At 35.4% G+C, this 72,089-nt stretch overlaps 1 protein-coding gene across 6 annotated transcripts; it reads left to right on the forward strand.

Moving 5' to 3' along the window:
* The first annotated feature begins 6,729 nt into the window (after positions 1-6,729).
* On the forward strand, positions 6,730-56,118 carry LOC107867972 (DEAD-box ATP-dependent RNA helicase FANCM). 6 transcript variants are annotated; one of them, XR_007055152.1, is made up of 23 exons: positions 6,730-6,887; positions 6,956-7,283; positions 12,081-12,224; positions 13,411-13,493; positions 13,634-13,748; positions 15,148-15,239; positions 24,050-24,104; positions 24,190-24,311; positions 24,389-24,502; positions 26,386-26,579; positions 26,852-26,982; positions 28,308-28,368; positions 30,572-30,642; positions 31,871-31,920; positions 31,990-32,155; positions 32,324-32,451; positions 32,531-32,875; positions 32,953-33,019; positions 41,618-42,241; positions 42,338-42,769; positions 42,967-43,018; positions 44,530-44,728; positions 49,213-49,350. XR_007055152.1 is itself a non-coding variant. In XM_016714494.2 (23 exons), exons 1-23 carry the CDS (start codon positions 6,849-6,851, stop codon positions 55,876-55,878), a joined length of 4,122 nt encoding a protein of 1,373 aa, XP_016569980.1. In that variant the 5' UTR covers positions 6,731-6,848; the 3' UTR covers positions 55,879-56,118. The 6 variants fall into 6 exon arrangements, 5 of the variants coding, with proteins under 5 accessions (XP_047267948.1, XP_047267949.1, XP_016569980.1 ...); XM_016714494.2 differs by lacking the exon at positions 44,530-44,728 and adding an exon at positions 55,317-56,118 and having other exon boundaries at positions 6,731-6,887; positions 49,213-49,359; XM_047411991.1 differs by lacking the exon at positions 44,530-44,728 and adding an exon at positions 55,317-56,118 and having other exon boundaries at positions 6,731-6,887; positions 41,648-42,241; positions 49,213-49,359.
* Positions 56,119-72,089: the final 15,971 nt, after the last annotated feature.

Raw genomic sequence — 72,089 nt, forward strand, 5'->3', positions numbered from 1 at the left:
TAGATATTCAGAGTAGGGTGAAAATTAATAGAATAGTGGGAAAGATGGTAGGTAGTGGACTAAGAAGAAGAATTTGGGAAATTCTTATTTGACCGCTAGTGCTCCTTATCCTAAAATTTTAAGTGATCGTTGTTTTCAGGCTAGCAGTGGTCCTAAGGCATAAGGTGCCCAGTTTCAGGCCAGTGGAGCTCAGTCAGCCCCACCTTATCCTCCTTGTCAATTTTATGGGTAGCTTCATTGTGGATATTGTGAGAAAAGAAAAAGTCGATGCTATAACTGTGGTCATCTTGGTTATATGTAGCGTGATTGTCCTTCAGCCAGGGTTGCCACTAAAGTGAATATGGTTCCAATTACCACTTCCTCAGCTCCTGCACTAAGGGTGCCACTTCTGGTATCGATACTGGTCAGAATCATCTCTATGTTCTTGGAACTCATCAGGAACTTGAGGTATCCCTGGATGTTGTCATCGGTATTTACACTCTTCTCTCGTGATGTTTACTATTTGCTTGAATCAAGTTCTACCCTATCTTATATGACCCCTTATGTGGCTGTACATTTTAGTTTTGGCCTTAAAATATTTTGACCTTTTTTTGGTGTTGACTCTAGAGGGTGATTCTATTGTTGCTAGAAAAATCTATAGGGGTTGTAAGGTGTCTATCTTTTGTAGGGAGACATTGATCGATTTGATAGAACTTTATATGGTAGACTTTGATGTAATCTTGGGGATAGATTGACTTCATTCATGCTATGTTTCTCTGGTTGTAGGACCCATAACGTTAGTTTCTATTTTCCTAATGAAGCGATAATTGAATGGGAGGGATGTTTCTTAGTACCCAAAGGAAGGTTTATCTCATATCTTAGAGATCAAAAATTGATTTCCAAAGGGTGTATGTATCATCTAGATTGGGTTAAAGATTCTAACTCTGAGAGTCCCTGTTTGAAATTTGTTCCGTAGTTAATTAATTTCCTAAAGTTTTTCTCGATGATCTTCCTGGAATTTCTCTTGATAGAGAAATAGATTTCGACATTGATCTTCTAGTAGACACCCATTCCATTTTCATTCCTCCTTATAAGATGGGCTCCTGCTGAACTAAAAGAGCTAAAGAAGAAGTTAAAGGATCTTTTTAATAAGGGTTTCGTTCGTCTTACTATTTCTTCGTGGGGTGCTCTTGTACTTTTTGTGCAAAAGAAAGATGGATCTCTTCGGATGTACATAGACTATCATTAGTTGAATAAGTTTAGAATGAAGAATAAGTATCTTCTTCTTAGGATTGATAATCTTTTTGATCAACTTTAGGTTGTTAGACGCTTCTCTAAGATTGATCTTTGATCGGGATACCTTCAGCTAAAAATTAGGGATGTTGATATTCCCAAGACTACTTTTCAAACCTGGTATGGCCATTATGAGTTTTTGGTTATGTCATTTGGGTTGACTAATGCTCTGGCTACTTTTATGGATCTTATAAATTGGGTGTTTAGGCAGTTTCTGGATTTGTTTGTTATAGTCTTCATTGATGATATCTTTGTGTACTCTATGAGTGAGAAAGATTATGGCAATCACCTCCGAATTAAGTTGCAAACTCTTAAGGATAAAAAATTATATGAAAATTTTTCTAAGTGGGAGTCTAGTTAAGTATCGTGGCCTTTCTTGGGCATATTATTTCTAATGAGGGGATCAAGGTGGATCCACAGAAAGTTGAGGTAATTAAGAAATGGCATAGACCCATGACTCCAACCGATATTAGGAGCTTCTTGGGATTGGTTGGGTACCATAGGAGGTTTGTAGAGAGTTTTTCGTCTATTGCTGCCTCACTAATGAAGTTAACTAAAAAAAAGGTTAAGTTTTTGTGGTCCAATACTTGTTAGGATAGTTTTGAGAAATTAAAGGATAAGTTGACTTTTACATGGGTTTTGACCCTGTCTGAGGGTGCTAATGGGTTTGTTGTGTATAGTGATGTGACTTGTGTGGGACTGGGTTGCGTTTTGATGCAACATGGTAAGGTTGTGGATTATGCTTCCAGGCAGCTTAAGTTTCATGAAAGAAATTACCTAACTCACGATCTAGAGTTGGGGTTGTGGCCTTTACGCTGAAAATCTAGCGCCATTATCTATATGGAGTGCATGTGGATATTTATTCAGACCATAAGAGCTTGTTGTATATGTTTACGCAGAAGGAATTGAATCTCAAGTAAAGGCGGTGACTCAAATTGCTTAAGAATTATGACATGAGTTTGCACTACCATCCAGGTAAAGCTAATGTGGTTACCGATGCTCTTAGCAAGTTGTCTTTGGGAAGCTTATCTTGGTGAGGATAAAAGAGGGTTGGTGAAGGATAGTCACAGGTTGACTAATTTGGGAGTTCTTTTCTAGGACTCCAAGGATGGAGGAGTGATTGTTCAGGAAGTGGTTCAATCATCTCTTGATGCTAAGGTGAAGGAGAAACAGGTTTTGGATCCCATACTTATACAGATTAAGGATAATGTAGGTCAAGAAAAAGGTCTTAGTTTTTGGGATTGGGGGAGATGATGTCTTAAGGTATCAAGGTTATGTGTTCCCGATGTAGATGGGCTACAGAAAAGGATTTTGACTTAGGGTCATGAGTCACGAGATATAGTTCATTCGGGTTCTACTAAGATGTATTATGACTTGAAGGAAATCTACTGGTGGAATAATATGAACAGAGATGTGGAAAATTTTGTGGCTAAGTGTATGATTTGTCAGCAAGTCAAGGTTGAATACTTGAGGCTTGGTGGCATGTCTTAAGAGATAAAGCTGACCATATGAAAGTGAGAGATGATTAATATGGACTTTATTACGAGTCTTCCACAGTTTTGCAATCAGTATGATTCTATTTGGGTCATTGTGGATAGAATAACTGAGTCTGCTCACTTCTTGTCTGTGAGGACTAACTACTTAAAAGAGAGTTATGCTAAGTTGTTCATGCAAGAGATAGTTAAATTGCATGGAGCATTAGTGTCTATAATTTTAGATCGAGGTACGCAGTTCTCTTTTCACTTTTGGAGTTCATTTCAGAAAGGTTTGGGTAATCAAGTAAACCTTAGCACCTTTTTCCACCCTCAAACAGATGGACAAGCAGAACGTACTATTAAGACCTTGAAGGATATGCTAAGGGCTTTTGTGATTGATTTTAAAGGTAGTTAGGTTGACTATTTGCCTCTTACTAAGTTTTCTTACAACAATAATTATCATTCTAAAATCGAAATGGCTTATTTTGAGGCTATTTAAGGTAGGAGGTTTAGGTCTCCTATTAGATGGTTTGAGGTTGGTGAGACTCTGTTGTTTGGTCTTGACTTGGTTCACCAAGCCATAAAGAAGGTGAAAGTGATTAGAGAAAGACTTAAGACTGCTCAAAGTCACCAAAAGTCTTATGTGTATGTGAGATGGAGGGAGTTGGAGTTTGAGGTTAATGATTAGGGTGTCCTTCAAGGTTACTCCTATGAAAGAAGTCATGAGATTTGAGAAGAAGGGGAAACTCAGTCCACGTTATGTTGGTCTAGATCAAATTTTGAGGATAATTGGGAATATCGCTTACGAGTTAGATTTACCAGTAAGTTTGGCATTTATTCATCCTATTTTTTATGTTTATGCTGAGAAAGTGTGTGTGTGACCCTTCTTTGATAGTGTCTATTGAAAATATTGGTATTACAGATTTGTTGTCTTATGAGGAAGTCCCGATTGAGATATTGAACATGAAGGTTCGTAGATTGAGGACAAAGGATTATAGCTTCGATAAAAATCCCTTGGAGGAATCAAAAGGTGGAAGAAGCTACGTGGGAAGCTGAGGAAGATATGAAGCCAAATATCCATTCTTGTTTCCCGCGGTGGATGGAAATGCTTAAGGTATGAGTTTCATTTTCCTCTTGTCGTATCTCAAATTTTTCATTTGATTATGATGTATTCTTACTATTATCTTGCTGAGAATGTCCTAACTTTTCATTCGGGAATGAATAATCCAAAGGGGGGGATAATGTAAGACTCCATAAAATTTTGATCATTTTATTTTTGACCCTCCTGCGTACGTAATGTCAATTTCTTACGTGAGTTATGTCAAAGGAAGTTAAAAGGGTGTTTTGAAAGGGGTTCAGGGCCATTTTGAGATCTCGAGGCAGTAAAACTCCATAATAGTGGTGTGCTATGGAGGTTAGCCTCTGCGATAAGGGCGTAGCATGGAGACTACCCTCCGCGACAAGGGCATGCCACGCTCCTATGTAAAAATCATTCAGTTTTTATTTTTTCCTCTTGGGGTGAGGAGCTTTTTGGTCTTTTTACCCCTTACATGACTTATAAATATAAAATAACTCACTTTCCTTCAGTTTTAAAAGATCAAACACTATTCTTCTTTTCTTTAACTCAAAATCCAAGAAAGCTTTAAGGTTTTACAAGAAATTCACTGCTCAAGCTTCAAACTTTAAATTCTCTTCAAATTATTCTATATTACAGGCATGTTGCTCATCCCTAACTTGTATTTTTATATTATGACATATATTTAATTATTATTTATGTGATTTTGATTGATGGATTTGAAATTGGATTGAAGGCTTTTGATTGTTATTACCTAAATTACTTGTCTCATATTTTCAATGGATTATTTATATTTTAATTGGTGGTTTTGAGACTGAATTGTTACATTGTTGTAATGGTTAGAATGGGGTACATGAGTTTCCCCAAATTAATGAAATTTGGGCTTGATAATTGCATTAACCTCAACCCACTTCGTAAATTTGATTTTGAATATGGATAATTGTATGGTTTAACTTGGATTTTGAACCCATTGCATTGCATTAAAGGATAAATGATTGAATATGATTTTTGATGGGTGGCTTTCGTTTCGTATTTTGAATGAAACTTGAGAGTCAGTTTGGTTATATAGGCTGGTTTGACATAATTGAATTAGCTTGCAAACATATTGGTATAATGATACATGTTGGTAAATGCCTTAATAAATGACTCCTAGGTTAATGGTTGGTTTATGTGCAATTATTATAATTTGGGCTTAAAGAAAATTATGTAACTCACTGTGAAGGTGTAGGTCCAGGGGGTTCAACACTAGAAATCACGTTTGCCGGCATTGACAGTTCATGTGATCGTGTACTTGATGCTCACTTTATATATATATATATATGTATTATTTTTTAGAGGGCTATAACCTTGATGTATTTAGCCTTTTCTCGATTTTTTCTCAGTTCGTGCAGCTAACACGCACTGGGTCCTTTCTAGCAGGGGGAGCTGGATCCATATATCCTATGGGTGCCTTTAGGCCGAAGCGAGCTATACAATTTAGGATAATGATTTAAACTCGTATGTTCATGACCCTTGTCCCTATCCCGATATCCTATATATGTATATATAAATGTTGTGCATATGGTGTTTGATTGGTTTTGGAATTGACATTATTTTATCCCTTTTTCCTAAGTCACATGCCAATGCTCGTTCCACTGACAGTCCCTGAATGCTACATCATTTCATGATGTAGGGTTCGAAGGGTATTCTGTTGCTCGTATGTAGTGTTAGGTGATTTGGTATTTCCTGTGAATCTGTTGTGAAGTGGTGAGCCTCTATTTTTCAAAATGCACTGTTATCTCAATGATTTCTTTATGGTCTTAGTATTTCATTTGGGATTCTTTTTGTCATAGTTGGGGGCATGTCCCAACTTAGTTAGAGGCTTTTGTGGACAAGTATTGGGTTGATCGTTTGTTTTGATTTTTAGAATCTTCTTTTGACTTATCTATCCTTCTCGTTGCTATTTTTGTTTACTTTCGCTGTTTATATTTATGTGCTCTTGAGGTAAGGCTAAGGGATGGTCTCCGACCTACGGTGGGTTTGAAATACCTGTCACGGTCAGACCTAGGGTCGAATCATGACAAAATGACCTATCTATGATGAATGTTCAGAACCAATAGCTTAATCTAATAGGTAAATCATCTGTTGTAATAGATGACTCATTTGTTGCAATAGCTAGGTCATCTGTTGCAATAAATGACTTACCTGTTGGATTGAGCGGCTTTAACATGAATTCAACAAGTAGATCATCTACTGCAACAACTAGGTCATCTGTTGCAATAAATGAGTTATCTGTTGGAAATACTTTAGCAGTTGTGGAAATAATCCAACAACTATTGTATTAGTATACAACAACTGTTGGATACACTAGTGAAAATTGTTGAAAAAACAACACATATATCAGAAAGAAATTAAATTAAAAATCATTAATTTTACTTATCAAAATCACGTACAAATAATGCCCATTGATATACGAACAAAATTAGCTCCAAAAATTTAGCCCAATAACAATGGTAGCGACAACAATAACAACAACAATAACAATAATAATTTAACGACAAATAACAATATATGATGGTGGAGATGAAGAAGAAAAAGAAAAGCAGCTGCAACAACAACAATAATAACAACAACAATGAAAGAAAAAAAGCGAAGAGAGTAAAAAGAGTTGAATTTTTCCCTTCTTTTTTAGTTTTAAAATTTTATTTAAGTGGATCAAAGTGTAAGTCTCAAAACTTGAGATATCAAATTTATTCTCTTAATCCTTAATGTAAAAATAGTTATACTTTTTTTAGTTTTAACATTTTATATAGATGGATCAAATGTAAAAATGTAAGTGTCAAAACTTGGAATATAAAATTTATTCCCTTAATGTTAATGTAAAAATAGTTACTCAATAATTAAAAATTAAGCCATGTAGACTCAATTTTAAAACTTGTGTTTTATTCAATGTACCAAGAGAACTTTTATTCAATTTTCTCCAGTTTTCCGTCATTCGAAGGACTTTTTACAAGTTTCCCTCCTTTGCTTCCTTCTCCAGTTCCCCAATGGCCACACCTCTCCACATACTTGACGACGACGATGATGTAAGCCGTCTATATGCTTTGTTTTCCCTTTGCTTTCTGCTTCTAACCCTCACTCTGTATTTGTACAGGAATTTGATTGGGACTTGGCTGTTAAAGAAATCGATGGTGCTCTCGAAGCAACAGCCATTTCCAACAGACCATCTTCTTCCAATCTTCTTTCTACTTCTCATTCAAATCATCAAATTAAGGAAATCCACAAATACTCTTTTCCTTCTTCTTCTAGACAATCTACACTTGATCAATTTATCCAAAATTCCACCAAGAATTCTGAGAAATCAACTCGAGAACAGCAAAATCGAAATGGGTTTGGAGAAAAGAACGAAAATGAATTTGACTCTTATGGGCCTAGTGATGTTAACATTGATCCGGAGGCTGCAAAAACTTGGACCTTCCCAGGTTTTTTTTCACTGTTTTTTCCTACTTCATCAATATCCTACTTCAAATTATCTGTTTTTACATACTAATGTTTCGTAGAAGTAAAAAATGTGATATAAACTTCAATTAAAGCTGAACGTGTCTGTACCTGACGCAAACATGTACCCTAATCAATGTAAACGTAGGATTTGTTGGGCTAAAACAACCCAAAGATACTCTTAACATAGTGTAATGATAAAAAATTTCCGGGCCCTTTGGTCCTGCCATTTAAGCTGTACCCTGTTTTAGTAAAATTATTTAACATGTACCTAGTTTTGGCAAATATCAAACAAAAACTGCTGAAGTATAATTTCTTGTATTCGTCTTCTTACTTTCTGTATAATAGTGCCTTTCATTTATATAGCAATTGAAGTATAATGCTTTGAAGAATTGAATTTTGAATTCCGTATATGAAACATGAGTTAAATCAAGTGGGTGTAGTTGGAAAAACTTGAAAACATTGGAAAATCACCATTGTTGCAAAATGAGTTTGTTAGATTTGTTGTTGTTTTGACAAATTAATTTTTAGGATTTGTTCTTTATGATATTTGGAACTATGTTTCAAATTTGAGCTCATTCTGAGTAGATTTAGGTATTGAATTGTTGAAATTCAAAGAACAAGTTGTTTCTAGGCAAAAAATTGTTCAGACAAAAATGACTGAACTTCAAGCATATGTTAAATTCGGGCAAAAAATGGCTGAACTTCAAGGTATTTGTTATGTAAGTTCCAGAAATAGAGGTTGAAGTTAGACTTTGACAAACTAAATTTCAGATGCGAATATCATGTTTCGAATCAAACTTTTGACAGACGAAACTTCAGACATTGCGTTTCAGAAGTTGGTTTACCCACTCAACTTCAGGCATTGCATGTTTGAAGCTGATTTAAAGTTGGTCCTGCAATCTATGCACTGCCTCCCTTGGGGTTATATCATCCGCTTTGGTCCAGGCCTGCATGGTTTTTCTCAAACCACCTAATAACATTTAGGACTTTATTCACAGACATTCAAAATCTCCCTCTTGAACGAAGTTCCACATGATCCATCACTGTTCATGGGCTAATTTGGAGATTAACTGTGTGCCACTCACATTATTCGAGTATTTATTACCTCCAAGCCCACAATCTTCTTCTTTGTCTGTTGTCTTCAAGGTAAAGGTAAAGGTGTAAACCGAACCATAGATAGACAAAGGAAATAAGTTGGACGCCATGCCGTCACTCCACCTTATTTTCCACCAAACCATTAGCTCTAATACCTTTTGATGGGGTAAAACAACCCGAAAATACAAGCCCACACGGTTTTCCCCTAAAGGCTTCATAGCATTACAACATCCAAAACCTCACAAATAGCTTCTTTTTCTTTGCTACTTTTCACCTCAGAGTTTATTTGTAAACACCCAACGGGTACAATAGTTACTTTAGTTGTTGATTAAACTTTTGTAGGAATTAATATATATGATTTTTTGTATCCTAAAGGGGATGATTGAGTGGTTGAGGTGTATAAGTACAACTTGAGATCCCATGTTCGAATCTCAACTACAATACTCATCAGTATCTTTTCCATCCTCGGTGAGCAATTTGACTTGATAACCGCGCATGTAGATGTAGTAGGCTGCCAAATGCATCAGCCGAGGCCCGTGTTTGTTGGTCAAACACCACCATTACAAAAAGAAAGAAGAATAAAAGAAAAACCCTGTGTTATATTTCAGTTGGTTAATTTATTGTTATCCTTATACATATAACATAACAACGGTGTGAAAAGGGAGAAGTTGATAGCTATGGGGAGGACTAGGGAAGCAGACATTATGTGGGATAAGATTGCCAATTACATTAGGGTAGTGACTGGGGAGGTGTTAGGCATCTCGAGAAGTCGATTGGGCAGGCGCTGAGGGAATTGATGGTGAAATTGAGAAGTTCAAGAGAAGGTAGAGGCAAATAAGATGGGTTACGCTAAGTCTGTTGGTGAAGAGTAAGGATGAGGAGGAGGAGCTGACAAATAGGGAGAAGTATAGGCTGGCTAGTAAGGAGGCAAATTTAGTAGTTACAGTAGCAAAACACCAACCTTTGAGCACTTGTATTTAGAATTGGAGGGCAAAAACAGGGATAAGATGTTATACAGTCTAGCCAAAGCGAGAGAGAGAAGGACCCCATAACCTTGATCAAATGAAGTGCATCAAGGATGAGAACGGTAATGTACGTGTGGAAGAGGTACTCATTAGTAGGAGATGACAATCACACTTCCATAAATTTTTAAACGAAGAGGGGACAAAGATATTGTATTGGGGGATTTGGAGCACTTGGAGAGGCATCATGATTATGGTTATTATAGGCGTATAAAGGTTGAGGAGGTGAAATGTGCTATTCATAGGATGCGTAGAGGTAGAGCAACTAGGCCAGACAAGATCCTAGTGGAATTTTGGTAGATCGTAGGCGGTGCAGGAATTGAGTGGCTAACTGAGTTGTTCAATGGCATGTTCTAGACGACAAATATGCTCGAAGCATGGAGATGGAGTATGATGATTTCATTGTACAAGAATAAAGGCAATATTCAAATTTTATAAGAGTCAATAGCTTTTTATTAGACATTTAAAATTGCAATATCTGTAGGGTTGACAAGCTACTAAGTTATACTATGAAAGTTTGGGAAAGGGTAGTGGTAATGAGAGTGAGGGGTACATAACTATTTCTGCAAACCAATTTGGATTTAAGCTAGGACGCTCGACTATAGAAGCCATCCACCTAGTGAGAAGATTGGTGGAACATTATAGGGAGAGAGAGAAAGACTTACACATGGTTTTTATCATTTCAGAAAAGGCTTACTACAAAGTTCCAGGGAGGCTTTATGGAAGTGCTTTTAGGCTAGAGGTGTACCTGTGGCGTACATTAGGTCGAATAAGGACATGTTTGATGGAGCCAAGACCCGAGTAATGACAATGGGAGAGGAGCATTTTCCTATGTCTATGGTTTTTGATAGATAGTTTTTAGTATTATCTTGTGGCTGTAGTATTATCTTATGGCTAGTGGTGTTAGTATATTTTGCATACTGTACTAGTTTATATGCATTTATGTTGTGTGATTGTTATACTGCTATCGGTCCTAAGTCGGGGGTCTATTGGAAACAGCTTCTCTACTTCACCTGAGGTAGTGGTCTGGTCTACGTACACTCTACCCTCCCCAGACCCCACTATGTGGGAATACACTGGGTATGTTATTGTTGTTGTTGATGGGGTTGCATCTGGGAACAACACTTGGTTCGTTTTTATTTGCATTGGTGATGTATGTTTTGACGCGAAAAATTCAAATTGAGGTGCCATGGTGTATGTTATTTGCAAATGATGTAGTTTCGATTGATGAGACTTGCGACGGAGCTAGTGCTAAGCTAAAGGTTTGGAGATAGAACCTAGAGTCAAATGGTTTTAGGTTGTGCAGGGTCAAGACAGAATACTTGAAGTGCAAGTTCAGTAATGTGGTGTCTGCGGCTAACGCAGAAGTGAGGCTGGATACATAGGCCATCCAGAAGAGAGGTAGTTTCGACTATCTTGGGTTTATTATCCAAGGAAATAGGAGATTGAAGAGGATGCCACTCACTGTATTAGTGCAAGATAGGTGAAATGGAGGCTCATATCAGGAGTTTTGTGTTGATAAGAAGGTGCCACCAAGATATACTATATGGGGTGGAATGTTGGTCGGTCAAGCACTCTCATATTAAAAAAATAAAATTAGCGGAGATGAGGATGCTATGATGGGTGTGAGAGCATTACTAGGAGAGATATAATTAGAAACGAGGACATCCGAGACAAGGTAGGAGTGACTTCGGTGGAGGAAAAGATGGGAAAAGCGAGGTTGAGATGGTTCAGGCATGTGATGAGGAGATGCACAGATTCCTCAGTGTGGAGGTGTGAGAGGTTGGATATCAATGGATTCAGTAGAGGTAAAGGTAGGCTGGGGCGAGGTGATTAGGCAGGACATAGGGTAGTTGCTGCTTATCAAGGTTATGACCTTAGATAGGAAAGTGTGAAGGACACAGATTAGGTAAATGGTTAGTAGGTAGGATTGTGTCCATACTAGTGGGTAGGAGTGTATTATCTGTATGTCCATTCTGGTAATCATAGGAGTATTCTTGTTTCTTGTTCTTTGATCTCTGGTACTATTTTTTGTTTTGTGTAGTTTGATCATAGTAGTATTTTGTTGTAGTATTGTTGTGCTATTGTCTATTATTTTTAGTACTGTCTGTTGTTTCTTTTATTTCCAGTACTTCTTGTATAAAATGATTTTATCTTGAAGCCGAGGGCCTATCGGAAATAGTTGCTCTACCTCTAAAGTAGAGGTTAGGACTGCGTACACCCTCCCCTTCCCAGATTCCACTTTGCGGGATTACATTGGGTATGTTGTTGTTGTTGTTTGCCAAGTGCTAGTGCCCCCCTCCTTTCTACTTACAGATTTTAATACTTTTTTGTTAAATATTAAGCACATCATCTTAGTGCACCGACAACAACAACAACAACATACCAGTGTATTCCCACCTAGTAGGGTCTGGGGAAGGTAGAGTGTACGTAGACCATACCACTACCTCAGGTGAAGTAGAGAGGCTGTCTCCGATAGACATATCTTAGTGCACTAACATGATACTTAAATAAATAGATTATGCCACATGAATGAAGCTTTTGCATGGATAATAATAAGCTCTATGATTTAACTTAGTCTTTTACTGTCTTTTAGATAAAGCATCGTAGTAGCTTGTTGGAATGAAGACTCATGTTCATTTACCTTTTTTTTCCTTGCAGTAAATTTTGATCGTCGTGATTATCAATTTTCTATCATCCGCACTGCTCTATTTAGCAATACCTTAGTGACATTACCCACAGGACTTGGAAAGACATTTATTGCTGCTGTTGTAATGTATAATTATTTTAGGTGGTTCCCAGAAGGTAATGCAATGCTACAACCGTCTTATTGCTTATTCTTTCGAACTTGTTTACCATACTATTTCCGGTAACTTCTCACATCATGTCTCTAACAATGGAGTGCTAGTTTATGAGAAGCAAGATTAGTATCAGCTGAATCTGCTGAAATATTGAGCTGTACAAGAATAGCAAGTAGGTGCTTTTTGAACATTGGAATTTACTCTCCACAGTCTGCATCTTGATAAACTAAACTAATTTAACCTCTACATATGTTAAAGAGTAAAATGTTGAATGGACTGGGAAGTTTAAATAATGGTTTAATAGTGAAATGTGGTTAGTCAATAGTGTCATTGGGGCTTTGCTCTCCTCTGATCTTCATTTAACAGTTTGGATGGACTCGACATTATTTCCCCCATTATGTCCCCAAAAAAAGAAAAAAAACTCATAAGGTTAATGAGAAGGGAAGTGGGAACCTCCTATTCAGTCGCCGGTAGATCAAAAGGGATCCTGGAGAAGCAGGATCCCAGCTCGTGAGAAATATGGTTCCATGCTGGTTCAAGGACGGAGTTGTAGTCCTTCTAATCTAACACTATCTCATTCATTCAGATGATAAATGAAGTTGCACAAATGTGACTTGATCAGTTCTATAAATTTGGGACTCCATGCTGTCTCCTCCCTTTATCCTCTTTACTTTGATGACATCTTTTAAAATATCAACTATCATTCACCCTGTATAACAAAGAAGAAAAGGATATTCTTGAAATACGTATTAAGAACTCCACATGCAAAAATCCCCACAGATACCAAACATCCACTGCTACATGCTGCAGAAGAGCAAGTTTAAATTCATGATAGAACCAGTAAACCTCAAACATTTTGATTCAGAAACTTCACTTATTAAGCTCTTTCCATTTGCCAATGATCATTTTGCTTCGACTTTTCAAGGTATTGTTCTGAGTTCTTGTGTATTGAGTGGACATCTTATGCTAATAACTGTGAAGTATTATGCAGCAACCATATTAGGCCAGATACTTCATTTTATGCATTTATCGAGTTTGTGAACAAAGGAGATGTGAGTTCTTAAGATGGCTGAATCCTGATGAGCCCTTCAGTTACTGATGGCAGTCCTGTTTATACACACACACTCACCTGTTTAGATGATATTTTAAATCGTGTGGATTAACTGTTATGGATGGTGTCCCATTGGTAGGAAAAATTGTTTTTGCCGCTCCTTCACGCCCACTTGTTCTGCAGCAGGTGGAAGCATTACATAAGTTTGTAGATATTCCACAAGTAAGCAAGGAGTTATGATTTTTTTTGAGCTAGAGTTATGTTTTGCTTTATATTATTTTAAAGTTGTTTCCTAATCCAATGTCCTAAAAGAGCAAATATACTGCTACATTTTGAGACACATGTTTCTTAACTGATTGCAGGAGTGCACAATTGATCTGACAGGTCAAACTAATCCTCTGAGAAGAGCGAGTTTATGGAAAGAGAGACGAGTTTTTTTTGTTACCCCACAAGTGCTGGAGAAGGATATACATTCTGGTGACATTCTGCACTCCAGGGTGGATATGATTTTATGTGTTTATGATTTTATGATTTTCAAGAGACCCGAGGTCTAACCTGCACATGATTGGTGCTTTCATGATAGGCAATAGAACTTAAATTCCGGTGAACTATTTGAATTTCTGGATTTCAATGCCTAAGCTAGAGGAGAGTCACTTATATTTGTATATTTGGATCATTTTAACGTCAACAACCGTAATCTCTAATATCAGAGGTGTTGGAAACATGTCTAAATCTGAATCTATATATTTTATGTAGTTTACGTATTGACTCTACACTTTCTGCAGATAAGAAGCTTTCTAATTAACAAATGAATTTTGTGATCATCCTTTCTTACTTTAAATTAAAAACAGATGTAAGATTTACTAGAAACTTGAGGATACTATTATATTGAGCATTCCAGGTTTGAATAAAAATTGCAATAGGTTAATTGCTCGACCTGAATAGAATTATTCTGCTTAGATACTCTCTTAATATGCTTGAAATATGAAAAATATAAGGTATAGAGGTATCAGATGGTTAAGATTGAAGATGTCAAGTTGTAGTACTTGACGCTAACCACTTTACGTATAACTCATTTAGGTTAATTGACGCCCAAAATGTTGTTATTTGCTTCATGAGCTTTTAACAGTTTAATAACTGCTTGAATTGCTTGGATCTGGTTATGGGTTTTCTTGTTCATTATGGTCATCACCAGTTCCTTCCTGATACTTTTACGTTCCCTGATTTTGGTGTCATTGGGTTTTCATCATGGAGGTGAGTTAATTTGTTAGGGGCTATCATATGACTCAACTTCTTCTTTAAGGGATTCAGGTATCTGTATTTTAGTTAATGGTTATGGTGCTTTTTCCTAGGGACTGCATGCTTCTTGGCAAACTTGATTGCTGCTATCCCTTCTTGATTCTAAATGGAGCTTATTATGTGCGGTTGTGGAATTTATAATATAGCATACGCAAGGGGAAGTTTTCCAACAGTCAGAGTTGAACATATTTTTTTTTTTTTGAAATTGGTAATGTAAATATGTCAGAGTTTTAACATATTATTTCTAATAGCCAATGGCTAATACCCCAAATAGATCCAACCTAGCCTTGGTTGATTGCTTTCTTAGTATAAACGGAAGGCTGTTGGTGTAAGTTTTTGATTTTAATTCTTTTATAATGCCTGAATGGAGACCTACTGAAAAGTAGCTAGCGCATCAACCATATGACTCCTTGCATATAAATGTGTTAATTTGAGGAAATACTTCATGACTAAGGTTGAATGCGCACGAGATATATTTATTTTTGATTATGATAATTTTAAATCTCATATCTTTGCAATATTCCCTTCTTAGACCATATTGAACATTTATGAAGTGATATCTGTAAATGTATCACAGGAATATGCTTCATGAGACATCTAGTTTGCTTGGTAATCGACGAGGCTCATCGCGCAACTGGAAATTACTCTTATTGTGTAGTAGTTCGCGAGGTTTGTCATTTAGTTTGGTTTTATATGCTAGCTTTCTGATATGATTCTTAACATGTCTGTCAAATTGCTTGCACCCTGGTTTTGATGAAAGTAGATTTTCTAAACATTGCGTCATACCTATTTCAACGTGACACTATTTTGGAACTTTATGAGTTGCTTTGCCATATGAATTTCACTTGATACCTTTTTATGATAATAATCTCCTTTCAGTTGATAATCAGTATTTCTAAAAAAAAATTCGATGTTCAATGTTCTCCCTGTGTCGATTATTTACTATTTAGAGTTGTTGCATGAGAATACCTTTTCTTGGGAGGTGAGAGAACTAGAAAGGCGATCACCCTCTTTTTTGGTAAAGTACCCTTTCACCCCATGTAAACTTTTGTAATCTGTTTATCAACAACTTTGTATTCTGCACTATAGAATTAATTGTTACAATGATGTGGAGCTGCATGGATATCTTTTTCAATAGAAAGAGGATTCAGGGGCTTTAAAGTTCTCTGTGCAACTTTTTTACAAGTACAGCATTTTTATTCATGAATTACAGTACCAAAATGGTACTTGTCTGAGTTCAAAAGTTATCATGGTTTGATTTCTCAAGTGTGGACAGAATTAAGGAAATGCAGTACCAATTCTATGCCGGTTGTAAAAGACATTTCACTTCAAGTGTTTTGACAGGAATCACCCATGTAGTCATAGTATAGCAAAGTTATAGATATTACTAACATATATATATATATATTATTCTCTTATTATATAAGAGTGAGTTGGGCGGCTGAAGCAGGCTGCTCTCCGTCGACATGCCTGCTTCAGCTGCTTGCTTCGTGATTTTATTGTATCACCTCTAATTAATTATTATAAGTTATGTACATATTAAACAATTAATAATATTTAATAAAAAATAAAATAGATATTTATGACATTTCTGATTCAGTTGCTTAAATCATAATTTTACTGAATATCACTCTAATTAATTATTATAAGTCATCTAAATATTAAAAAAATATATATTTAATAAAAAGGTAAAATAGATATAAAATGAGAAGTTAACTCTTGATGTTATAAATTAACTTCATGTCCTATATGAGGCCCATTTAAATTTTTTTCACAAGTATTTTTTATAGTAATTTTGTTATATTACTTCTAATTAGTTGTTATGAGTCATTTAAGACATGTTTGTTTTGCTGCTTCAATCGTGATTTACTTTATCACCTCTAATTTATTATTATGGTCTAAGCATTATGCTACTTAAATTGGAATATAGGAAAAGCTTTATAAATCACAATAATTAAAAACTTAGATTATTTAAAAAATGAAATTGACTATCAATGTTAGAAAATTTTGGACAAGAAGAGTAACCTATATTATTTGAAAATTACATAAAAAATATTATAAATTATAATAGTTAACAGCTTAAAAATCTAAAATTTTTTTTATTATATATTTAAAAGAAATACGTAAAATATATTATAAATCACAAATTAATAACTTAAATTTTTTTAAAAATATAAAATATTTGATTGACTCTCAAAATTATATCAATGCCACTTAAATTGTAATAGAAGAAAAATATTATAAATCACAATAGTTAAAATTTAAATTATTTTAAAAATATAATTGACTATTAATGCCACAAAAGTTTGGAAAAGAAGAATAACATATATTATTTGAAAACTAAAAAAAATATTATAAATTACAATAGTTAACAGTTTAAAATATCAAAAAATATATTAGAGGTATGCTTCATTATTTAAATTCTATCTGTGTCGCATAAATTGAGACCAAAAAATAACGTATACTAAGCTTGTGTTATATGAAAAACAATAATATAGGCCCATCGAATTATGTTTTTCACACTCTTTACTAATTTATACATTTGTAGAGTTTAATTTTGATCGTGATTTACATTTTTGAAATAAAATTATATATTTGAACAATAAATCATAATTATTGATAATTTAAAATATTTTAAAAATATATGCAAAAATTACTTTAAAAAATAAATTTATTTAAATTTCAAAATTAAAGATGTCACATTAACTGATATGATTATTATTATAATATTAATTTAGAATAAAGCATGGGCTTCTTCTCACTAGTATATATATAAGAGAGAATAATAAACTTTGGTAGTCCTCACAAGGCTACTTTAGTAATTTCAACTAATTTGTTAATCTAATAAAATTATGTCATGTAGTTGATATAGATAAAACTAATTTATTTCTTTGTTTGCCAAATGAGACTTTGTATGTGGTATGTCATAATATGAGAAATCATTATTGAGTTTTTTCTTGAATTTTTAATTGTTTAACTAATTTTTTTTTAAAGAAAAAATAGGAAATAGGGATGAAATTACAAAGTGGGAAATCTCACCTTCACCAATAAGGTGAGAGTTCAAGCTGACAATCAATTGAATTATTTAGATTCCCCTGTTGGTTAACTAATTGGTAAATCCCTTAACTAATTGTATAATGTTATATTTATTTCTGATAAACTGAGTATGGTTCTCAATATTTCCTGATTACTTTTCATGAATTGAATAGAATTTTTTATGGAAAATTTTATCCTACTTTTGAAATTATCAATAAAATATTTCAAATATTGAAAGTTGAAATTATTGATGAAGTTAAAAATGAAGGTAGTAGTATCAATTAAGATCAAATTATTTTAAAATATCTTTTTTGATTAATTGAAAATTGATATTCTTAGGCATAAATTAAATATAAAGAACTAATAGAATCTCTAGGTTCATTTTGATGAATTTAGTTTTTGTTCTTTAATTTAAAGTAAAAACTAATCTTAAATTACCATATTAACTAACTTAAATTCTTGCCACATGAAATTATGAATAAAATTAAGACTTAATAAATATTTGAAGAAATATATTTCTCTTTATAGCTTTAGAATATATGTTCATAAACTCATAAAAATATAAATGGTTTTCAATTTATGATCTTTGCGAGTTGTAATTATTTTATATATTTAATATTATTATTATATAAAATATTAAATTACCTGAGTTTGAGCCCAGACTTGGCACTACAAATGTTACAGATGTATCAAATGAAATGATACATATTTATACTATTCCATATACAAATGATACATGTTTATATACAATTACAAATGATAAATTTGATAAACAAATACTAACAATACATTTGTATTAAATGATATATATATGTATATTATTACATATATAAATATATTATTACTATGTATCTCGCAAGAAGATGGAGTGGTTGTGAAGCTAGATTCTAAGGCCATCCAGAAGATGGAGAGTTTCAATTATCTGGGGTGTATAATTCAGGGTAATAGTGAGATTGACGAGGATGTCACGCATCGTATTGGGGCAGGGTGGTTGAAGTGGAGGCTCGCTTCGGGAGTCCTTTGTGATAAGAAGGTGCCCCCGAAGCTTAAAGGTAAGTTCTATAGAGTGGTAGTCCGGACAACTATGCTGTATGGAGCGGAGTGTTGGCCAGTTAAGAACTCCCACATCCAAAAAGTGAAGGTGGCGGAAATGCGAATGTTGCGATGGATGTGTGGACATTCCAGGAAAGATAGGGTGACGAATAAGATTATTTAGGAGAAGGTGGGAGTTGCCTCGGTGGAGAATAAGTTGCGAGAAGTGAGGCTACGTTGGTTCAGGCATATGATGAGGAGGGGCCCTGATGCTCCAGTGCGGAGGTGTGAGATTCTGGCTATGGATGATTTTAGGTGGGCTAGAGGTAGACCGAAGAAATATTGGAGGGAGGTGATTAGACATGATATGGAGCAATTACAGCTTACAGAGGACATGACCCTTGATAGGAAGGTGTGGAGGACGCGAATTAGGGTAGAGGGTTAGGGGGTGGGAGCGCGGCGGAGTAATAGGGGAGTGCTCCTTTGGGTCTGGAGTTTCTGGTTCGTAGTTTTTGGGGTCAGTGGTGTTGGCTTTTTTTTGCATCCCGTACTAGTTTATTATGCACTTATCTTTTGTGTTTGTTATACTGTTAGTTTGTTTTGTGTACCATACTAGTTTATATCTGCTTACTTTTTGTATTTATTATACTGTTATTGGTCCTAAGCTTGGGGTCTATCAGAAATGGTCTGCGTACACTCTACTCTCCTCAGGCTCCACTAGGTGGGAATACACTGGGTATGTTGTTGTTGTTGTAGTAATCATATTTTTATTTAAAATATTAAATTACTTGAGTTTGGGGCCGGACTTAGCACAGGCCTTATAAAACTAGTTCAAGAATATGGAACCAAAAAATTTCATCATGCTATTTTTGTTCCAATCTGTCGCAGTGTTATCGAAGGCAAAAGCACAAAAAAGTTCTAAGGTCCATTGGGGCGTTAAGCGCAAAGCAAAGCGCAAAAAGGGTAAAATGGAGAAAAATACAAATATGTATGTGCAGCCTAATACTAATAAATCTAAGCATATATAATTAATAGATGGAGTTATGGAAAAAGAAATTGATTTTTTTCTTAAATAATAAAGTAAAATCATTTGTTTAGTGTCGCCTTTTGAGGATTACACTCATTAGAGAGGAAAAGTATGCCTTAGAGCCTTAATGATGAGAGTGAAGCGCCCTTTTAGCGAGGTGAACCAGTCCTCATGTTTTGCATCTCCCTTGAGGGCTTAGTGCACCTTGACAAGACTAATCCGTCATTGTGATAACTGACATATAGGGATTGTGGGAGTAATTTATTTGCTTCATTTTGCTCTATGTAGAAGTATAAACTGATTGTTGGTCTAGTGCTAACTTTGTATATTTAATTCATCATTCTACCTCAGATTCTTGTTTTGCTTTTCCCTGCTAAAGTTAAATCCTCGGCCAACTCCTGCTAGTGATCATTAAAGTTTATCGATTTCCAAATTCCAACCAGACATATTTCTATTAGTTCCAAAATTTAAATGCTTGGTTTTATTTTCTCGAGGTATATTATGATGTACATTTTTAATCCAGCGAGGATCATAAGTGCTTTTTTTGAAATGGCAAATATCACACATATAGCACAAAAATTATGCCTGATAGAAGGAAACCTTTACCTTTCTGTGTTTCTTTGAGGCACTTTTCCCTAAGTTGCATGGGTGTGAGTGTCCAATACGGTGGTGGATCTAGAGGCTGGATCCTTCAACACCAACAAGATACCCAACATATTTCCACAAAGTGGGGTCTGAGAGAGTAAAGTGTATGTTGTCCATATCAGTGTTCAACAATGCGCTCCCATCGTCACATAATGTGGTGATGCGAGGCGAGGTGAGCAATTGTCGCTGCGAGATAGCGATGTGACCCAACCCTATTGAATTGACCGCTTCCAGTAGCAGTGCTCCGTTTCTTTTAGCAACAGCAGTGCTCTGTTCATCTTTTTCTTTCTTTTATTCTTTCTCTGCTTTATTTAGCAGCAGATGTTAAAACATTATTAATTTAGATTTGGTGGTACCTTTTTTCCTTTCTTTTTTCTGATTGTTTTGCTATTTTGCTGAGCTGTTTTGCTACTGTGGTCTGTGTTGTTTTGCTGGTCTGTTTCGCATCAAGTATTTCGATGTCGCATCAAGTATTTCGGTGATCAAACCTCTGATTTGTGTTTAATTTAAACTTTTGTTTATGTATATTGTCTTTATTGCTGATTATATAGTTGTTGTGGTCTTTTCAGTTTTGTCTGATTGTTTGGATGCTCTATTTTAGTCTTTTTTCTTTTAAATTCGCTCCAATTCAACAATGTGAGCGCTTCGCTTCATGCTTCACTTCACGTTTGGCTTAATGCATGATGCGAAGCCTTGTCTCTTTTTTATACATCACACATCCTTGAACAACTGGTCCATACCACTACCTCAAAGGTGAAGTAGAAAGGCTGTTTCTAATATATTCCCAGCTCAAGACCAAAAAAAAAATCTAGAAACAGACATAATAAAGAACAAGAAACAATAGGTAGTAACACAATATCGGATAATGATAGAAACAAGACTACCACAAATTAATACTATAAACCAGCTATCTGAAACAACAAACATCACCAAAACACCACGAACAAGACACTACAAGCATATTACTATGAATATTGGCACAACTACAAAACAAAACACTCCTTCCTACTAGCTAGGTCAGATCCTTCATGATCTAAATTTTAAGATCTGGGGATATGGATTCAGGTGCAGATCCGGGTGCTGATATTTAACTAAAAATAATCTCAATATAAAAATAGAGTTATATATAAATTATGAGACATCATGTGGAAACTTTTCAAGGTAATATGATGAGAAAATATTGATCAAGAGGAGAATCCCAGAAGGAGATAAAAGGAAAATGACCAACATAGAAATTTCTATATACACGGTATTCCATTTACTTCAGTTTCACCTTAGCTTTTGTTTTGGTTACAAATATTATTGTATTTTTTGTTGATTTTGGTGTAAGTACCCAAAATCAGTTGATCAATTCCAGTATGGATCCGACACCCACATTGACTCCCATGTCATGTTGACATGGATGCGGCACCAAAAGTGGAAAGTCCGAGCAACTTAGCATTCCGAGCAACTTAGCATTTTTCCCACACTTATCTATTTGGATTTGTAGGATGCCAAGAAAAGTGTTTTTCTTTGTGTGGTTACCATTAGAGGAATCATCCTGACCGCCAAAAATGTGAGGAAGAGAAGATCACCTATGTTAGTTGGTGCTTTGTGTGTAAAATATTAGGAGAGGATGTAGACCTCCTTTTTGTACATGCCAAGTAGCATCATAGTTGTGGCAAGTTTTGAGATAGTTTTGGAGTTTCGTCAACCATGCGAGGAACGGTGAAGGACACTTTATTATAGAGTGTGGGATATTGCGCCATTAGCTTTTATGTGGGTGGGTTGGAGAGAGAAATAGGATAACTTTTTATGAAATTTGAATCAATCTTGTAAATTTAAAGAATATTCTTTTATCCTTAGTTTTTCTTTTTGGAGCACCCATGAGATTGCTATTTATATTGAATGATAGTTGTCTTTTGTGGAGGACCATTTAGTTGTAGAAAACCATTTTGTCAGTTGCGAATTTCCCTTGTGATAGTCATTAGGATGACAATTGTCTCTATTCTGCAGTATTTAGAGTCAGTTCTAGGTAAAGCAATATTCGTCGAGGATCGAGACCATGAGCAAATTATTGGATATATAGATGCTTGTTGTGCTGGATCACCCTTTGATAGACTTTCTACATTCAGATATTGTGTTTTAGTAGGATTTAATTTGGTGTTCTGGAAGAGTAAGAAACAGAGTGTAGTTGCTTGTTCTAGTGCAGAAGAATAATATTGAGCAATGGCTGTAACAACCTGTGAGCTAGTTTGGATTAAACAGTTGCTCAGAGAACTAAGATTTAGAGAAATCAATCGGATGGAACTTGTGTGTGAATGTGATAACCAAGTGACCCTTCATATTGCATCAGATTAGGTATTTGATAAGAGGACTAATCACATTAAGATTGATTGCCACTTTGTAAGATAAGAGATACTCTCTTGAGATATTGTTACAAATTTGTGAAGTCGAGGGATCAACTTGCAGATATCTTCACCAAGTTTTTTTTTGACCTTTTATTAGTTATATCTGTAACAAGTCGGTACATATGACTTGTATGCACCAATTTGAGAAGTGTAGGATGGGAACAGAAATAGGAAAAGTATGTAAAATCGTACTTGGATAAGGATTGTAATGTAGTGTCTATAAATAGCGCAGCGTAACAATGTCGCTACACAATTCAATACTCCACCTGTCCCATTTTATGTGGCACCATTTGACTTGGCACAATGTTTAGGAAAAGAAAGGAAAAGCTTTTGAAACTTGTGGTCTAAGATAATCTTTGGATATTTCTGTGGTTGTAAATCATTTCATTAAGGGTATGGAAAATTTTGAAGTTAATTTTTTTTTAATTATAATAAGGTGATATTCTTTTTGGATGGACGAAAAAGGAAAGGGTGCCATATAAAATGGGATGGAGGGAGTAATATTTTTCTCTTATATTTCTCACAGTTTTGTAGGTTCCCAATTTTTTTGGTATACCTCTTGTACGGGGGAGTGTTTTCCCATTATTAATGAATATATTCCTTGACAATTTCTTTTAAAAAAGTTCCATTCCCCAAATATAAGGGATCCATTTTGGGGGAAGTCTTAGATTATCAGGCCATTTCCTGTTAAGCATAGGCTCTTTCCAAAGTGCAGTTTCAGACATTACGAACCAAATACGCGTTGTGCGACACTCCAACTCCTGCTTGAGGGGGGATGATTGATATTTTAATCCTGGTTAGCGACTCTATAATCAGCGTGTATGTTTCTTACTATTTTATGTGTACAAGAGTTACTCCTAAAACATAGTGGCCGAGTTATAGTCCTACGGGTGTACTACACATGGTGAGAACTGAATGTGTGAGTGGAATACACAAATACTGCTAGAAGATGAGCATAGTCCAGGAAGTAGGTTGGAGGGCACTTCAATAAACAACAACAACATACCCAGTGTATTCCCACAAAGTGAGGTCTGGGGAGGATAAAGTGTAGGTAGTCCGTATCACTACCTCAGATGAAGTAGAGGCTATTTTGGATAGACCCCCGGCTCCCGACATATAACAGTATAACAAACAAAAAACACAAAAGTACACAACAAGATGGCATAACATAGTGCTCATTAATTTATATATATATTTCCTTGTGCAAGCATCATTAGCAATCATCAACTCACAGAGAGCTTAAACTTCAGTTGTGTTGTTGCTATCATTTTCTTCAGGAATTGCCTTCTCAATTCCTTAATTTATCAATATTTGGTTGAAGAAAATTCTAATTTTTGATTTATTTGTAGTTGATGGCATTTAATGTCCAAGTCAGGATATTAGCATTAACTGCTACACCTGGGTGTAAGTAACTGTTTATCTGCTGGACTTTGTTGGAATTTAAATCAGTCTCATGCGTTTTGTCTTACTGTGATCTTCCATGTGTCAGCTAAAAGGCAGGCAGTTCAGAAAGTGATTGATAACTTGCAAATATCAACACTTGAATATCGAAATGAAACAGACCCAGATGTGCTCCCATATGTGCATGCTCGAAAGATTGAACAGATAACAGTATAAATAACTCCGTTTTTGCTCTCTGAAGCTTTATCTTATAAGTTTATATTCGAACTTTTCTAATATATTTTCAGGTTCCCTTGGGCCAAGATGCTGTTGAAGTTGGTGAACTCCTCTTTGAAGTAATGGATCCATTAGCGGCTCGGCTTCGTGCATATGGACTACAAGTGAATAGAGACTGCCGGACAGTATGGCTACTATACCTGAAAATTCTTTAGATGTTTTATTTAATCGTGGTATAGATTTGCTACATTTTTTGATCTGCTGTTCTGACTAGTCAGTCAATGAAGTTCAGGTAATACAATGAAGTTTGTTGTTATCCTCTTTTCACGTTCTTCCTATTTTTGTTCCGGTTAATGTTTTCTTTCATATTTGCAATTCTAAGTGGATTACAGTGAAGCAGTCTACTGTTAAACGGATGGTAATGCCTTCATGTGGCTCCTGTCCGAAGGTCATGGGAAAGCCAAAACTTGTATATAATAAGTAAATGCTGGGTTAGTCGAGACTCTTTCTTAGTGAAGTAGGAAGACAGCACTGAATCAGATAGGCACAGAAGCAGAAGTGGTTTCATCCGACCGGCAAGATAATTTGATTTCTAGTCAGCTAACTGAATAACCATTTGGCCATGAGAATTATTTACTTTTTTTCTGGAAAATCATTTCACTTTAGTGAAAAAAGTGAAAACAATATGTGTTTGGCCATGAGAATTTCAAATACAATTTGGAATTGTATATGGAAAAGTGAAAACAAGTAGAACTTGTTTCACTCCTCTCACAAAATTTCAAAAACAATCCCAATTTATATTCATGACCCACTCCAACTCCAACTCCAACTCCAACTTCAACTCCGACTTCAACTCCGGAAAATTATGATTTTCATGGACAAATGGGGCCTTGAATCCAATAGAGAAAATTGCTTTTCTAATGATTTCTTGACAGAACGATTTCCTGTGAACCATGAAAGAGATAAATCCAAGTCGTAAGTACGAATTGCTGCCTATCTCATGCCATGCTTCTTCTTTCTCCAAATCAGTTCCTAGTGTCAGTCAATCAAGATTAGCCATTGAGAGAGGGAAGGGACTTGACTTTACACACTTCAGCTTATCAAAAAAATTATGCAACAAAATTTCAGAGTTCTTGAGAAGCAAGCAGCTACCAAGAATACTGTGAATATAAAAATTACCAAACAAAGTACTTGTAAGAAGTTCTAAAATCTTACCAGTTCAAGAGGAAAAATTTCAATAGCCGACTGAAAGAGAGAGAGCAGGCATAAATAGATAAGAAAAAAGCGACATGTGAGCTTTTTGGGGAAATAATTTAGTGTTTCAAAAAGAGTCTGAATAGGGTTAAGACTCACAGATCTGACCGAATTAGATGCTTTCAGACCTGTTAAGAGGTTTCTAAAAAAAGAACAATGCACTTAATAAGCTGAAATCTTAATCATTCAGATTTAGACCCATATTAAGTGCAAACAAATGAGGTCTTAATGAGTAAGGTGTAATTTCTGAAAAAGTCAAACTGTAAATTTCTGTTTCAAAAACCCTGACTTTTTTTTGTTCTTAAGGTCTTCTCATCACTAGACTCAAATGTTGGGGGCGTGTAAGCTCTTGTGCCAGCTTGTACTAATATGATACTAGAGGTTTCTACTCTGAAGTACAGATAAGGATGACTTTCAATCTGTCAAATAATCAGAGTAATATAAAATACAAAGGGTCCTATATATGCTTTAACCAAAAGCACATTTGCATAAAAGAGGATTCATTGAATGAGCAGGGGATATTATTTGGTAGTAGAATTGAACTATTGATTTGCTAATGTATCATGTTTTCTAATTTTTGAAGATCATTTGTTCTTCTAGGGGCTCGACAAAGCATGGTAACCATGTTCGTATGTACATATAGACTGTGTTCTTCCATTTCAGCTATTTTATGTAACTGTTGTCACTACTAAAATTGGATAGCACAATCCCTCTTCTATATATGTAGTTGTCTTCGTTTTTTTTGTTGTGTAAGTGTCTCTCTTATATATACTTGTTCCTTTCTTAAGGTTTGTTTGTCTTGTCCAATTTACAGTTAAGCCCACATCTGATACTTGATTCACGGTCAAGATTTCGTGAAGCCCCACCTCAAAATTTGCCTCAAGTGAAGTTTCAAGAAATTGATGGACTATATGGAGTTCTAATAACACTTTCCCATATAGTGAAGCTGCTCTGGAGCCATGGGATAAAATCTGCATTTGAGATGCTTGAAGAAAAACTGCAATCCAAGTTTGTCCTCGTTGAGCTTCCAGAATTTGATAAATTCAACTTGATGAAATTTTCATTTTCAATGATTGTTTTGGTTTAAACAATAATTTCCCTCTTAATAACATACTGTCGCAATGCATGACATTACATTTCTAACGACCAACTGCATCCAAGATATAATCATACATGTATTGTGCAGTCAGTTTCATGATTTTATTATAACTTCTACCTCTTCTTTCTGAAAGATCAGATAATCTTTGTCTGTTCTCTAAACATGTACATGTCGTTTACAGGTTGTTTGGACGACTGATGGGCAGAAATGAAATTCTTTTGAAAGCAAAGTGTTTAATGCAGCAAGTTGTATCTCATGGTGCTCCTAGTCCTAAGTTATCAAAGACGTTGGAAATACTGATTGATCATTTCAGTATGTTACATATCACATTCTTCTGTTTGTATAAATATTTGTCATTTTAACAGTTCAAGGATCACCCAATTTATGTTTACTTGGATGCAAATGGTTTTGAAGAATTTTTTAATGGTTGGCTCGGACATCATTTTATTGATGAAATCTTCATTGTTTGTCGAAGGTTTGAGAGTTTGGATGTGTTATTCTGTTCTTTTGATTTTGGATTCATTTTATTGTGCTTTTTGAAAATTTTAGATTCTCTCATCTTAGTAATCCTTATAGAGTCAAAGCTAGTGGCACATCAGCAACTATATCCTTCGAGTTTAATATTGGAGAACTGTGATTTAGTTTCTACTGTTTTTATTGAAGTTTTTGTTACTTCTTTGCAAAAAAAAATAAAAAAATTCAAACTTAATTTTGTTGTTTAGTCCTAGGAAATTCCACGGGTAATACATTCTTCTACCATTCCCGTCTTTCACAAAGCCACAATTTTAACTAATTTCTTCTGTTACAGTCTGGACTGTTTGTAAAATTCTTGAACCATGTCAATGAAATATTGAAAGGTAAACATTGTCTAGTGATGCCTTTGTTCCCTGTTGGGGGTCTTAAAGGCTGCCAAAACAAACAGGGCAGAAATATAGGCCTTAGATAAGATCCTTTGGTAATAATACCTTATTACACATTGATTTTCACGTTAAAAGATGAATCATGAATGCCTCACATGCTTTAGGTGGATTATCAAGTTCTCAGCACATTATTGCACTCATGCTCAGGGTACTTTTACCCTCTAGAAAATGACATAGCAAAGTCAAGTTGACAAATAGTAATAGGTGAATATGAAGCATTATTCTTCGCTAACGGTGGATTTGAAGTTCATTTGCAGCTTATGGTACAAAGTAGGGTACAGTCAACTCTTAGCTAGCGATTTGTATTTGTAATATTTTAAGTAGGCATTTCACTCAATTTCCTAAATGGTGCACTAAATTAGCAAGAAAAAACGTTTTCTCTTGTGCAAAATTGTCAAATGCAGAGATTGACTTATGGAAAGTGGCATCCTATAATATCAGATACTAAGTTATTAGTAGTCTCTCTGTATCTCTCTTTGTATGAAATAATGTAATGGCCAATTTCAAGACCTTTTTATAATTATCCTTCTTCATATAGTCACTGTAATTCTAGGGTTGAATTTATCATGATCAAGTCAGTCATAGAAAACATAGGATTTCCTTTCTCTTTTTGGGTTTTCAGAAGTCAGAATTCTTGTTTGGACTGTGGACCTTGTCATGGTAAATTTAGTGCATCCTACTTTGTTATTTCATTTGATATCTTTTCATCTGTTGCAGAAATGAGTGATCCAAAAAAATCAAGGGTTATCATTTTCTCAAATTATAGACAAAGTGTTAGGTAAGGCCTCTATCAGTCCCTCGCAATGCTATTCTCACACTTCAATTACTTGATTTTGTATCTGTTAGAATATGAGTAGGAATAGGAATAACATATATAATCTACTTAGAAAGGGATTGCAATGTAGTGTCCTAATAGGAAAAGGATTGGAATGTACTGTCTATAAATAGGGTCTCAATGTAATAATGTAGTTATAACAATTCAATAATATTTTTCTCTTATATTTCTCACATGATATCAAAGCCTCTACTATCTTGGTAGAGAATCAAAGAGCTTCCGCTGGTAGCGGGCGGCTATAACCGATATATGTCGCCCGTCCGTCCAATGATCATGTTAGCAAAAGTTAGGCCACCACACTTCTTTCTCATATCTAATTTATGTAGCACCATGCATCTGTCTGGTGACTACTTTCTTATATCAAATTTGCGTAGCACCGTACATCACTCCAGACTACTCATATTTAATTTGTGTAGTACCTTGCATCTTTTCGGACTACTTTCTCATATTTGAGTTGCATAGCACCGTGCGTCTTTCCGGTGACTCCTCAGATCTGATTTGCGTAGGGTCGTGCCATTATTCCGACCCCATCAATACAAGTTCTCTTTTTCAGTAGGGTTGTGCTGTCATTCCAACCCTATCCATATAATTTCTCTTTTTCAGTAGGGTCGTGTCGGCATTCCAACTCTACCCATACAATTTCTATTTTTCAGTAGGGTCGTGTCGTCATTCAGACTCTACCTATATAATTTCTATTCCTCACTAGGATCGTGTCATCATTCTGACCCTACAATATAATTTTTTTTCAAATGGTGACCACTTTTCAGCCGATCAAATCTAATAATTCGGCACGTGAGTATGTTCCGGCCAGTTCGTCGGTGACTATCTTGTTCAAGATCTACTCATCTCTTGATTTCAAGATGACCCTTATATTTTATACCAGTTTCTGGCAATTTTTCCGTGACACATTGACTTTTCGGAGATGTTTACTACTTTGCGGATCACTTTTTCAGTTTGTTTCGTTTTAGTTGAGGTCTCCCAGACGTTTAAAACAGTCCTTATCAGTTTTCTTGCAGATATCTTCACCAAGTTCCTCATCGATTCTCATATTAGTTACATCCATAACAAGCTTGGTACATATGTCCTCTATGCACTAGCTTGAGGCGGAGTGTTAGAATATGAGTAGGAATAGGAATAACATATATAATCTACTTGGAAAGGGATTGCAATGTAGTGTCCTAATAGAAAAAGAATTGGAATATACTGTCTATAAATAGGGTCTCAATGTAATAATGTAGTTACAACAATTCAATAATATTTTCTCTTATATTTTCTCACAGTATCCTCCTGAAGTGGTCCTTTTGTGTCCATTAAAAGTTCCTCTTAAAAAAGTTTCTATGTTGGTGAGATACCTCTCACAAGTACACTGAAATAGACTTTTTTTTTTAGAAAAATGGCAGACTAGTCAACTAAACGATATGTAAAATTTGGTAAAAGGAGCTCCAAGTCTCCCAGCAAGCTCTTAATTTTATTTTTCAAAAAAAAAAAAAAAAGTTTCTTCATTTTAGAAAACATAACTATAGGTATTGTACTTTTTATATTGCAGCTTCAAGAAAATACTCTAGCTTGATGACCCAGGAAAAAAATAGTAGTTACTATAATAACTCCATTTATTTGTCTGGTTGTGAATTGACACGGAGTTTAGGAAAGTAAACAAAATTTTTGATTTTTTGGTCTAAACTGAAGATATGTAAAATGTACTAAAATATCTTTTAATCTTATGGTTTTAAATATGCCATGCAGAAAGTTAAAATAAAGAGTTCTCAAATAAGGGGGTATTCTTTTTAAACAAACTAAAAAAGAAAAATAAGAAGAATAAATTGAAACGGACGGAGTAATACATAGAGGTATAAGCAAAAAAGGGCAGGCTAATATGCTTTTATCACTTAGCTTCTTAAATGGAAGGTACTCATACAATTATTTACTATGCCTTTTCAAGAGAAACAAAATGCCTGCGTGATGGGGCCTTGAATTTTATGGTTTGCAAAATTGCAATCCCCTAAAAGGGAGAAAAGATATCATGTTTCGACCTGTAGATATGTTAGTGATTTGTCATATAGTTCCCATACTGATATGCTGAAATAGTTGATTGCAATTATCTTTTTTTTTCTCCTTTTAAATTCTGAAAACCTGATTTTGGCTGCAGTGACATATTGCTTTCTTTGAGGAGTTCAACAGATTCAGTTAAAGCTACTGAGTTCATAGGCCAAAGCTCAGGTACCCTATCCTATATGTTTCAGTGGATCAATTTCCTACTGCCTTGGTATTTTAATCTTTTTTTTTGGTTAGACAAGGGCTATTTTCCTCTTGGAAAAAGGCTGTCGGAGTGTTTTGTGCAATAATTTTAAGAGTTGCACTGGTCAAGTACTGGTCATTTCCCCTTATGCAGCAGTTTGTTATTATTACCATGTTTGTTGGAATTCAAGGTTTTACATAGCAATCACTGCTATTTTTGATGGTATCGGTTGGTCTTCAGTCATAACTCATAATTGCAATTTTCTGGACATACATCTGTTCTAAGATATGACATATACTTGCATTCCATTTTTCTCTGTCCCACCAGTTACTACATGTTAGAACCATATCTTTCGGTCGGGGTGTGAGCTTTGGTGCGAGCACCAAAACCAATACGCTTGAGCTACAACAACAACAACAATATACCCAGTATATTCCTACCAAGACTCACTTTAGGCATGCTTAAGTCCTGAAGTTAGATGAAGCTCAGGTAGGGCGCTTTGGTGCAGGCACCGAGGTACCAAGGAAAACGCTTCATGGGCCATGTATTGTCCTTAAGAGGGTAGCACTAGGCTATTAATATCTAACAAAGTAAGTTTATTACTTGTTAACTAGATGTTATGAATTTTTTAACGATCAGGTATATAAGAACTTAGAAATTTAGTAATAGAAAATTAGTTATGAAAAAACTTAAAATTGTTGACAGGATTTTTTCCTCATATATTTCTCTTGATTTTAGTCTTCTTAGCTTTCTTGTCCAAAAAAATTGATTGTCTTTACAATGATTCTTTTTTTTGTGTGTGTGTGTGTGCATCACACACACATTCTTCATTAGCCTTTCTTGCTAAAGCCCATGCTTCAATTGTGCCTTACGCGTAAAGCCCCAGCAAAAACTTTTTGCCTTTTCTAGTCTTTCTGCCTTTGACAACTGTCACTGCCTTTTTCTGGTGCTCATATCTTGTTTATCATGTCAAATACTTATTATCTTCAGTCCTCAGGATGGAACTACAATGATAGTCCTTTCTCAGTTTCACTAAATTGGAGGAAGACTATCTTTTTACTTTTATGGTGCATCTTTCCTCAAATATTTCAGTTTGTCCTAATTCCTGATGATAATATGTCAAACAAATTTGCCTCCACACATCTCTTTCATTTTTTACTTCTAAGAATCTGCAGTTCCCATAGCATTATTTCATGAACTCCTTTGCAGGCAAAGCATCAAAAGGCCAATCACAAAAAAATCAACAGGCTGTTTTGGAGGTAATTCTTTTGCTCTCCTTCTATTGTCACTTGTTAGTTGACCTTTCTTGAATTGACTTTTTCATGTAGAAATTTCGACTTGGTGAATACAATGTCATTGTTGCAACATCAATTGGTGAAGAAGGTCTGGACATCATGGAAGTAGATCTTGTCATATGCTTTGATGCTAATATATCACCTTTGAGAATGATTCAGCGCATGGGCAGAACAGGAAGGAAGCATGAAGGACGAGTTGATATCCTTTTTATCTAGTTTTGGCTTTTCCTTTTTTTTTTCCTTCCATTTGCTAAAATTGTTTTTTTCTAAGTACAATTTTTTCCCAGCACTTGCAATAGTCAGTTTCTGGAACCCACATTATTTTTTAATGTGTTTATTTCAATAGATTTCCTTAATGAAGTTCTACTGGTTTTAGCTTACGAAGGAAGAGAGTTAAAAGGTTACTTGCAAAAGCAAACAAGCGGCAAGACAATTATCAAAGAGATGAGAAATGGGGGAATAAATAGTTTTTTATTTCATTCTAGTCCGAGGATGGTATGCCATATCAACAGATTTGCGCACCAGCTTCATGGAAACCATTACCTTCTTAAGTTTGTATGTTTGTTTATTGTAGATTCCACATATTTTTAAACCAGAAGTCCAGTTTCTTAAGCTATCAATTCAACAGTTTGTTCCTCGTGGAAAAAGCACCAAAGATGTTCACCCTATACGGGTGTCTGCATTCCAGGACAAATTAAGTGATGAAGAAGCAAACTTGCTGGCGAAATATTTCAATTTTACTGGTCAGGAGGCTCAAGTCACATGGAGACCATCACTAATTGCCTTTCGTCATTCCCAGGCATTTCCGTCCAAAGTGCACAGAGTGGTGCATTCATTTAGAACAGGAATGCTAATAGATGCCATGCAAAATTTGCAAGAAATTCCTTTTCCTCGAGATGTTAAAGCTTCTAGTAATGAGGTTCGCTCAATGACATTTGCTTAACTTCTTATTTGTAGAATAATTGAAAATTGAATCACTTTTCTTTGATGGCTCAGGATGGAACTTCAGAAAATTTGTCTATGAAAGTTAAAGCTACCGAACCATGTGAAGAAAATCTGAAAGGTAACTTATACACATACTCAATAGATTCATCAGCAAAACTATTCCCTAATATATTGGCTCTACATTACCACCGAGTCTGACCGAAATAATTGATTTTTTCATCAAATGGATTTGATATTAATTTTCAGTTATTCAACTATTACAAATAGTGCTATGACATGTTTAGTTTTGCCTTTGATAAGATGCCTTCAACAATTTGCACAGTTTTACATGATGCGACAGATATATCCCCAGCCATTTCAATGTAACAGCACATTGTTGCCAACAGAATAAATATATTATTCTTCTGAAAGTATTTGGGTGTGCCTGCTTTGTTCACTCTAGGAATTTCGGAACACTTGATTCTAGAGTCCTTAAATGTGTCGGTATTGGATATTTTCCAACAAATAAAGGGAACACATGCTATCCTCCTCCTCGGAGATTCTTTATCAGAATAAATGTTACCTTTTGAGTGTATTACACCATCACCTCTTCAGGGAAGTTGTAATAAGGAAGGAGAGATGATTTTCCCTAGTTCTACCTTTCAAACTACAGTGAAATTGGAGAAAGATTCAGGGGATTGTTGGCCATTTGGATAGACCTGATTTGATAATCAATGATAAATAGAGCAGAAGCATCCATCAAGCAATCAATCAAAGCTGAATCCTCTTCTACCTGTGAATAATCTACATTTCTGATGAGTTAGACTTGCCTAGTGCTCATAGAAAAAGAGTTAGATCTTGCTCCAAGCTTGCTTTATCTAATTTGTTTCCTATATTCTCTATCTCCTTTTTGTAGACTTTGCCTTGTTTATTCCTTTTGTGTCTATTACCCCGAATTGAAGGGAAACATTTAATTTGGTAATCCAACTATCAGTGAAGAAATCAGGGCCTTGTCATTTCACCACCAGACAAGAAGCTGGTTGACTGCAAATTGGTCTTTATAGTTCTATGGAAGGATTCAAAGAAAGATTGGTGGCGAAGGAATTGTCTCAAACTTATGGATTGAATTATCAAGAGACATTTACCCCTATTGCTAAAATGAACACTATTAGAGTACTTTTAACCTCTGAACCTGATCTTTATTGGACTTACAACAATTTGACGTGAAGAATACATATCTTCATGGAGACTTGGCTGTGTTCAGTATGAAGGAGATGTCCAACTTTCCCATGATCGGTTGGTTAAATATTTTGTTAAACATTTTTTCTAGGAAAACAAGCTCCTTAAAAATGAGGAAATGACTTCCCTAATGAAAGTAAGGAAAACAAGTTTCACTTGTGACATTCCACATTGTCGGTGTCCTTATATTTATTCCTCAGAATATAAAAAGAATTGATGTCGGTTGTGTGTCTTTCTATTTTTTTAATTCTTTATAATATAAAAAGAATCAATATATAATTATGTATAGTAAAATAATATTTTAGTTAGAGAATAATCCCACACTAAAAACACATCAAGTGACAGCACGTTCACCAAAAAGTGGATTCTGATTGGTACGTGATATTAACCTAGCATTGAAAAAGTACTAATTATATGTAGTATTTTTTAGCTGAATCCCCGTACCCATAGCCATACTCGGATTCTCACTCCCGAATCTTTAAATTTAAATTTTGACGAATCCGACTCTCGGATCTCCACCTGTCTCGGATACCCGCTCCCGAGTCCGAGCAACTTAGCCCACACCCCTGCCTCCAACTCCACGCTCCATAACATTTCTCTAAATTATATACAAATGCTTTTAGGGTAATATTTTTGATTACCTACCGAACACAAGAAAATAAGTGAGAAACCCACTTATCTTCCGAGAGAACATTTTTCAAAAAAATCTACCATGGAAAACATTTTCCTACATACCGAACACACCCTTAAAAAAAGAGGTGTATATAGACCCCTCCTAGATTTGATATTGGACAAAGTAAAGGAACGTATGCTTACCGAAGTGAGCTTTATACGGACTCAAGCAATCCCTTAGCACTTGGTTTCACAAAGTCTTCAAAGAATGTTTATCATACTCTTTTCATAAGATCTCAAAAGGTAAACTCACTCTTCTACTAGTTTATACAACAACAACACACCCATTGTAATTTCACAATTGGGGTATGGGAAGGGTGGTGTGTACAAAACTTTACCCTTACAAGTACAAAAGTTGTTTTTGATAGACCTTTGGTTCATAGTTTATATTGATGATATTGATGGTTATAGGTGATAGAGAGACAATAACCCGATTGAAGAAGATGTTGACACATAATTGTAAATGAAAGATTAAGGATCATTGCTGTACTTTTTGGGACTTGAGGTTGCTAGATCGTAAAAAGAGGGGTTTTTATCTCCCAAAGGATGTATATTCTAGATCTCTTGAAAGAGGTTGTATGATAGGTTGCAAACCAAAATAATCATCCATTGAAAGTAATCAAAAGTTACAAACAGGAGTCGGATAGTAGTTGATGTTAGAATATGAATAGGAATAACATATTGAATTCTACTTAGAAAGGGATTGCAATGTAGTGTCCTATTAGGAATAGGATTGGAATGTAGTGTCTATAAATAGGGTCTCAATGTAATAATTTAGATAAAACAATTCAATAATATTTTCTCTCATATTTTTCACATGCTATCAGAGCCAGGTTTTGTAAGAAAATTTCTAGGAAGAAAACTCAATAAGACAGCCCGGTACTTCAATTTCCAGCGACTGATAAGTCCAATTTGAGCCCTCGTCTATTTTTTAAGTGTTGTGTGCGAAAACCAACACCACCACGAGGTGAGAAACACCCAGGCGAGCAAACCCCAGTGCTCGAATCTTATCTCCAGTGATTCACGCGCCGCCAGAACTTTCAGATCTGCGCTTCATGCGCCAGCGCGTGCGGTTTATTCCGGCCAAGTTTTTTTTTCATCTAGGTCGCCACTTCATTAAAAGGCTGTACCAATAGTTTTTTCTTGATTCTGACAAGTCTTTCAAGATTCCGATCACCGGAACCTAAATTTCGGCGACTATTTTGGCAGTTTCATTTTTTAGTAGCTTCGCTTATTCATTCTGAGGCTGCTCATATGATTATTTTCTGATTTCGAGCAACTTTCGAACATCAGATCTTATATCCGGGGACTTTTCTTTTTTACGGGCCAAATTGAAACAATATTTCTTTTTCATGATTAAATCTGAATCTTAATGAGGAGCTCAGAAACTCAGATGTTAGAGCTTACGAAGAATCAACGAAGGAAAGGTCGATTTGGAAGATCTCGACCTAGGTGTAGTTATTGTAAAAGGCTTGGACATACTCGTGGAATATGCTATTCTTTGCATGGTCGACAATCTAAAAATGCTCATATTGCTCAGTCAAACACCACAGGGGATCAACGTGTATATTTATCTGACAAGGAATATAATGAGTATCTTCAGTATCAAGCAAGTAAACATATATTTCTACCAATAGCCTCAACTGCAAAATCTCCTACCTTTGGATCATGGGTTGTGGACTCAGGTGCTTCTGACCATATTTCTGGTGACAAATCACTTCTGTCTGATATTGTTTATTCACAATCTGTTCCTGCTATTACTTTAGCTAATGGAATTTGAACAGAGCCAAAAGGAGTTGGACAAGCCAAACCCTTATTTTCTGTCACTCTAGACTATGTTCTTTATGTCCCTGATTGTCCTTTTAATCTTGCATCTGTTAGTCGTTTGACATGTGCCCTTAATTGTAGTATAACTTTTTTTGATAATTCTTTTCTAATGCAGGACCGCAAAACGGGACAAACAATTGGCATAGGACATGAATCACAGGCCTTTACCATCTTAACTCTTCAAATTCCTTCACAGCATGCTCCGCTACAGATCCTACCGACCTTATTCACAAATGTTTGGGATATCCTAGTCTATCCAAGCTACAAAAGATGGTGCCTAGTTTGTCTAGTCTATCCACATTAGATTGTGAGTCGTGTTAACTTGGGAAACACTCCCGTGCTACTTTTTCACGTAGTATTGAGAGTCGCTCAGAGTCAATTTTCTCATTAGTTCATTCCGATACTTGGGGTCCTAGTAGAGTCAATTCACCCTTAGGGTTTCGTTACTTTGTTACTTTCATCGATGATTTTTCAAAATGTACTTGGGTTTACTTAATGAAAGATCGTTCCGAGTTATGTTCCGAGTTATTCTCTATATTCAAAAGTTTTTGTGCTGAAATACAAAATCAATTTGGTGTTTCTATTCGTGCTTTTCGTAGTGATAATGCCTTAGAATACTTATCCTCCCAGTTTCAGGAGTTCATGACTCATTAAGGAATCATTCACCAAATATCATGTCCATACACCCCTCAATAGAATGGTATAGCAGAAGGAAAAATAGGCATCTCATTGAGACTGCTCGCACTCTTCTCATTGAATACCATGTTCCACTGCGTTTTTGGGGTGATGCGGTCCTCGCATCTTGCTATATCATTAACAGAATGCTATCATCTTCGATCTAGAATAAGGTTTCCCATTCCATACTATTTCCTCAGTCACATCTCTACTCTATCCCTCCTCGTGTTTTCGGGAGCACATGTTTTGTTCATAACTTAACCCCAGGAAAAGATAAATTAGCCCCTCGTGCTCTCAAATGTGTCTTCCTTGGTTACTCTTGAGTTCAAAAAGAGTATTGATGCTATTCACCTGATCCGAGTCGCTACCTTATGTCCGCTGATGTCATATTCTTTGAATCTCAACCTTTCTATACATCTTCTGATCATCTTAATATCTCTGAGGTTTTACCCATACCTCCAGTTTTACCCACACCAATCTTTGAGGAATTTACAGTTACTTCTCCATCTCCAGCTACAGTGTCACCACTTTTGACTTATCACCGCCGCCCACGTCCAGTATCAGTCCCAGATGATTCATGTCTTGCACCTTACGCTTCCCCTACTGCGGACTTGCCTCTTCCTAGTCAATCAGTTGCACTTAAAAAAGGTATAAGATCCACTTGTAATGCTAACCCACATTATACTTTCTTGAGTTATCATCGTTTGTCATCACCCCATTATGCTTTTGTATCATCTTTGTCCTCTATTTCCATTCCTAAGACTACAGGTGAAGCACTTTCCCATTCAGGATGGAAATAGGCTATGATTGATGAGATGTCTGCTTTACATACGAGTGGTACTTGGGAGCTTGTTTCCCTTCCTGTAGGTAAATCTACTGTTGGTTGTCGTTGGGTTTATACAGTCAAAGTTGGTACAGATGGTCAGGTTGATCAGTTGAAGGCTCGCCTTGTTGCCAAAGGATATACACAGATATTTGGGCTTGATTATAGTGACACTTTCTCTCCCGTGGCTAAAATAGCATCTGTCTGTCTTTTTCTCTCTATGGCTATCGTTCGCCATTGGCCTCTTTATCAGTTGGACATTAAGAATGCTTTTCTGCATGGTGATCTTGAGGAAGAAGTTTATATGGAGCAACCACCTGGTTTTGTTGCTCAGGGGGAGTCTAGTAGCCTTTTATGTCGATTGCGCCAGACACTCTATGGTTTGAAACAACCTCCTCGAGCCTGGTTCAGAAAGTTTAGCACAGTTATTCAGGAGTTTGGCATGATACGTAGTAGAGCTGATCATTCAGTGTTTTATCGTCATTTTGAACCAAATCTGTGTATTTATTTGGTGGTTTATGTTGACAATATTGTTATCACCGGCAATGATCAAGATGGTATCACTAACTTGAAGCAACATCTCTTTCAGCATTTTTAGATTAAAGACCTTGTCAGATTGAAATACTTTCTAGGTATTGAGGTTGCTCAGTCCAGCTCAGGTATTGTTATTTCTCAACGCAAGTATGCTTTTGACATTCTTGAGGAAACAGGAATGATGGGATGTCGACTCATTGACACTCCTATAGATCCAAATGCTAAACTTCTGCCAGGACAGGGGGAGCCACTCAGTGGCGGTTCGTTGGAAAATTGAATTATCTCACAGTGACTAGACCTGACATCTCTTTTCTTGTGAGTGTTGTAAGTCAGTTTATGACTTCCCCTTTAATAGTCATTGGGATGCAGTTGTTCGGATTTTGCGATATATAAAGTCATCTCCAGGTAAAGGACTACTCTTCGAGGATCGAGGCCATGAGCATATCATTGGATATACAGATGCTGATTGGGCAGGATCACCCCTACATCTGGATATTGTGTTTTGGTAGAAGGTAATTTGGTGTCCTGGAAGAGTAAAAAACTGAGTGTGGTTGCTCGATCTAGTGCTAAAGCGGAATATCGAGCAATGGCTTCAGCAACTTGCGAGCTGGTTTGGATCAAGCAATTGCTGAGAGAATTAAAATTTGGAGAAACTAGTAAGATGGAACTTGTATGTGATAACCAGACAGCCCTTCATATTGCATCTAATCTAGTGTTCCATGAGAGGACCAAGCACATAGAGATTGATTGTCACTTTGTCAGAGAAAAGATACTCTCGGGAGATATTGTTACAAAATTTGTGAAGTCGAGTGATTAACTTGCAGATATCTTCACCAAGTCCCTTACCAGTCCTTGTATTAGTTACATTTGTAACAAGCTTGGTACATATGACTTGTATGCTCCAACTTGAGGGGGAGTGTTAGAATATGAATAGGAATAACATATTAAATTCTACTTAGAAAGGGATTGTAATGTAGTGTCCTATTAGGAATAGGATTGGAATGTAGTGTTTATAAATAGGGTCTCAATGTAATAATTTAGATACAACAATTCAATAATATTTTCTCTCATATTTTTCACAGTTGACAAAGAGATATTTATAGGTTGGTTGGAAGACTTATTTATCTCTCACACACTAGTCCAGATATAGGATATTCAGTCAGCTGGGTGAGTTGGTTTATAAATTATCCCTGAGACTTTCATATGCAAGTTATCTTCCACTTTTTACAGCATCTAAAGTTTGCTTTAGAGAAAGCCGTTTTTTCTCCAAATTCAGTCACCTCCTTATACAAGAGTACATAGAGTCAGATACAGAATGTGCTGGGTCTCTAGATGACAAGGACTAAATCCAATTACTATACAATTGTAGGAGGGAACTAAGTCACTTGAAGCAAGAAACAAAGTATAGTTGCCATATCAAGTGTGGAGGAAGAATATAGGACTATGGCCTAACGTTTTAGCAAACTTTTTTGGGTACAAACGTTATTAGGGGAATCGAAACTGTCTAAAATAGGGGAACTTTCCTTGTACTCTGACAACAATGTTGCAATCACCATAGCTAATAATCCTGTTCAACATGACCGTACAAAGCATTTTGAAATTGATCGATATTTCTTCAAAGAAAAGGTTACAAGTGGTATTTTAGCTTACTTCATGTGACATCAGAGAAACAACTAGCTAATATGGTTACAAAAGGTTTCACTAGACCGAGTTTTCATGAATTGATTTGTAAGTTGGGCATGCGCGACATCTTTTCACCAACTTAAGTGGGTGTTGATTATTTGATTAACTTGATTCTAGGAGATTTTATCTCCTACAATAATTGTAGGAGATCTTATTTTATTTGATTGTAATGAACATTGACTGTCTTTCCTAAATTAGTAACTGATAGGTTCTACAAACATGCTGAAATACAAAGAAGTCTTTTCTTCTTTCCCAAATTCTACATGACCAGCTCCCCATCCCACAACCGATGTGGCACAAACTGAACAACAAAAATTAATGAACCTTGGGCTTAATTCAATTCCAAAAGTTAGCTCAAGAGGTGAGGATTGCCCAATACCATATATTGAGACCAAATCTCAAATCCCATCACCAGACCAGCGTGGGAGTGGGACAAACTCAACATCACCACACACCCAAGCGGCCAAGCCTGCCAACTGGAGTGTACACACCATAATATGGGGGCCCAACATTAAGTAAACCAAGAATTGTGTTGGTCTGGCTTTAATATCATGCAATTAAAAGACAATGGAAGAATTCCTCATCGTTTTATTCCAAGAATAAGAGCTTTTTATACATGTACAGGTGAATCTATCTAAGGAAACAAGTTTTTAAAAAGTGCTCTCTTTATAGTTGTGTACGTATGCTGTATGAAAAGGTGCGCCTATATACATTCTGTAACATGGGCAAAGGTGGTTATGAGTATCCTCTTCTTCTACTTGTAAGAAAAGTATTTCTCTTCAATCCTCTGATAGGCTAGCTCTTATTTTGTTCGTCGATTATTTTAGAATCTGGTTCTGGTGCTATAATTATCTTTTAACACATGAAATGTTGCATTTTTCCTCTGATAGACTAGCTCTTATTTTCTTCCTAATTATTTGAGAATCTGGTTCTGGTGCTATAATTATTTTTAACACATGAAGTATAGCTGGCTGTGCTTCATTATCCATATCTGTAATATGTTATAGGTATTATCCCAACAATTGAAGCCGCCATTGTCATGTTTTCACAAACAAGTTCATGTTCCTATTTTCTTGGCGAATTAGAGGCAAGAAGGCCAAATAATACCAAAAATTTATGCTAATCTTCTCTTGATCCCGATTCTCACAAATTTAAGAGCATTGTTTATTTCTTATGTCTTCTACATTAAACAAAAGAAAATAGAAGAGAAGCAAGAATAGTCCAGAAAAACAGAATTTGGATGTATGTCTGTACACGTATCTAAAGTATTTAAGATTCATACAGGCTGTTCTAATGAAGATGATTGTAAAACAGAAAAAAATAAAGACTCCATTCCAGTGGGAATCCGAAGTAATCGGAAGGCACTTCTTCTGGACATATTTCGAGGGGAAAACTCTCATGCACATGGCTTCCTATTTGATTCAGAATTTGTAAGTGTTGATGATCAGGGGAGGGTTATTGTCTCATTTGTTGCCCAATCTCTAAAAGAAACTTTGGTTTCTAAATTTACAAGCACCAGATCATTTGAAAAGTTCAAACTGCCAGAAAAAGATCCTCTTCATGGAAAGGTTTCAGTGAATGAACTGGAGGAAAGTACTGATGGAGTTAAAGATGTTTCTTCTACTCAGACAGTTACTACAAAAAGATTTAATCTGGAAGCATCAAGACTCTGTGGGTCTAATGCAAAGCAACAGAATATGTTTGATATCTGTGAGAGAAATTTTGGAAGTCCAGATCACAATGTTAAACCAGAAGGTAAGAGCATAGGTGAGAGTCTGGAAGTCCATATTTCGGGGACACCAATAGGAGCAGATGAGCCAGACAAAATGCTTGGAGATATGGAGCTTAGTCCACGTCTGACCAACTTTATCAATAGCGGCTTTGTTCCAGAATCTCCAACAACTGATGGTCTGTTTCTTTTCCTTAAGCCAAGTCTTTTAACGGAACTATTTTTTTGCAGCACTATCTTTTGTTACCTTATAAGTTCTATCTTTTCTTTTGCAGTGGTGTTTAAGGATGGAGGTGTACAGATCATGGTTGAAGACCTATTTTCAACACCAAACGAATCTTCAGAACAGAATGAAAAGACAGTGGGTGGCAGTAGTACCTGTGGAAAATATAATGAAATGTCAACTCCTATACGAAACATTGATAGTAATGAACCGAGTAGTTGCAAATACACTAGTTTAATTGTTGAAGATAAACAAATTCCTATGGCAAACTTGCCAGGCAAAAGCTGCAGTGAAGACTGGCAGCTGCGCTCTACAGTTAGATCAGATAGTATTGGGAAAAAACGGAAGTTCAGAAGATTGCTCAAACACAGTGATCTTCCTAGAAGAAAACCACCAGACATGCTAAATACTAGTACTTCCAGAAAAGGGACAGCTCTGTGTGGCACTTCCAGTCCTTCTGGTTTCAAGCATGGAAGAGCTATAGGTAACTTGAGTGCTTTACTTTTTTATCGAAAGAGACAGCACCCTTGCTGCTAATCCTTCTTCCTTTTAATACTAGAGGGTTTTAATTGCCAATTCACTTTTTACAACCTTCTAAAGGATATAGTATTCTATATCATTTGGGAAGTAAGCTTATCTTGATGAAAAGTTGGATATTGATGCATCTGTTATTGCGATCAGGTGCGAGACGACAGCCAAACCTTGTGGCAGAGTTCATTGAAGAGGAAGCTGAGTAAGTTCTTTCTTTGGGCCCGTTTGACCATGTGAGATGAAATCACGATTTGAAATCATGATATGAAATCATTTGAGATGAAGTTGAAGTTTTGTTTGGAAATGCAATTTGAATCTTTTAAGTTAGTATGTTTCCTCATAAACATATAAATCCCGTAAGTTGTGAAAACTATCAAAATTGCCTCAATTTTTTATATAATCTTACCAAACAAGCAAAAGTTCGTAACAAAAGTATAATACACTACCACAAAACTATTCTAAAAAAATACAAGATTTATTGATCGAACTTTAGTCCAACAAAAAAGTAAAATTGAACATGAGTTTGTATTGTTCTGCTCTTTAATATAATCCTCCCACATAGTATGAACAATCTCCTCACATTGAGCATGCCTGTAATAATATCAGTCCAAACGCCTCCTTAGAGAACTGGAAATGTCATGCTTCCTTTTATAATTTATGGTAGTTAGCTCACACGTTCAAATTAGCTCATAGATGAATTGCATAGTCAATATGCTTACATTGCTGCTGTAGTACTCAGCTATGCTATAATCTGATAGCATATGTCTTATTTTCTTCATTTGACTTCCTTCTTATTTTTCGTATTTCACTCTTCATAAGAGTTGAGTACCCATCCCTTTCATTCTTTCGTACCCATGGGAGTGTGAATTCTGAAGTCTAGATTGTAATCTTGAGCTCATCTTCTTTATTTATTGTGGCTCTGACAAGGCATTTCGTTCATTCACGTCCGCTTCCTTCCTCAGTCTCATAATGCTTCTTCCAGTTCTTTTTTTTTCCCTGTCCAACCGTTGTCCACTACAGAAGAGGGAAATGTAAAAGTTCCTCAAGTATCTGAGGTAAAAGGTGAGTTTCTAGTAGCAGATCTTGAGATGAAAATAAGAATATTGAGACAGATATTAATCCACCTGAAAAATTGTGTGAAATCCTTAATCTGTGCAGTAGATTTTATTTAGAACGAGATTGAGATATTCTTCTGTCTTCAAGAATGGTACTTACTATCCATAGTTACTTTCCAATTATACTCATTATAAAAGAGTAAAGGAAAGTATGATAGAAATTCCCTGTGGTATCATCGTGATTTTGCACCTCCATAATTAATGGCGCGATAGACATGTTCAATACGAAATGAGTTTGTTCTGCAGCCCATTGATGTTTAGAGTATCCATCCTACAGTTAATGATCTAAATGGCAATATAACCACCATAAATCGGTTCCGAAGTCAAATTTTCATGCTAATAATGAATTTCATGTGCCTCACGACATTTCATACCAAGAGAGTTCAACTGAATCCACATCGTCGAGAATTTTTTTTTTTGACGTGGATGAATTCATCATGAAATTGTGCATGTAAACAACAGAATATTCTCTCTCTCTCTCTCTCTATATATATATTTTCATGGGCAACCACAACTCCGACTCCAAACAATTTTAGTTTTCATGGGCAAATGTCTACAAAGTCTCCTTAGTAAGAATTTGCACAACAATTTTGGGCAGGAAGCAGAGGAGTCAACACACGAAAATTCTAGAAAAGAAAGGATAACCCAGAAAGACAACCAGTTGGTCGTTTTTGGGAATCCAGTTCCATTACAAGTGAAAGACCATGTCAGTGAAGAAGAATAGAAGGAATGGAATACTCTATGGGTGCATTCAAATGTCATCAATTTCAACCTACAATTTGGTGCTTCTTTTGAAGGTATTGAAAAAATTGCATATGAACTTTTCTTATAGATAGACCAAAAAAGGATGTTGAACACAAGTTTGAGGACGCTAAATGCAGATAGCGGCATAGTATGATCCCAAAAGAACTTAGAAATCTGGTTTTTTATGGTGAAGTTCAAAGATGGGGAGCTGAGGAGCAGAGAGAGGATAACACCTATTATTAATCAATGAAAGTCAAATTACTTTAATGGAATGTGAGAGGGTTGAATAGGGAGACCAAAAGAAGTTTAGTCAAAAATCTTATTCTACAATAGGGACTGATATATATTTACTTGTTGAAACAAATTGACAGAAATAGTCTAATTTGTTCCAACAACTATGGCATAATAGGTGGTTAGGGGAAGTTTATATGGGGACCATAGGTAGGAGTGTAGGGATACTAGTGATGTGGGATAGAAGGGTATGGAAGGGCGAAATTGTGGACGGTGGAGGGAAAATGATCACTTGCAAGTTTGATGGCATTAATCGGGACATGTCCTGATATCTGAGTGCAGTTGATGCTGAATGTAACAAGATTGAAAGGAGGGAACTATCAGCTAGAAGTTTGTGTGATGGACGGTTATTTGTGGTGATTACAAGGTGACCAAATATCTTGCTGAGAGAACAGATTGCTAAAGAATCTCAAGTGCTGTGTCTGAATTCTCTGAGTGGATAAATGGCATGGAACTGTTTGATCCTCCTTTATTTGAAGGATCATACACATGGAGGAGGGGTGATAATTATAGAAGTTCTTCTAGAATTGACGTGTTTCTTTTTTCTTATCTATAAGAGAAATTATTATCTCAGATTAAACAAACTCTTCTTACAAAAATAAGGTTAAATCACAGCCCTATTCTATTGACATGTGGTGATCGTGAGTAGGAATCTTATTTCAAATTTGAATAGTGGTGTATTGGTGTGGAGGGATTCAAAGATAAAGTGCAAGAATGGTGGGACTCATTCAATATCACTGGCACCCTAGCTTTATTTTGGCATTAAAGCTGTAGATGCTTAAAGGAAAATTAAAAGAATATGGGGTGGGGGATGAATAATAGGAACAATTGAAGACAGTGGAGAGAAGACATTTTGAGTCAAATCTCGTCTAGAAAGCATCCTGGAGCAGAGAGCATTGACTGATGATAAGCTTCTTCAAAAAGCTCACTTGACTATGGAATTTGAGGAGGTAGCAAAGAATGAGGAAATAGCATGGAGACAGAGGTCTAGATTACAATAACTGAAAAATGGAGATAAGAACACTAAATATTTGCATAGAATTGCAACAACTCACTGGAGATTTAATTCTATTTATACTCTAGAAGTTTCAGAATTTCTAGCAGGCTTTATACAAGGAGACAGTGACACGGAGACCTGATTTTAGTCTGCAAGGGAACTCAAGCATAAACAATGTGGAGCAGGAATGGTTACAAAGAAAATTTGAACAGGAAGAAGTTCTTGAATGTATCAAACTTTGTGCAAGTGAAAAAGGCATTAGGCCCTGATGATTTTCTGATGTGCTTCGACTAGTCTTTCTGAAATGTGATAAAACAAGACTTCATGAGGACTATGCAACATTTTTATGATTTTAAAGTGTTTGAAAAGAGTTTAAATGCTACTTATGTAACACTCATCCCTAAAAAGTAGGTTCCTCAGAATTAAGGGACTTTAGGCCCGTAATCTTCATTATCGGAGTTTATAAAATCATTGCCAACATTTTAGCTGAGAGAATGAAAAAGGCAGTAAGCAAGTTGGTAAACAAACACAGAGGACATTCATAAAGTGGAGGCATATCATGGATACTGTTCTCATAGCCAGTGGATGTGTGAAAGGGTTCTCAGGCAAGGTGATCCTCTTTCACCTTTTCTATTCATATTAGTCATGGAAGGACTTAATAGTATGATGAGGACTGCTATCATAATGGGGAGTTGAAGGGTTTCAAACTCAACAACAGGGCAGGTGAGAATTTGGAAATATGTCAACTTCTTTATGCAGATGATACTGTGATCTTCTGTGAGGCTTAAGCAAAACAAATTAGCTACGTTAGGGTGTTATTATCGACTTTTGAGGTAGTTTCTGGTTTGAGGGTGAACCAGAGGAAAACAACTTATTTCCTATTAAGGAAGTGACACAGATGTAGCGGTTGGCTTATATCTTGGGGTGTAGATTAAGCAACTGCCTACTGTATATTTGGGTAGGCATTTAGTCAATAAACAAAAGAACCTGAAGATATAGGATGGGATAATTGAAAAGACAACAAAAAAGCTATCCATGTGGAAATCCCAATATTTGTCACTAGGGGCCAAAGTCATTTTTATAAATGCAGTGTTAGATTCATTACCAACCTATGCAATGTTCTTATTTCCAATCCCCTCCAAAGTGATCAGGAAGCTAGTCAAATTGAGAAGGGACTTCTTGTGGTTTTGACGACATGGAAGGGAAGGGTATGCATTTAGTGAAGTGGTCAACTGCTTAGCTCAACAAGAATTCAGATGGTCTTGATATTAGAAATTTGAGGTTTCAGAGATATACTAGAGAAGATAAAACACTGTGAAAGGAGGTCATACATAATAAATATGGTAAAGCAGGCCATGGGTCCCCAATTCTGTCACTACATTATGGAGTTTCAGTTTGGAGGTCAATAAGGGCTCTTTGAACTAGATTCTCAGAGAATGTTAGCAGGAAGGTGGGCAATGGTCACAGAATTCTCTTCTGGAAAGATGAATGGAATGGCCAGGTGGCTTTGATGAACTCCGATCTTGCTGCTTTATTCCTGAGGCTACAGTGGTTGAAAGCTGGTCCAATACTAGATGGGAGATTCATTTTAGGAGATATTTGAATGATTGGGAAGTGGATAGATTGTCTCTTTTATTACATGAAGTAAGCAGCTTTAAAGGAACTTCAACTCCAGACGCATTCAATTGGAAGCATGCTACTGACGGGAAATTTTCTGTGAACAGATTATACCAAAAAGAGGTGAGGAAGCAGCCAGGAGGGGGAGCAAGACCATGGAAACAGATATGGAGAACTTGGGCATCAACTAAGCTTAAATGTTGTTCCTGATTGGTATAATCTGTTCACAAGGAAGGCTCTAAAGAAGGGGATCCCAAATAGTCTCTAGATTTTTCTTATGTAAGGAGGCAGAAGAGACTAATAGCCACTTGTTTTCACATTGTAAAATAACTTCACAGATCTGGTCACTATTCCTAATCCTCACAGAAACAAATTGGTCAATGCTAGAACATACTGTTGATCTTCTGTGGAGTTGGATTAGGAGAGGTGGAAGTAAAAGCCAAAAGAAATGGTGGAAAGCAATCCCAACATGCATATGGTGGACAGTGTGGAGAGAGAGGAATGGGAGATGTTTTGAGGAGAGATTTAATTCCATTCAGAAAGTGAAATGGAATTGTATTATTCCTTTCTTTTTTGGTGTAAAGAGGAACGTATAGATTAAGTTGAACATATATTTTAGGCTCCTTGTAATTCTTCTCTCTTTGGGTTTCCAGCATGTCCTGAATGCAGAGGAATACACCATTACCAGTTTAAAAAAGAAAAGGAAATTACGTATGTAAACAAAGATGAACCTGCTTGCAACAATGAAAAAGTGTAGTTCAGTGGTTTAGTGGGGTCAATGCCGTGGTAAGGGTCTGAGATCACCTCTACATAGGCGAAATTCTTTTGCACTTCACTTTGATTTTTGAAGTAATGACGACTTACACTAGACTTATCAACTAAAAAAATAAATAAATTAGAAAACTCTATTCCTAGACTTTTAGGAGTAGCAGATAGCTATCTAACGAAAAAGAGGACTACGAGATTTTCATGTTGTTTTCCTTTTAAATTTATTGTTTGCGAATTATCAGTTAATTTAAATTGCTATTTTACTTTAGGATATATATTTATAGCTTATAAATAGTACTACTGCTTATTTTACTTTTAGTTTAAATTCTTCTTTAACATATAAAGTTGTAAATCTTCTTTCTTTCTTCTTCAGTATACATGGAAGTTATGTTCGTCTGTTTTTACTTATTATTTGCTTTAAAAATTGTTTTTTTTTTTCATTATTTTATTTATGGTGTTTCAAATGGTGACATTAATTGTTATCTTTATAACCTAATTAAAAGAAAAGCTTAAATTGCACGAGAGGAAAATTTGATGTCTTATAAGTAGTTAAAACTTGATATATTTGTTTCTTTTTTGTTACTTATTTTGTTTTTCTGTGGCATGTTTGATGTACAAAATACAAGAATATGTGTAATTGTATAGTAAGAAACGATGTTATTTTGTCTAACTTTTTATTTTTTTATTAAATGGATACCACCTCAAAATGGCATTTCTCAAAGCTATTAGGGGAATATATACAATAATCCCTACTGTCCGACTATCATATTTGAGTTTCAGTGTTCATTTGACCCTGCTTGTTCAAAATCCTAGTTCGCCACCATCTCATCTTGATGTGTTTCTAAAGTAATGGTTCTTACACAGGGTGTCTTCAGAAGTTTCGGTATCTGATGATGAGGATAAGCAGGATTTCAGTTCATATGATGATAGTTTCATTGATGACAGGATAGATCCTACATCAGCAGATAGTCAAGTCGAGGCTGGTGAAGTTGACATGATAGCAGTTTATAGGTTTTTATTAAGTTCTCTTTATTCTTTTTTTTTTTTTACTTTTTTAAAGTTTCGCCCTTTCCTAGGCACTTAAGTATTAATTTTTTTGAAATTTAAGAGGTTAAATATCCACACTTCTATTTTGGAGGGAAAACTTTCCTATTTTGAACTAAAATAGTGGTCTACAAAAAGGAAAAAATGTAAGATTATTTTGGGATGGATGCATAATGGGACTAGGCGTCACATATAACTGATTCTCAAAATAGCTAACTTCAAGTAAATCAAAATTAAACAATCAGGTCAAGGTTGTTCGATGTATTCATCTTCTACCTGCATGGGACTAGCGTGTCGGCGATCTGGATTTGATCACAATTAGTTAGGATCAAGTTATTAATAATTTGTAGTTCTTGCTTTAGAATTAAGAAGAGTCTATAAGCACTGATCTGTTTCTGCTTCAAAATACTTTGAATGAGACAAACCACTTCGGTATGTGAAGTATAAAGTAATGTGGCGACGAACTTCTTGGCTGAAATTTATAATTTCTTATTTGGTGAGGCACTTTGTTTTATGTGGTTTCACCCTAATATGGTGGCTGTAGTGACGTAGTAAAAACCCCTTCCAATGCAAAGAAGAAAAAAGAAAATAAAGGAGTTAGACAAAAGTTAGGAATCTCTTATCAATAAGTGCTTCATTCAATTATCTCTAGTTAAATCTGTTTTTATTAGATGTGTGCTTTAGTTTAGTTATATTTTTTTTTCCTTTTCGAATCAACACGAAACCTATTAAATTACTATATGCAGGAATTCAACAATGCTTGTTGGTTTAGTGCTAAAAAGATGCAACATTTGTGGTCTATCTTGTTTTTTTGAACTTTACCAAGTTGAGACCCTTGTAATGTGAGAAACAACTGCTAGCCTCATACAACCTTTACTCTCTTAAAGAGCAGGAGGTTTAGCATCAACTCATTAAATGAATGTTCTTTCATTCACCACACAGACATTAGTCCTAATAAAACAAATTATATTATATGAACTGGATTAAAAAGGCCAGTCATCCTAAAATTCAAATTCATTTCTTGTTGCAAATATTCACTTGTAGCATACCATATTTCAATGGATTGACGTAATTCAAATCAACAATTTTTCTGCACAAAACAGTGAAAGAGAATGAACTATAACAAAGCTTCTCAAAATCTCACTCAAAAGGTGCTGAGTTGGAATCCCTTTCTAAGGATTCTTTTGTGAAGAGAAAATGGATTATGGGAGTGTGTGACTTAAACTATTGATTGGTGTGTAGATGTCTGCCTGCCACATCGGAACTCACAAAGAAATGTGTCTTGCATTAATGATACATCGAGACTCTTGGATTTCACGTCATAGCCCAGACTGAGCCTTCCTCCCTTGTGTCGTTCCTGAAGCGATCACTAATCTTTTCTTTTATAAAAAATGCATTTAACTGAACCAATACATGATTTTCCTTTAGTCTTTATAGGATCGAGTCTTATATTAAGTGATCTAGGAGTAGTATTATTACCCAATCCAAAAGGTTCTTACTGCTTAGTGTTTGATTACCAGAACCTGGCCTACAAAATGACATAAATTTCTTCTGCTTATGGAACCTCGGGCTATGTCGATGTTTCCATGATTTATTTGCTTGTGTTAATAAAAAATGGCTTTTGAGTTAATCGTTGCAATATTTATTGAATCGTCAATTAGGAACTCATACGTCAATTTGACATTCGCTATCATCAGCTTTCTTCCAGGATTGTTGTAGTTCAATAGCAATTTGTTGATGTACAAGATGAGAGAAGTGAGGTTACGTTGGTTCGGGCACGTGATGAGGAGGGGCTTGGATGCTCCAGTTCGGAGGTATGAGACACTGACTAGGATGGTTTTAGGCAGGGTAAAGGTAGGCCGAAGAAATATTGGAGGGAGGTGATTAAGGAATACTCGACCCTTGATAGAAAGGTGTGGAGGGCGCAAATTAGGGTGGAGGGTTAGTGGGTAGAAGTGCATCGGTAACAGTAGGGGAGAGTACTTTGTTTGTGTCTGGAGTTTCTTGTTCGTGGTGTTTGAGTGATTTCTATGATTTCAAATAGATAGTTTATAGTATTATTTTGTGGCTGTATTGTTTCTTGTATTAGCTAACAGTGTTAGTTTATTTTGCATACTGTATTAGTTTATTTGCATTTATGTTATGTTTGTTATACTGTTATCGGTCCTGAGCCGGGGGTCTATCGGAAACAACCTCTCTACTTCATCTAAGGTAATGGTATGGTCTGCGTACACTCTACCCTCCATAGATCCCACTATGTGGGAATACACTGAGTATGTTGTTGTATACTGATAACTAATTTGATTACTCTCACATTGATATCATTTGTATGTTCTCAATAAGAGTGAATACACAATAAGAAGTATAAAAAATGTCGATTTAACATAGCTAGGTCGAATTTTAGCACTAGAAAAATCATTCATATATCTGCTTAATGGAAAAGGATCATATCTACCTATTTACTTTGAGAAATTGCTTATATATACCTTTTGTTTGAGTTATCGGATTTAAATATCCTAACCGTTCAAATTTGGATCACAAATGCACCTCCACGTAATGGACCTCTTGGACCCACCTTTTAAATGGACACATGGAGTCATAGGTTGATACCCAATTATTGGCCAACCCATATCCAAAATTTTGAACCCATTAGCGATTTAAGCCATCTCCTTAAAAAATTGCAAAATTAGGGTTCTTCCACATTCTAAAATTGCTCTTTTCTTCTGACTCATTTGTGTTTTTTTCTTGAATAAGAAACACACCCCAATTAAGTAGGAATATTTATTATTTTCATTTGTTGTATTTCAATGTCACGACAAGTGGAAAATATATCCATCCATTTCTATCCTCATTTTATGATTTCTTTGAAATTCACACTTTACGCCACCTTTCATAGTGTCTTGGCTCATTTTTCCTCTTTTTTACCTTTTTCTAAAATTGCGCTCCGAGGAACAAAGTCTTCTGTTGCCATTTTCAAGTGGTCTTCCAAGAAAAAAATAGAGCAAATATAGGGAGAAATTCTTCTATGGAAAAATCATAACTCTTTTCACAATGCTAAGTTCAATACATACTGTTAGATTGGAGTAGGAACATGAATAGTATATAAAATCCTACTTGGAAAAGGATTATAATGTAGTGTCCTACCTTGAAAAGGATTGGGATGTATTATTTATAAATAGTGTCTCAGTGTAATAATGTAGAGACAACAATTCAATGGTTGCTGTTCGACATGGGCCTCTTTAGCAGTTGGACGTTAAGAATATTTTTCTCTATGGTGACTTTGAGGAGGAAGTTTATATGGAGTAACCATCTGGTTTAGTTGCTAGGGGGGAGTCTAATCTGGTGTATCGATTGTGGCAATCACTTTATGGTCTAAAATAGTCTCCTTGAGCCTGGATTGGAAAGTTCAGCATAATAGTTCAGGAGTTTGGCATGATTCATAGTGAAGCATCGTGTTTTATCAACATTCTGCTCCAAATCTATGTATTTATTTGGTGGTTTATGTTGATGATATTGTTATAATCGAAAATAATCAAGATGGTATCTTTAGTTTGAAACAACACCTCTTTTAGCATTTCCAATCTAAAGACCTAACAAAAGTATTTTCTAGGTATTGAAGTTGCTCAATCTAGATCAGGTATTGTTATTTCGCAACGCAAGTATGTCTTAGACATTCTTGAGGAGACACAAATGATGGGATGTAAACCCATTGACACTTCTATGGATTTGAATACTAAACTCGTGCCACTACACGGGGAGACATTCGTTGATCCTGGAAGATATAAGCGTCTGGTTGGTATGTTGAATTATCTCATAGTGATCGAGCCAGGCATTTCCTATCTTGGGACGTAGTTCGCATTTTGCGATATCTAAGTCAGCTTCATGTAAAAGATTACTCTTTGAGGATTGAGGTCATGAGCAGATCGTTAAGATATACAAACGTAAATTGGGCAGAATCACCTTGTGAGAGACATTATACATGGAGATATTCTGTTTTAGTAGGAGGTAATTTGGTGTCCAACAAAAGTAAGAAACAAAGTGTAGTTACTCGATCTAGTGCAAAAATAGAATATCGAGCATTGGCAGTAGCCACTTATGAGCTAGTTTGGATTAAATAGTTGTTAAGAGAACTAAAGTTTGAAGAAACCAGTCAAATGAAACTTGTGTGTGATAACCAAGCGGCTATTCATATCACATCAAATTAGGTATTTCATGAGAGGACTAGGCACATTGTGATTGATTGTCAATTTGTTAGAGAGAAGTACTTTCATGAGATATTGTTACAAAATTTGTAAAATTGAGTGATCATCCCGTAGATAGTTTCACCAGGTCCCGCACTCTCCTCGTATTAATTACATCTATAACAAGCTTGGTACATATGACCTATATGCACCAGCTTGAGTGAGAGTGTTAGAATTGGAGAAGGAACATGAATAGTATATAGAATCCTACTTGGAAAAGGCTTGTAATATAGTGTCCTATCTGAAAAAGGATTGGAATGTATTGTCTATCAGTAAGGTATTAGTGTAAAAATGTAATACAACGATTCAATAATATTATTCTCTTATATTTCTCACACATACCAAGATAAAGAAAATCAAAGAAAGAAAAGTTACATCACACAAACTTAGAAGAAACCTAATTTGCTTTTTCCAATGAAGGAGATAGCTCAAATGGCTAATGGATAAATAGGTTCAGAAATTAGTTATTGGTTGACAACCGGGTATCAACACATGGACTCCACATGTTCGTTTGGAGGTGGCTGGAGAGTTCCGTTAGGTGCGGGCAGTTGTGATTTGAAGTGCATTTAAATCCAATAATTCAAAAGAAGGGTAAATATAAACAATTTCTTAAGTGTAGGGGTAAAAGTAACATTTTTTCGTAAGCTTAATTGTATCCACTTTCGTGGTAACCAAAGAAAGGGAAAAGATCAATCTATTTCGGATGGCGCACATGGGTTTTGTCATTCATGCGAAGTGCTTTAAATGTTGTAAACACTATATATATATATATATATATATATATATATATATATATATATATATTACACTTTTTAAAGTATGGGGCAGAGTGGTTAGACAAGTTCTACAGAATGGTGGTCAGACCGGCTTTGTTGTATGGGACAGAGTGTTAGCATGTTAAGAAATCTCATATCAAAAAGATAAAGATGGCGGAGATGAGAATACTTCGGTAGGCTTGCGGGTGTACTAGGAAAGATAGGATTAGAAATGAGGTTGTTCGAGATAAGGCGAGAGTGACTTCGATGGATGCCACCATGAAGGAAGTGAGGTTGAGATGGTTCAGACATGTGATGAGGAGGGGCACGGATGCCCCAGTGTGGAGGTGTGAGATGTTGGCTAGGGAGGGATTCTGGCGAGGTAGAGGTAGACCGAAGAAATATTGGAAGGAGGTGATTAGACATGACATGGAGCAGCTTCAGTTTACCGAGGACATGACCCTAAATAGAAAGTTGTGGAGGAGGCGGATTTGGGTAGAAGATTAGTATTATTTTGGAATGTTGTATCGTTTGTTATATTACTTGGTGAATCTTGTCTATGGTATTATTGAGTGTGGTAATTTCTATTGTATCTTGTCCTTTTACTATTCCTTGTTTAGATTGTTTTGAACTGGGGGTTTATCGGAAACAACTTCTCTGTCTCACCTCTGAACCCTCCACAGACCCCACTTGGTGGGAATATATTGGGTATGCTGTTATATTTTGCAGCACTTTCTTGAATGTTATTGCGAATTGCTTCAGGAATGAGGGTGCTTGTTATTGACAATGTGCCAATTTTATGAGGGAGATAGATGTCCTTTCAGATATACTTTTATGTTAATTAAATTAGCATGTCAAGTCATAGATCAACTGATGATCATGACTTCATTCCCTTGGATTTTGGACCTAAGCCAATCTTTAATCACAGGCGTTCATTGCTCACTCAGTCACCAATTCTAAACCATTCAACTGCTCCTGATTCTGAGGTTCCAGCTAGCAGAGTCGATGAAAGCAAGAGCTCATCTGGAACAGCAGATTATCACACACCTCAAACTGACCCGAAGTCGACAACGAGAGATTCCTCATGTTTTCAGCGAAGTATTGATAAAATCTCACCAGAAGCCATGCCATGCTCAACTACTTTCTCTTTGAGAGAAAACGACAGCAATTTAGGGAGTCGGAAAAGAAAGTTGAGCTATTATCAAGCAACTTCACTGCCAGTTCTCAATTTACAAAATGAATTCTCTCGTCATTCTACAGCTTCTGGTGGAAACTTGCATCTTTTGGAAGAAGCAGCACAGAATGTAGTTGGTGATCCATTTGATGATGACCTGTTCTATGAAAGTATCGATTTTGATGCAGTGGAAGAAGAGGCTGCTAGAATGCTTAGAAACAAATCAGAGATCGTGGTTCAGAAGACAGTGACTTCAAGACCTATTACTCAAATTCCTGATGATGGAAACGCTCCTTCATTTGATCTGGGAATTTAATCTAGCTGTCTCAACTGTCAAGTTTTGTATCACAGCCTGAATGATCAGTTAGTAAATGAAAAAAATAATAATTTAATCTGTCCAGAATAGGATAGTTGTATTTATCATTTAATAGGTTACAGGAAAATCCATCTTGATGGAATTGAGGCGTATGTATCTGCTAGGAAAACATTTGATTTTTGCTGTATATAATTTCAAAATTTTTGTTTCACTAGTCCAATTGAAGTGTGGCTTTTGTTATTCCCCGTGTTTTCTCTTGATGTTTTGTTTTTCTTGTTTGTCGCAAGGAGCTTAATGTTTGAAGCACTTCTACATTGTTCCTGTTCTTTTCCCTTAATTAACAATCAAGTGGCTGCATTTTATTTAATTATATTTTATCAGATTTTTTTAGTCCGTTTTGTTTCCCCACCTTATGATTTTTGTATGGACTACATGTACTCGACCTAAACTTCATAAGTGCAAGATCAAAAACCTCATTAGACAACTCAACACCTCTTCTGCATTCCTTTTTACTGATTCAGGAGTACATTTGCTGATGCTTCTATTAGCAGTGGCTTCACTAGGAAATTTGTGCTAAAGACAATAGCATTAGTCAGCTAACAATGGCATAATCTCCTCCAATACTGTTAAGATTATAAATTGCTGATAGAATTTGGGGCATTGATTGTCCATTCAATCAACCTTTTACCAATGTCTACATCTTTCCTATGATTCATCAAATGGGTATATGTTGATTTACGAAGCTACTTAATGACCTGACATCCATTTTAAGTTTAGGAGCGGATATTAAAATCCACTATGCTTCAGATCATTTGCCACCACTGTGTGTTGGGTCTGGATTAAAAAAAAGGGTAACTTACATATAAAATTTCGATTATTTTGTTAATTACATTTTATTCCGATTTATGAAATGGTGATACATATGTTATACGGTGATACATATAAAAAATTGATACATTTGAAACTGACAAAGATATTTATTTAAGGAAATAATAAATTCTCTTTTATTCTGTGGAGCAATTCACGCATAATCAGTTATACAATGAAATCATAAGATTCAAAGATTTTTCCCTCATAATTTTTGTACCAATTGAAAGTCAAATAAATAAAAAGAAAGTGAGCACGTATTTCTTTTCTTTTTGTGGGCTTCCTCGTATTATTATTCTAAGGGTAACTTACATAAATTCTGAATCTTTAAGTGATATTACATAAAATTTCGATTATCTTATTAATTACATTTTATTTCGATTTTTGAAATAGTGATACATATGTTATAAGTTGATACATATAAAAAATGATACATTTGAAACTGACAAAGATATTTATTTAAGAAAATAATAGATTCTCTTTTATTCATTGTATTCTTTTATTTAAGGAAAGATATCTAATTTTTCTCTTTTTAGATTTAATTTAGGTGTTTTAATTATGTTTCTCTTTTTTAAAGAAATAATAGATTCTTTTTTATTCATTGTATTCTTTTATTTAAGGAAAAATATCTAATTTTTCTCTTTTTCTAGATTTAATTTAGGTGTTTTAATTATGTTTCTCTTTTTTCGTCTTTAGTTATGAAAGATACGTTTTTTCGTCTTTTTCCTCCTTTTTCGCCTTTAATTTTGTCTTTAATTTTAGTCTACATTTTTTAGATTTAATTTTAATTATGTTTCAATTATGCTTTTAGTCTTTTTTTTTAAAACTATTATTATTTTTGTTTCCTACACTGACTACACCATTACCTTTCATTAATAACATATGAATCACCCAATAATTGAAATAAATAATTATATCTACCATATAAATCACCATAATACCATATAACCATATATATGAATTCACCCAATAATTAAAATAACTAATTGTATCTACCATATGAATCACCATAATACCATATATATCACCCATTAATATCATATGAACCACCGAATAATTAAAATAAATAATTGTATCTATCATATGAATCACCATAATACCATATATATGAATCGCCCAATAATTGAAATAAATAATTGTATCTGTCATATGAATCACTATAATATAGTACCATATATATCACCCATTAATATCATATGAATAGCCCAATAATTCAAATAAATAATTGTATCTATCATATAAATCATCATAATACAATATGCCTGTTAAAATCATAAAAAATGTATCTACCATATGAATCACTATAATACCATATATATGAATCACCCAATAATTGAAATAAATAATTGTATCTACCATATGAATCACCCAATAATTAAAATAAATAATTGTATCTACCATATGAATCACCCAATAATTAAAATAAATAATTGTATCTACCATATGAATCACCATAATACAATATGTATCACCCGTTAAAATCATACAAAATATATCTATCATATGAATCACCATAATACCTATATAATGATATCATATTTATCATTCGTATAAATCGCTATTAAAAGAATAAACATGTATGAATAGCTAAATAAATTTATATATGTATCAATAGATTTTTTTTTTTTTTTTAAAAAAGGGAGAGATTTTAGGAGAGGAAAAAAAAAGGTGCATGTGTTAATGGAGGAGAAAAAATAGGAAGAAAGATGATTTAAGCATTAATGGAGGAGAAAAAATTAGGAAGGAAGATGATTTAATTGTTGATAATCAGGGTGATATTTTAGGGAAGGAAATCTTTGAAAAAAAAAATAGCTTGACTTAGTTAATGATGGAGTAAAAATAGAATGTGGGGTTTTATTGATATGTATCAAGAGTAAAGTTGAAAATTAAAATTTTATGTAAATTTTTAAAAAATAAGGGATATTAGATAATATAGTCTCTTAAGTATGAGATTTGTGTAATTTATTCTTATTCTAATTTGTTTCACGCCCTGTTGATAAGGAGAAAATAAGAAATAATTTCTTAGAAGACCAAAGGCAACTATAACTAAGTTTCCAGGAAATTAATTAGACTTTTTCTCTATTCTTTCCATTAAAATAAGGATAAATTACACAAATTCCAAACTTAAAGAGATTATATTATCTAATATTCTTTACTTTTTGTAAAATTTACATAAAATCTTGGAGGGTGATTTTTTTGATAGGCTGTTATGAGAATTTTCGATGATGAGAGGGTCATTTTTTAGTGGACCAGCGCTGATTCACCGGAACAATGAGCTCCGGTGATGGGGATGGCTACTTCGTTTTTAGATACAGTGTGAACAAAATGTATCACTCATTAATAACATATAAATCACCCAATAATTGAAATAAAATAATTGTATCTACCATATGAATTATCATAATACCATATATATCACTCATTAATATCATATAAATCACCCAATAATTAAATTAAATAACTGTATCTAACATATGAATTATCATAATACCATATATATCACTCATTAATATCATATGAATCACCCAATAATTAAATTAAATAACTGTATCTAACATATGAATCACCATACTACAATATGTATACCCATTAATATCATATGTATCACTCGTTAAAATCATATAAAATGTATCTATCGTATGAATCACCATAATACCTACCCATATAATGATATCATATTTATCGTTCAAATGAATCACCATTAAAAGAATAAACATGTATGAATAACTAAATAAATTTATATATGTATCAATAGATTTTTTTCCTTTTAAAAAAATGGGAGAGATTTTAGGAGAGGAAAAAAAGTTGCATGCGTTAATGGTGGAGAAAAATCAGAAAGGAAGATGATTTAAGCATTAATGGAGGAAAAAAAATCAGGAAGGAAGATTTAATTGATGATAATTAGGGAGATATTTTCGGGAAGAAAATCTTTGAAAAAAAATAGTTTGAATGAGTTAATGGATAAGTAAAAATAGGATGTGGAGTTTTGTTGATATGTATCAAGAGTAAAGTTGAAAATTGAAATTTTATGTAAATTTAAAAAAAGTAAGAGATATTGGGTTAACTTTAAAATTTGTGTAATTTATTCTAAAAATAATCTTCTGCATGAGCCCATTTTTATAAGTATACTCCTGTCAAAACTTTTAAAGCCCTGATTTATAGGTTTAATGGTGTGGATATAGTGAGAGCAGCCACTAAGAGAAATTTTTGGGCGAACCAGCCGTTTTCAAACTGAGTTTTCCAATATGTTAACTATTGGATTGTGCTAAAATTTGACCACGGGGTTGTTAACATCTTATTCCTTGATCTGAAATGTTGAAGATCAAATCTGTTGGTACATAAAGCATCTTTCAGGCCTGAGGCCACTAACATTTCTATTTTGGGTGATTCCTCTCAGTCTTCATTTTTTATTATTGCTTTTGTTATCATTACCTTCTCTTTTGCTTTAATGTTATCTCCATTTTGAACACCTTTTATACTCTCTTATTGATATAATGGAGATTTTTGGACCAGAGGTTCAATTGATTTTTCTCTTCTTATTGATGGGGGTGTTCACATAAAATTTTTGTGTGATTAATTGTCTTTGTGTTGTCATATTTCTCTTCTTGATTGTTATAATCGTTTCCCATTCTATTTTGTATTGTATTTGATCTTTTCTCTTGATTCAAATGGATCGGAAAAGATTTAGACTGATATTTGTTCCCACTACTTGTAATGGTAGTTCTTCACAGAAAATAAAAAAAAATATTGGAGTTTGTAGTTATATTTATTGGTAATAGGTATATTTGAATTATGGGAAAAATATGAGTAAAATGGTATGTTTAGATGATAGTAATTACCATAAGCAAAACAATCAAGATGGAAACAATTTACTGTGAAGGCGATTCACTTATTATCCATGCTTGCATCCAAAAAGTTGGAATCTATGTCTATCTATGATAAGCATTTGATATTTGAGCACCAACACTTTTATGTCTATATAAATCAATTTGTAGAAGACAATATTTGTAACAACATTGTTAATTATTTGTCAGAAAAATCATGTGGGTGCAAAGTATGTTAAAATGTATAAAACTGGGTGCAAAGTACGTTAAAATTTATAATACTGGATATCCGAGTTGAGTCCCCAATCTTACATGAGCATATTTTGAGCCTTCGTCCTGACTTTTTTATTTGTACATTTAGGGTTTATTCCCTTAATTGACAAGGTTATTTTGAACTTTTGTCTGTGGTACAATATGTCCCTGGTGTGGTACGGTGACACGATCCGACCTGGGATCTTGTCGTAATGGGCGTCCCAAGTTCGATCCGGACCGAAGACCACCCCTGTTACCCAACCCAACCTCCTGTCGCCTGCTCTGAGTTGACTGAATTTCGAACATATGACAAGATAGCGTAATTGTTCATATCAAGACTCTAGGATAGGTCTATAATCGAGATCGATCCAACCGAGTCCAACCGTCTGAACCTAATCAATAGCCAAACCAACCAAACCATAACCATATGAGTTCCATAATAATTATAAATAATTCCAAAATAAAAGAGGATGGAACAGTAAGAAATTTAGTCCTACGGTATCAGCCCCAATACCAATGTCGATACCAAGGCTGACACCAATATCGATTCCACCCATGCAAACCCATAGTAGTTCCACAAAAGCCACTAATCAAAATAATACCAAAATTTAGTTAGGACATGCCCCTAACCACATCCAAAACCACCATTAAAGCATATAAAAATATAATTAAAACATGGAAAAACCATAACCAAGCATTTATAACCAAAACCCCCAAATTATATTTGAAAATTCAAAATCATACAATAATCAAACCATGAAAACATTGAATAAAACCAGGCCTTTAGTGGAACTAACAATGAGGGAAGGGAACATGCCTTAATTGACAAAATTGATGGAGAGAAATCACCAACAAGATCCCCATATTAATCCTTAAAATAAAATCCTAGCCTTTCTTTACCCAAAAGCCTTAGAGAGAATTATTGAGTGTTTAAGAGAAGTTTTTAAGTATTAATTAATAGAATAATAGGGCAAATAACCTCCCAAGTGAGTTAAAAGTCATGGGGCCTTATTAGGTTAAGTGAAAAAATGTCCAGATTGCCTTTATTTAAATAACACCAAAATTTCATCAAAGGGATACGACTATCTATACCAGTTGTACCCTCCAATTCGAGTGGTAACCACCACTCGTACCCAAGGCCATCTTTCTTGGACCCAAGACTGTCCAAGGTACGACTCACCCTAACCCAAGTCGTATCCAAGTATACGACTAGTATCCAGATTCGTACCTTTGACAGAATAAAATATAAAGAGGATTGAACACTGTCCACCATATGAGTCCATAGTACGACTCGTACCCTATCTTACGACTCATGGTGAGCCACTCGTACTCAAATCCAACTCAGTCTACCAAGTCTAAGATTAAGTGAAGCAACTAAACAAATCGTATCTATCAATATGACTCGTACCACCCAAATCGTACCCATTCTAGAAACCAAATGCAACCCATCAACCAACACCGATCAGCATACGACTAACCCATACCACTCATATCCCAGTATACGAGTCGTTTCCCCTAGTTGTATCCTATCCAGAGACCAGAAATTCAAAAAATTTTCTAAGGTCCAGAAACCTAGGGTGTTTCATAAGGCTATGTCGTTATTATTTATGCAATTCCATCGTTCTATCTTTTAAACTCGAGAATTTCATTTTCCTTTTCAAGCCAAAAATGGTTTGAGGTGGCATCTTCTTTGGCCATGGGTTTAAAAACATTATCTTCAATATTGATGATAATTTGGACCTCAGATGGTTGGATCGGTTTGTTGTGGTGCATACTTCTGACCTTATTCCTGTCTCACCGACCTTTCCACGAATCTTGATAGAAAACTTATAAGTTTCTTTTTTTTTTTTTTGTGGATGTTTTTTTTGCTATTGACTTCTTATCGTCCTTGATTTTTTTCATTTATAGCAAAGATATGGCTTGCACCTTTATTCCTAGTTTCACTGGCGGGATTTAATGTATTCCAAATCTTTCTCCACCACCTGTTCAAATGTGAAAGTCTATGACTCTGACTAATGAATAGATGGCAAAAAACCATGGTATTTTATGGTCTGATCTTGGTATTTCATCGTCATCTCAGCAATCCCTTAACCGAGTTATTTGTTGTATACATGTTTTTTCGTTAAAAGACCCTTCATGATGTCGCAATCCCCACTCACTATTGAGCTTGATGAAGGAGTTTTGCCTTTCAACTGAAGTGATCCAAACTTTCCATAGATCTTTCGAGTCCTAGTGACCCATCAAAGAAGCACAAATCTAAGAATACTAGTTCCATGAAGAAAGCTAGAGGGCCATAAGCGAGAGTTTTAGATCGAATGCTCTAGAAGTTCGTTCTCACATCTTTGACAAGGGAGGGTTTTTTTTATCATTGAAGTAGCCAATAGTAAGGATGAAAATTCTCCATGAATTGATGATAACCTGATGATCGTATCACCTAGTGCTCTTAATAAGGTAAGGTTTTTTATTGTCTCTTGTGTGCTCCAATGTTCTCATTCTTATGCATGCCATCCCTATTTCCACTTTTTAGGCTTATGAAATAAGTTCAATAATGCTATTAAGATACGAGATTGAGAAGGGGAATGATGACATCTAACTAGATGCTTCAAGATCAAAAGTGGTGACCTTAGAGTTCCAGTTGATCAAATCCATTAGGCTAAGAAGAATCCATGTTTTTGAAATACATCATTGTTGGGTGATTAATTAGGCCAAGGATTTTGTAGTGGTCTGTGAGCAACAAACTTTTGAGCTTAAGACAAGGCTAGCCAAATTGATGCCTAAAGAACTCAAACTTGCTGCCAAAACAAGGCTTTGTAGATCAAGGTTACTCATCAAGAAAGTTAACAAGTCATTTATGTGATGAGATTAATCTGCTCGTTAGTAGGATTTAGGTATTCATGGGGAGGTGAATGACCTTGAAGCCTAACTTAGTATCTTTATTATTTGCAAGAGAGATCTTGCAGTTCATATTCCTCGATCCCAGCATGCAGAAATGCTTTGAGAAAATAATTATCTATAGAATTTGATGCTTCGGGTGATGTTTACAACATGGATCAAGTTAGTGCCCGGAATCAAGACCACAAAGACAATTTGAAGTGAGGATTTGACCTAGATGAGGAACTTAGGAAGATTCGAGTCATCAAGGTTAAAGCTCTAGTATCTTTGGAGACCTATGGCACTATGTTAAGTACTACTATGAGCAGTTCTAAATCTGAAAACCTGGACAAGGTTGAAGATGAGTAAACATCAAGTTCTCCTATTCCAACTTCTTGCACTCCACCCCACTCACTAGTTATTTCGACTATAACATCAGACAAACTAGTTATTCATCCTTCTCATAGAATACATCCAACAACCATCCATCTCGATTTATGAAATTCCTTAAGAAAACCCTTCGCTCCTCCATTCAATTTTTTTTTAATCATGTATAATGTAAAATTACTTTCTTTTTTATTCTTTTTTGTTTGAATATATGTGCCTAGTTTAATTTTCTCAGTGTTTCCATCAACGACTTATCTTTTCTCAATTTTTATTGTCATTGTTTGATGAGTTGAAAAATACACTCATATCTGAAAAAATCAGCAATATATTTTGTATTGCTATGATTAAGGGTGGCTTACACCGGATAAGAGAAATATTTTGTTGCCTCATGGATTGTTTCCTAATCTCTGAGTTATAATAGAGTTCTTGAGTACATCCATATATATCAATGTCAATCATGAGTTTTAAGTATTCATCTAACCCTTATTTAGAGAAACAAGGAATGATCATCGTGTTTCCCACAAAGAATGGCCTTTTTTTTACTTGGTGCTTTTGAGGAGGAAGTTTTGACCTCACTATTAGGCAGAAGGTTCTCTTTGAAACTTTATCAATTAAGCTCAAGGATTGCTTCATGTAAGAATGGTGGTAGCATTGTAAAATATGAGCCAGCGGGTTGTATCTCATAAAGTCACAATCCAAAAATAGAGTACGCGATGATACATTTCATATCTGCTGGTATAGGTAAGCCTATCCCAACCCAAATTCAACTATCAAAGTAATTAGAAGCGGAAGAAGAAGAAGAAAACAATCCCAAATGATATAGAAATGAAAGTATAATCTCAAGATAATCCTAGGTCTGGTTAGCACTAGTACCAGCCTCTATTATAAAATAATATCAATAATCTAAAGTATCTTAAATACAGATAAAGCATAAGATAAAAGAAGAGAGATATTGTAACAACCCGAAATCACTTTTCGGGACGTCACATGGTGCTTAAGGCTACAAGTAGCCCCAAGCTAACCCCTTGAGCCTGTTTCTACTAATAACACTCATTTCAAGATGTAATAATTCAAACACTAGCATAGTCATATCATATAAAAGGAAATACGGAGAAAATATTCGGTCCAAACGACCACAATACTGGAAATCTCAATATAACCACAATCTGATAACTAGTCTGACAAAGACTTTACTAATCCATGAACTAGAGAGCCATTGGAACAGGTCCCTAACTGACTCGAAATGAACTGGAAATAACAACATAGTCTCTCAAAATATGGAAATGTCTGAATATAGGTCCTCGAACCATAAGGACTCACCACTGTTGGAATGTAGATAGAGGTACTCGAAAATACTGATGAGGTTGGGACTGAGCACCTGAACCTACATTATAAGACAATGTAGCACATCGACATATATGTGGATCAACACTTGAGAATGTACTGAGTATGTGGGGGTGCATGCATTTATTTAAAACAACATCAATACTCTTTAATCAAATCATGCATGTAATAAGTAATGACTCACATGACTTGAATAAGTATAAAATACGAAGCTCATGAATCATGTAAAATGGAACATGTAACACAATCTCGTGAGTCATTATACTTTCAGCTTTGAAATTTGTACTCTTCTCTTATTCTCATTACTCAAGGCTAAAGGAAAATTTAAGCAATACTTTCAACTCATGCATATTCTCATGGAGAGTAAAACTTCTTCAATGCTCAAGAAATCATAACTCTTTTGAACTCAAATACTTGGAATTCAAAATCATATAACTTTGGAACATACTTGAAGGCATTTCATTCACGTTAGGAAAATATCTCATTTCAAGCTTTAGGGAAAAATACTCATATCAAGGGAAAGTATTTTAGTTTTAAAGGAAAATATCTTATCTCAATGGAAAATACTTTAGTTTACGGAGTTTCTGTTAACCGACATAAACTATGCGAGCTACATAGAGTCCAATGTTTTGTCCTCCTATGGAAGAGACCTCACGTTGGGGAGAGGCGTCATACTCTTGCCAAGGAGTATAACCTAGGTCCAGTGATCACTAAACAAACTCGGCCTTGGGCCCAATATCAACTAGGCCTTAGGCTCAATAATAATCATACACTCAGCCTTAGGTCCAACCTACGGTGGCATGTAGTTTTGGGGTAAGAAACCATAGTAACTTACCCTCTTGGTGCTAAATACTATTCCCTTTAGATTATCTACGCTCATCTCGTAAAAGTCCACTTTTAGAAATAATCTCATGGTTCACCACAAACCCAATAATCAAATCTGTACTCTCATGTAGGAAAGTGGATTTCAAAGCTCAATGACCATTAGGTCAAAACATTTCTCAACAATCTCAGAATACTCAAATCATGGGTGCTTATAGCACAATAGTTCATAAAATTGCAAGTCTCAAGTAGGGTTTAGTAACCCATAATTCAATCTCAAGTTAAAACTCATCAAAATCATAATAGATAGCATGTAGATTCATAACCCATGTAGAAATCTGAAAAATTTCAGCAATTTGTCTCAAAATCTCAACATACTTATATACTTCAATATCTCAAACATTTCAACTATTAACTTCTCAAGAATTAAAATCATGGGGTATAGACCCAGCTGCAGTTTATCAAGAAAACATGTAAAAATTATGCCATTAGAATCTTAATTCATGGGAAACATCAAAAACTTGCAACCAATAATAATGGGTGAGAAACTACAATTCAATTTCATGTAAAATCTCATAAATTACAGAGAAATTGTAGTTTAAATAAGCCTTTAGGCACAAGGGTGAAAGGATTACCCTTGTTCAAAACCCCACATACCTTGAATTAGAAGCTTTGGATAAACTCTCACTTTTGGAACTCTATTCATACTCTTTAATGAGGGTTCTTGAAGCCCTTGACTTGAGAACCTTGAGTCTTGACTCAATTAAGAAAATCTATGATGGATTCTTGAGATTCTTGGAAGAGGTTTTGGATACTTAGGGTTTTTATTGAGAGAGAACTTGAGAAAAACTTCATAGAATGATTGTAAATGACCTTGATTTGGTGTTTGCACGGTTTAAGAGGCTTGGAAAAAGTCCAAAGTGTTCTTTTTAACTTCTGTACGAAGCTAGAAAAATTGAACTAGGAATCCAATTTCATGGGCCACCGCGACGCGCCACTATCATGGTGGCTCACTGGAAATTGACAAATGGGAATCTGGTAGTCACCGCGATGCAGAGCCACCGCATTTTCCCGCTTGAGCCAGTCCACTGGAAATTGACTATTCGAAATTAGGGTCCTCCGAAATGCGTCAATATCGCGGAGTTCCACTGGAAATTGACAATTGTCAAATAGACCCTCTCCACGATGCGCCAAGCACTAAAATGACGCTGTTTTAAGACTAGGACTTAAATTATCCATAACTTCTTACCCGGGTATCAGATTTGGGAGAATCTTATATCGACGGAAAGCTTATCAAATTTCCCATGTGATAAAAAGTCAAAATTAGGAAAATTGTATATGGTTAACATGATACTTTCTTAGGAAGTCACTTCTCAATTGTTTAGGGCCAAAATCACGCCTCACTTGACACACCCTAAGGTTTATTCTATGAGAGAATTTTGTGGGGTCTTACAGATACGAGTATGTCTGATATCTAGGGCTGTCCAAAAATTGAACCAACCGATAAACCAAATCGATAAAAATGTTATTGGGTTATTGGTATTGGGTTATTAGGTTAACGGTTTTTATTAATTTTATAAAAAAATTTATTGGGTAAACGGTTCGATATCGATTTTAGCTTATTGGGTTAGCGGTTAAATTGATAACCCAATAAGGATATACTAAGTTACTTTTTATCCCTATTTATGTTATATATTTAAATCTCTCTCTCTCTCTCTCTCTCTCTATCTATCTATATATATATAGATATGTGTATGTACATAGATTATATGTACTACTAATTCATAATTCAGAGATTCACAATGTATTAACCTATTCAGGGCAACAAAGGCACAATATAAAGTTCGGCTATTATCGTAATAAAAAGCTTGAAGCATTTATAGCTTCCAACAATTAGGATTCAATTTTTTTTCTAACTAACATTCAGTTCAAGTTTGAAGATTCTTGTAAACTTAAATGCATTGCATAGGTTTTGGCAGTAATTAAGATTTTATTTTTTCGTGTTAGTTGTTACTATTTCTATTTTATAAGTATTTTCTTATTGGTTAAATCGAAAACCAAACCGTTAAGGACCAAAAACTGATAAATCAAAACCTATATGAAAATATCTTATTGGTTGGTTATTGGTTTTACATATTTAAAAGTCAAAAACCAATAAACCAAACCAATAACACGTAAAACCAAATCGAACCAAACCGAACCGACCGATGCACACCCTTACTGATATCTATTAGCCACTACCTAGATCTTTACACTCTGATATCCGTTAGACACTACCTTGATCTTTGCAATGCCAACACTGAAGGAGTATGAGCGAGAGGCTACAAGGCATTTTGGAATGTTTCACTATCTTGGTATTCTATTTTTAAGCTACAAGGTCTAATGTCCCTTCTAATCCTGTTTTGTTCTTTTTTCAGATCATGCCTCAACGATCTGAGATACAAGGTAACTCTTCTATCCCAACTGGGGATAATGTTGAAGGGACACATACTCTCAGGGGATCCATACTCGGTCTAGGGGTCCAGTCCCTGATATTTTTAGAGTTCCACCAGTTGCTACTAGTCCTCCTCAAGGTAAGGTAACTAAGATAGAATTTCACCAATTGATTCATGTTATTGCTCAGTTAGTTGCTGAGCAGGATGTACCTGGTGTTCTATTTACTGGGGCCATAAGGGTTGACCAATTTATAAAGATGAATCCTTCTACTTTTACTGGTGTGAAGATGTAAGAGGATCCTCAAGGTTTCTTGGATGAAATAGAGAAAATCTTTAGGGTGATATAGGCCAGGAATGTGGAAGGGGTGAATTTTGCTGCTTACCAGTTTAAGGATGTGGTGTACCAATGGTACGAGGAGTGGGATAGGATGAGAGGTCATGTTGAGGAATTAATTTCATGGGATAATTTCTCTAATTCTTTTCTAAAGTTCTTCTTACCTTAGGATTTGAGGAAAGCGAAAGCGGAGGAGTTTGTTAATTTAAGGCAAGGGAAAAAATCTGTCAAGAAATATGCCTTGAAGTTCCATCAGTTGTCAAGGTATGCTCCGGATATGGTGTCTGACATGCGGGAGAATATGAGAAAGTTCACTTCTGGACTGTCTTAGGAGTTGATCCTTGAAAGCAAGACTGCATTATTGATTAAGGATATAGATATTTCTGGTTGATTGTTCATATGCAGCAGGTGGAGGAAGAAAAGTGAAAGCAGGCTGAGTTTGGGGTAAGGTAAGGTAAGTAGTTTAGGTTATCTCAACAAGGTGATGCTTAACAACAAGGCGTCAGGATGGTGGTAAATGGCTAAAGAAGAAGTGGGGGAGTTTTGGTTCTTTTTCTACAACTAGTGCTCCTTACTCAAAATAGTTTGGTGATAGGCATCAGGAGGATGGAGATAATTTTTGCGCATAGGGTGCCTAATCTCAGGCAAGTGGAGCTCAGTCTGCTTTATCATGCCAATTTCAGGTTTCATATGCTTAGATGCTATTTGATTGGTAAAGGTTCCTCGGGAGCAAGTAAGGCTCCGGTTGCTTCATCTTTTGCTTCTTAACCAAAGGGTGCTTCTTTTAAATTTATTTCTGCTTCTAGTACCGGCCCAGGTCAAAATAAGTTATATGCTCTTGCTACTTGGTAGAAATCTGAGGCATCACTTAATATCATGACTGGTACGTTACAACTTTTTCCTCGTAACATGTATTATTTTCTTGATCTGAGGTCCACTCTCTCTTATGTGACCCTATTATCGCTGTGTATTTTGGTTTTGATCCTGAGGTTATTTCGGATCTTTTTTCTGTTTCTACCCAGTAGGTGACTCTGTGATTGCTAAAAGGGTCTATAGGTGGTGTGTGGTATCTATTGGTAGTAGGCAGACTTTGGTGGATTTATTTAAACTTAATATGGTGGATTTTGATGTTATTCTAGGGATGGATTGATTATACTCTTGTTATGCGTCCTTAGATTGTCAGACCCGTAAGGTTGTCTTTAGGTTTCCTGGTTAACCAGTTATTGAGTGGGAGGGTGGTTCCTTAGCTCTTTGGGGGAGGTTTATTTCTTATCTTAGAGCTCAGAGGTTAATCTCTAAATGGTGTCTCTATCATCTGGTCCAGATTAAATATCCTAAGTCGGAAGGTCCTTTTTTTTATTCAATTCTGGTGGTAAATAAGTTTTTTGAGGTCTTCCTGAATGATCTTCCTGGTGTTCCTCAGGATAGGGAGATTGAGTTTGGTATTGATTTGGTTTCGGACACTTGTCCAATATCTATTCCCCTTTATAGAATGGCTCCGGATGAGTTGAGAAAACTCAAGGAGATATTTAAGGATCTTTTGGATAAAGGTTTCATCCATCCTAGTGTGTTTTCTTGGGGTGCACCAGTGTTATTCATGTGCAAGAAGGATGGTTCCCTTCAGATGTGCATTGACTATAGGCAGTTGAACAAGGAGATAGTCAAGAACAAGTATTCTCTTCCAAGGATAGATAACTTGTTTGATCAATTGCAAGGTGCCAAATTCATTTCTATGATAGATCTTTGGTCTGGGTATCATCAGCTTAAGATTATGGAGGAGGATATCCTTAAGATGGCTTTCCAAACTCGGTATAGTCACTTTGAGTTCCTGGTTATGTCATTTGATTTGACTAATACCTCGACAGTATTTGTGGATTTGATGAACAAGTTTTCAGGCAGTTTCTGGATCATGTTTTCATTGCGTTCATTGATGACATCTTGGTGTATTCTAAGAGTGAGGTGGATCATGCTAATCACCTCTGTGTGGTGTTGCAAACCTTAAAAAAGCAGCAGTTGTATGCCAAGTTCTCCAAGTGTGAGTTTTGGTTGAACGCTGTAACTTTTCTTGGTCATATTATTTATTGTGAAGGGATCATGGTGGATTCACAAAAAGTGGCTGTGGTTAAAAGGTGACCTAGACCCATGACGCTAATCGATATTCGAAGCTTCTTTGATTTGGCTGGGTATTATAAGCGGTTCATGGAATTCTCGATGATAGCTGCCCCATTGACGAAGTTAACTAAGAAGAAGGCAAAGTTTTCTTGGTCAGATGTTTATGAGGGGAGTTTCAAGAAGCTTAAGGATAATGTAACTTCGGCTCCGGTTTTGATATTTCTTGAAGGTAATGAGAGGTTTTTGGTTTATTGTAATGCATCTCAGGTGGGATTTGGTTGCGTTTTGATGTAGCATAAGAAAGTGATTGCCTATGCTTCCAGGCAGTTGATGGTGGATGACAGGAATTATCCTACTCATGATTTGGAGCTTTTAGTGGTGGTTTTTGCTTTGAAAATTTGGTGTCATTATTTATATGGTGTGCACATGGACATCTTTTCTGATCATGAGAGTCTATAGTTGGTGTTCACTCAGAAGGAGTTAAATCTCAGGCATAGAAGATGGTTGGAGCTTCTCAAGGACTATGATATAAGTTTTTACTACCACTTAGGTAAAGCTAACGTAGTTGCTGATGCTTTTAGAAGGTTGTCCATGGGGAGTTCAACTCATGTGGAAAAGGGGAAACGGGAATTGATAAAGGATATTTACCGCTTGGCGATTCTTGAAGTTTGTCTCTTGTACTCTAATAATGGTGGAGTGATGGTACAGGAAGTGGTTCAAACATCTGTTGATGCAGAGATCAAGGAGAAGAAAATGCTAGATCCTATCTTTATGAAAATCAAGAGTGATATAGGTGGGAAAAGGGTGATGGTGTTTGAGATCAGTGGTGATAGTACCTTGAGGTACCAAGGGCGGTTATGTGTTCCTGATGTCGATGGTTTGCAACAAAGGGTTTTGGACTAGGCTCATGAATCACGCTATGTTGTTTATCCCGGTTCGAAAAAAATGTATCATGATCTCAAT

The sequence above is a fragment of the Capsicum annuum genome, chromosome 4 (assembly GCF_002878395.1).
Source record: "Capsicum annuum cultivar UCD-10X-F1 chromosome 4, UCD10Xv1.1, whole genome shotgun sequence".
NCBI classification, from domain to species: Eukaryota; Viridiplantae; Streptophyta; class Magnoliopsida; order Solanales; family Solanaceae; genus Capsicum; species Capsicum annuum.

Excerpts from the sequence above, each read along its gene's own strand:
- LOC107867972 (XM_016714494.2), top strand. The coding sequence starts at position 6,849 with ATGGCCACACCTCTCCACATACTTGACGACGACGATGAT. Across the intron at positions 13,749-15,147 it reads GGAGAAGGATATACATTCTG|GAATATGCTTCATGAGACAT; the intron begins GTGACATTCTGC and ends AATGTATCACAG. Across the intron at positions 26,580-26,851 it reads GAAGAAAAACTGCAATCCAA|GTTGTTTGGACGACTGATGG; the intron begins GTTTGTCCTCGT and ends TGTCGTTTACAG.